This window comes from Uloborus diversus, chromosome 8, assembly GCF_026930045.1.
Source record: "Uloborus diversus isolate 005 chromosome 8, Udiv.v.3.1, whole genome shotgun sequence".
NCBI lineage: Eukaryota > Metazoa > Arthropoda > Arachnida > Araneae > Uloboridae > Uloborus > Uloborus diversus.
Window position 1 is genome coordinate 142,715,695 of NC_072738.1, and position 72,089 is coordinate 142,787,783.

At 35.2% G+C, this 72,089-nt stretch overlaps 2 protein-coding genes across 2 annotated transcripts; one reads left to right on the forward strand and one right to left on the reverse strand.

Annotated features, from left to right (window-relative positions):
• Window positions 1-1,951: 1,951 nt before the first annotated feature.
• On the reverse strand, window positions 1,952-18,441 carry LOC129227553 (GPN-loop GTPase 3-like). The gene is made up of 8 exons (XM_054862132.1): window positions 18,337-18,441; window positions 15,041-15,149; window positions 12,552-12,639; window positions 12,359-12,438; window positions 11,823-12,063; window positions 9,243-9,342; window positions 8,184-8,309; window positions 1,952-2,067 (listed from the first exon to the last, which is right to left on the reverse strand). Exons 1-8 carry the CDS (start codon window positions 18,379-18,381, stop codon window positions 2,032-2,034), a joined length of 825 nt encoding a protein of 274 aa, XP_054718107.1. The 5' UTR covers window positions 18,382-18,441; the 3' UTR covers window positions 1,952-2,031.
• Window positions 18,442-31,577: 13,136 nt separating this feature from the next.
• On the forward strand, window positions 31,578-56,766 carry LOC129228646 (zinc finger SWIM domain-containing protein 7-like). The gene is made up of 5 exons (XM_054863329.1): window positions 31,578-31,665; window positions 33,529-33,550; window positions 40,204-40,385; window positions 40,472-40,494; window positions 56,552-56,766. Exons 1-5 carry the CDS (start codon window positions 31,578-31,580, stop codon window positions 56,666-56,668), a joined length of 432 nt encoding a protein of 143 aa, XP_054719304.1. The 3' UTR covers window positions 56,669-56,766.
• Window positions 56,767-72,089: the final 15,323 nt, after the last annotated feature.

A 72,089-nucleotide genomic window follows, 5' to 3' on the forward strand; every position in this document is an offset into this window, starting at 1 on the left:
GAAAACTTTCATTTGGGTAAAAAACTGGCTGATCGGAAGGAAACAAAGGGTAGTTGTAAGGGGAAATTATTCTAATTGGAGTGAGGTTTTAAGTGGGGTTCCTCAAGGATCAGTGTTAGGGCCTGTTTTGTTCATTGTTTTTATGAACGATATTCACAAAAATATTTCTGGGAACATGAATTGTTTTGCTGATGATGTCAAAGTTATGGGGACTGTAGAAAATGAAGAACAAGCAAAACAGCTGCAAGAGTATCTAGATCATATTACAGAGTGGGCTGATAAATGGGGTATGACTGTTAATGTTGGGAAATGTCAAGTGCTACATTTAGGGCATGGAAATAAGTGTACAAGTTATTATTTGCAAGGTTCAGTCATTAGTCAGGCAGACAAAGTTAGTGATCTGGAGGTCTTAATAAGTCAGGATTTAAAGTTTAGCCAACAGTGCAGCATTGCTAGTAACAAGGCCAATAAGATGCTTGGGTTTATCAATAGATCTATTTCAAACAAATCTAAAGAAGTTCTTCTGCCCTTATATAGAAGTTTTGTAAGACCTCATTTGGAGTATGCTGTTCAGTTTTGGTCTCCTTATCTTAAGAAAGACATTAATGTATTGGAAAGGGTTCAAAGGCGAGCTACAAGGCTAATAAATGGACTTTCTCACTTAGACTACGATTCCAGGCTTAGGAGGTTAAAAATGTACAGTCTTGAGTAAAGAAGAGACCGAGGGGACATGATTCAGTTGTTTAAATTTATTAAAATGAAAGATGTTATGGGGCTGAAGTTTAGCACTGAAAACAGGACAAGGGGTCATTGTTTTAAGCTATTTAAATCTCAGGCTAACATGGATGTCGGGAAAAATTATTATTATAGCAGGGTAGTGGAACCTTGGAACAGTTTACCGGAAGAGGTGGTAATGAGCAAGGGAGTAGATAGTTTTAAGAGGGCCATTGATCTTCACTGGGGATTGTAAATTGACTAGGACCAGTCTAGCTGGGCCCAGAGCCTGTTGCTGGTCGTCACTTTTGTATTTGTATAGCCATGGTGAACATGTTATCTTTCCGAGGAGGAAATATCTTAATTTATGACATCCATCTATGGATCTTTCGGGCAGGCGACATGAAACAACTATAAAATATTTTTATTGGAGTTCTTTATACAGTAGTTACTTTCTAAAATCATGCGCTGAAAAAGAAGGCAAAGAACTTAGAGATGTGTAGTTTGCTCAAAGCACAATAAAAGGTACAGTGAAAACCGTTTAAGTTGACCACTTGCGGTGTACTACTTTAGTGGTCATCTTACAAAGATTGATTTATATAAGGGCTAATTCTGTGCCTGAAAAAAGCGGTCAACTTCACAGGTTTTACTGTAACACTACCTATGAGTAAAAATGCTCAATGCACATTGATCCATGCTTTCAAATTTTTCCTGCGGCTTTAAAATATTAATTGTTACAATATTCTTCAGGTATTTCATAATATTAGGCTCAAATATTTTTCCTGTTTTGTACAGAAAATATTGTTTAATTTTGGTACTTTCAGTAATAGTAAAAAACGATGTATTTTTATTGTTAAATATCAATTATTTTCATCAAGTTTTTTTTGTTATGATTGAAATGATACATTTTATCATACATTAAAAAATGGTTTCATCTCTACCTAAAGTGTACATTTTATCCGTTATTATATAATGCGTACTTTCTGAAATCGCGTATTACGCTTAGCGGGAGAAATTGCCCCGCGTGTACACAATCCGCATGTAACAGCTGCCATCCTGATGGAGCACTATCTTCTGCGAGCTGCCAGGTTAACAGTGTGTGCCCATATGGTCAACAAACTTTTTCCGTCATATGGCAATATTTTTCAAGTATTTGTATTGAGCTACAAGAAAGGAAATAGCCTATCCAGCCCATTCCCCCGACTAAATTTTAAAAATAAAACTAAGAGACGGGGTAAAAATTAGATAAATAAATGATTTATTTAAAATATATATGAAAATTTAATTGAATGATGATAATTTCTTCAAACGTTTTCTTCAGCCTTCTTCCATGTCATCTACTTCTTCAGGGTACTAGAAAAAGAAAATGAAGTCATGAAAACATTGGGCTTTGGTTAACAGTAATTTCTTTCTGTGCAACGACAAAAAGGAAACAATTAGAAAATGTAAAGTTTGCTATTGAGTAGTGATGTTCCGGATATCCGAGGGAAAATAAAGATCTGTATCCGTATCTGTAACTTTTTTGACGAATCTTTAACGGGTCATTTCTATTATACAATTTTAAAAATATTTTAATAAAAGACTCTTAAATTCCATTTAAATTAGGTTTTATTCCCTTTGTAATTTATAAGGTATCATTTCAGAAGCCAATTTGTACCCCCCCCCCCCCCCGTTGCAAAAAGGAAGGGGGAATAAAGTTTTAAAAGTGTATCAGAGTGTCTTTTTGTGGCATCGTAGCTCCTAAACAGATGAACCGATTTTGATAGTTCATTCTTCGTTCAAAAGGTGACTTGATCGAAAGTGTTCTTAGCTTGGCCTCGTTTTTGTAGAATTTTAATTACCGGAATATTAATTAAAAACCGATTAAAAGATTTTCACAATTATGGTAGTAAAAATGTACCCGTACGTTAAAAATGTTGGCCCTAATTGAAAGAACGAAGTTTTCTGCTATATTTATTTGAAACTTCCAACTAATATACAGTAGGAGCTATAATCTTGTTAAGTAAATTTTAAATGCAATTCTAAGCCTTTATAAAGTGATTGGTAGCGATTTCATAGTCGGAAGATAAGGAGGAAAAGCTCAAATTATTTATAATTTTTACCTGCTGTCAGTTCATATTTGTTAACAAATGTGTGTGTTCTGACCCGCGAAATTCGTCTTAATATGAGGTCGGCTCTCTGGGACAGGTTTTGTTTTTTTAATTTTGAATTTAATATTAGTTTTTGTTATTGATTTGGGGTTTCTGTTATTCTTTATTTTTTTCTCCGCATCCTTTAAAAAAAGTGAGACTAAAATCTCTATTTGCTGTTTGTAAAGGTGTTTCCGGCTCTGTATTTCGTTGGTCGGAAAAGTCCGGTGGAATGGGGCGCTGCTGACCCATTCCATGCTAAAATAAAATGACAAAAATCATTTGTAGCCCGTCCAGTAGCAGCTTTACATTTTTGCTCCTGTGTCCTACATCTACCGAATAAGCTAGAAATAATTTTTCCTATTCCATCTAAGCATTAATGCAGCACTGATCCATTCCTTCCAACTCTCCCTCAGTTTTAACGGAGATTTCTTTACAGAGTAAATCATAGTCTTGATTATATTTTCAATGCAGTTGACATTTTTTGAAGAAACTGCCATTATTCTGAAGGGACTACCTTCCGTAACAAAGTTTGCACTTGGATAGTTGAATTGAGTAAAAAAAATTTTGAGATCCGTATCCGTATCCGCGGATCTTGACACTAATGATCCGTATCCGTATCCGCAGATCTACTTTTTTAACGATCCGGCACATCGCTATACTACTATTGAGGTAGCTGTCTTCATTCACTGGATTGCTCTAACATTTTTCATTTTAACCCCATAAAAAAAGCTGAAGCAGAACAGTAAAAGTTCTCCCAGTTTTTTGTTTATATTTTAAATGAAAAATAGAATAAGTTTTTCATTCATCTCAATATAAATATCCTCTTTACAGAACCTTTAGGCAGATGCAAGGATGTATCCAGCTCCAAATGCAAGGGGGGCATACAAACCCCTCTCCCATCGATATTAAAACAAGGTAGTTTCCGCTGCAGTCGCATTTTACACAAAATGCAAAAATACAGTATGTTACGAAAATAACAATACATTATCACTTTTTGCTCCCCCCCCCCCCATAAAAAAAATCTGATAGAGAAATCATGGCAATATTTAACTTAATCTCCTCATTATAACTTTCGGCAAAGACGTTTAAATTACTATCAAGTTCAAAAATATTTAGCTTTGATGGGCGTAATGTCCCCCAATTAATGCATTATTGGGAGAGGAGACTTGTAACGTTTTTGAAATCAAACTTTTCTCAATGGCAATACAAATCCAAAATTTTATTTAAAATTAAAACTAAGAGAAACATTAACTGCTGTATATTAATTTATTTCTTTAAAGATATCATAGCTGAATATCAAATTTAGTTTTCACTGGAGATAAAACACAGTGAAGCACTTAGAAAGATATGGTATTAGAAATTTTAGCCATACTTGTAAAACATTTTTTTTCCCCATTTTCGTTTTTACTTCCTTTTACAAAAAAGGAAGTATTGTATTCGCGAAAAAATTTTCACTCAAAAATCGCCCTTAATTTCCATTTTGCTCACCCCCAAATGAATGTTGAGTTTTTTTTTCGATTCGACCACATGCGGAAAAGTGCCTAAGAATGTATAGACACGCGAAATATCCATTTTGACCATCACCGAGGTAATTACAACGACTTTTCTCGTGACGTCTGTATGTATGTGTGTATGTGCGTATGTGCGTATGTATCTCGCATAACTCAAAAATGGTATGTCCTAGAAAGTTGAAATTTGGTACATAGACTCGTAGTGGGGTCTAGTTGTGCACCTCCTATTTTGGTTGCATTCGGGTGTTTCTAAAGGGGTCTTTTGCACCTTTTTGGGGGGAAATCATTGTTAATTTCGATGCAAACTCAAGTGGTGTTATAATTTGGCGGTCACTTGGCGATATATCGCCAGTCTTTTGGTTGCCAAGTTTTGTCGCCAACTTGGCGGAGTTTTTTTTTTTGGTTTCAATTTGGCCATTGTTGGTGATATTTAGAGAATAAATATTGAATCACATTAAAATAGCGAATAATGGGGAAATGACATTAAATTGGAGTAAAAGGAAGTCATGTGATGCACACATCAGCTCGTTTTGTCAAAGAACTTTGGAAACCAGCTTAAACCCTGAAACAATGTAATTATGTATTTGTGTGAATAAAGTTTCTAGTTTTTTTATAAGATGCACTGAGTATCTATCCCCCCCCCCCCCCCCAGAAAATTCTGAAATGACCGGCCTGCTAGAGACATTTATTTCTAAATTGAAAATTTTGTATGGAGAAGGGTCATGTGTAATAACACTTTTGCAAAAGAAGGATTTTGAGGGGAATTTGTGGGAAAAGGTCATTTATTTGGTGTTGTATAATCTTAAGTTAACTTCATAGTAGTAATATGACAGTAACTCCACTAAACACCAATAACTTTCCCTTGGGTCATTCCATGCGAAATGAGCAATTCAGCTGTGGCTGACATGTCACAGATTTCAATGAAAATTTTTATTTAGGTAAACCATGCATATCTATGAGGAAATGCAAAGTATGGAAGTTTAAAAACTGTTGGTTGCTTTGTTATTGACATTAGAAGTTGATGCTTACGCTAAGCCTAAATTTTCGGAGTTCATTGCTGCCAGTTTGTGACTCAATAACTCCATAAGTTATAAACGTACACTTAAAAAATAAATATTTCCGCATTCTATAAACATATCTCTATTGGGAAAAAGCAAAGTAAAATTTATTCGGATCTTTTTTTGAATCTGAGATATTAACAAATATTGAAATTTTGCCAATTTACTTCAGATTTCAAATCACTCTTCTAGCTCTTTAATGAAAATATAAGAGTAAAAATGATTCAGATTGAAAAACTATCTATAACTAACTATCTGCTCTAATTTAGTTATTGTTTATAAATTTCCTGATGACGAAATCGTACTTTAAAAAATCGAAAATTTCATTTTTTCCTCTATTTCAGATGTTTTTTTGAAGATGAGGGAATGCTCTAAATTTACTCAAGTTTTTTTATGTAATATATTGAAGTGTCTTTTAGATGCTATTAAATTTTAATCATTGGTATCAGCGTATTTTTGTTACTAGAGTAATTTGAACTTAGGCAAAATTTCAATAGTTAGTTCTTTTTATTGTAAGTTTAGCAAAACTAACCATTTCTTTCGTGTTTCATTTTCTCAAAAGCATGTTTATGAAGTATTTGCTAAAATGTACATTTTTTTAAAATCGAAAGAAATGTTAGATATACTTGCTTTTGCATCATTGAGTCGTTTATCTAGTGTTTTGAATTCTCGTAATTTCACATAAGAGTCAATCCATACAGGTTCCATACAGAACTATTCATTCATGTTCAAATAGTTCTAAGTTATAAAATTAAAATAATTATTTTGAAAATTACAATATGTTTTTTCAGTATAATGTATTATATAGGGCACAATATACGTAATTTAAGAAGGTGCAATGAAGTTTTCACACTTTTTATTTGTTTTAGTGTGTGAATTGACTAGCAAAATTGCTCAATTTCAAAGACCTGTATCTTTTTTACAAACCAAATACAAAAAACAATATGTATAACATGCATAGTACTTGAATGGAATATTCAATTGGCCGCGAAATTTTATTTTTAATTCCATCTCCTTTTGGTTTATAGGGGTCTAAAAATGTCATTTTTGTCATTTTTCTGATTTTTGAGGGGCTGTAATCTATACAGGGTGCACAAACACACAGCAACAATTACATATTCTTTTTAGCATGGTTCCAGTGATTAGTTTTTGTCGTATTTCATTTTGTGTTTCCGTCCCCTACACGAGTTATCTCCCTTTGAAATGAGTAAAATTTTTACATTAGACCCTGAACTTTAACCTGTTGCCGTTATTTTAATTATTAACTTACAGCTACGTAACTCAGCATGTAAGACTATCAATTTATGCGCTTTAACATCAAAGCGTTAAAGTAATTGTCATAAAAGTAATTCAAATAGATTTTGGTCAAAATGCAAAGATCTAAAAGTACCATTTTTGACTATGACAAATCACTTTTGATGACCTCTAAAAAAATCAAAGGTCCAGTTGAGAGAAAAAATAAAAGTGGTTTTAAACATTTTTCATATCCAGCTTTTAGGGATATGAATTTCAAAAAAATTAAAAATGGTTGAGCGCACAAATCCATGGAACCTGTATGGATTGACCCATAAAACACAAAGAAAATGCTGTTTTTCTGAATTTTATTTTACGTTTGGAAATCAAAATCCAATTTCGAGTTTCTTCAAGCAAATAGTAGAAACACAGCTCTATATTCTTGTAAAATTTTGAAGTTGTCTGAATTTTCTCTCATTTGAATTTTTGTGTGTATGTGAAGGGGAAAATCATGATTTTACAAAATGGCACTAAGTTTAAAACTGATTTTGAAGACAAAGGAGTCAAAATACAACTTCAAAAGTAAGGTATTTCTTTTATGATACTTTAGCACATTATTGGGTATTAATTTCATCAAAGCTAATGCATTCCTTAAAGATTGAGATTAAAAAATAAAATGCTCAATATAATGCCTGAGAAAATTGAAATATTTTCAGTTTTTGAAACTCGGTTAAAAGTTAACTATAATAACTTTGAAAATTTTACTGACATCAGATTAATTACCCTACTCCATAGATTGCAACAACATATAACTTTTACGTTTTCATTAAATAGTTAATAAGGTACAAGCCTTCAAAAAGGCAACATTTAGCATTAATGAGAATGCTGTTCAATTTGACCAATTTTCAATCGCATGTAACTATTCAAATAAAAAATTTTAAGCAAAAATAGTTTAGATATTTTTATATAGACATAAAAGGAACCTGTATACCAAATTTCATAAAAATCTTACCATGCGGCCACCACTTTTGTGCGAATTTTGCTCATTTCGCATGGAATGACCCCCTTTTCAATGAGCTCCCAAAGAAGAAATATACACTTTCAAAATCGGGTACAAAGTTGTTAGATGAGGGTTAATTGATAAGTTTAGGAACTGTATTAACTATCAAGTATTTTTTTTTTAATTTCTTATTTTTTAGTTTCATTTGAAAATTTTCTATTTTAAGATGGGGACAGCTACCTCCTTCCAAAATCACCCTCTCTGGAAACGCTCAGGGGTAGACATGACAGGTGATACAAAGAATAATCCTTTGTAATTAGTTTCTGAGCATCTTTTCTTTCAGTTTGATTAAATGTTAGGACTGGTTGACAATAAATGAAACTTGATCTCTATACTTCTTCGTAACTCATTCATTTTGGAGCTGATATTTTCTTTTGAACAAATGAGATTGAAAAAATTGACCTGGAGTTAGTTTAAAATGCATTGTAATTGCAGAAAGTGGACACTTTGAAGTGAGTAACGCAAAATCACTCACCCTAATTTTGACATCAGCATCTTCTCCATATTGTATGGCATTATCAATCGAAAGTAGCAGCTCCTCTATGCTCTTATGACTTTTGATGTTTAATGGCAGAAATTTAACCAAACTGAAGCTTTCAAGCTAAAAATAAAAAACTATAACTAAACTATACAACTAGAGACTGAATTATATGCACAATAAAATCCTAAAACTATGCACTAAGCTTTTTTTTTATTCATACAAATAAAAAGTTTCCATACGTGAATAAAAACACAAATGACCTTTAATTACTGCATTTGGAATATTGGCGATAATATGAATAAAAACAGTATGAACATTAATAGTATGCAAAAAATTAGACAACCCCAAGAAACACCCTCAGATCGTCCCATTTTTGCTATTTATGAAGAACAAAGTAGTTTTTAGTAAAAGGACAAAATAACTTTTCTGGGTCAGAAAGAACAATTTAAGTATTCCTTCTGTTTTCGAAAATTCCAAGAAAATGACACCACAAACGAAGAAAAACACGGTTCTAGTTATTTCAAACCAAACTTTCCCAATCAGAAAAATATGCATGTTTCAACACTCAAAGTTATGATTGAAAGCTAGATAATGACAATAAATTCTCTTCATGACTTGAGCTGCACTTTTCTTCGTTTGTGGTGTCATTTTCTTGGAATTTTCAAAAACTACAGGAATTCTTAAATTGTCCTTTCTGACCCAGAAAAGTTATTTTGTGCTTTTGAGGGCATTACGAAAAGTGCTTGATATTTTAAAAAAAATTATGTTACTTAAATATTCAGCACAGCTAAAATGTTAGTTAATCAAACAACTCACTGCCTCATACAGTGCATGTCACACCCGTCGATCAACTGCACCTGCAAATTTCATAATCAGGCTCTTGGCAGATCACTGTTGGGAAAAATACTGTTTGTCCATGTGTTTTAAGGCTACAAGGAAGCCCTTTTGAAGCACAAAAACATTTTGAATTTCTGGATGCTAGGAAACAGTCGCAGGTACTTTTTATGCAAATTGAGGCACAAAGTTAAATGAAAGGCATAACGACTAACTTACCAAATTGCAAATAGCTTTGTTTAACTTTGAAAACTTTTTCCCCCATTTACAAGCTTGTTCTTCTTCTTGTAAAAGTAACTGTAAATCAGGATCCAGAAATCTAATAGGGAGAAAAAAAATATATTTACTAAGAGAAACATTGCAGACATGCATAAATGATTAAAACTCTTGTACACAGATTTTTGTTTGTATATCATTAACTAACTGATTAAATTGTGTATCTCAAAGCCAAAATAACATAACTTTGCAATGGAGTTTAAAAACGTTTGTATAGTGCATTCTAGGGTGCCTCATTTTGCCTTTTTTTTCTCTAGAGCAAAACATGGTCACCTACCAAACAGGGTTTCCGCTACGGTCGCATTTCTCGCAAAATGCGAAAATACTATTCAAATTACGACAAATGGAACAAAGCATTTTCGCTTTTTTGCTCCAATATAACAAGAAAAAGAAGGGGGGAAAAGTGTACAGTCAGAGAGAGGAAGCGATATGGAACTTAATCATATTTATAAATCATATCTAACATGCATAAACTGTTATTAAGTTGAACAATATTTCGTCTTAATGGGCTTTTTGTCCCCCCAATAAATACATTATTGGGGGTTTTCAGAAAAAAAAAGTTTGCTCCCTCAATATCAAGAACAATTCTGAATTTTTCATTTCAAATTTTTAAAAGCTATCACATAACGTGCATTTATTTCTTCGAAGATGTCAAGCCTGAATTTTAGCATTTTGCTAAAGACTTTTCCCCCAATTTTAGTTTTTTTGCTAAAGAATTTTTAAACTTGGCTTAAACGCTGCTACCAAAAGTGGTCATTACAAACATAAAATCTTTTTTGAATCAAAAAATATCTTCTGTGAGAGGTATGGGATCAAAATTTCAAGCCAAAAACACTAAAATGCTCTCCAATTTTTAATACTGTAAAAAGGTCATATTTTCCTTTTGTAAGATGTCAATTGTTAAGAAATTTGATACTCAAACCTCAGCAGGTTTGTTAAGTAAACTTGGCGAGAGCAAAAATGTCTCTTTTGGTGCTTGAAATGGGATGTAATTTCAGTACAATAAGCAGACTTTTTAGATTTTCGATCTAAAAATTTTCTTTCGTTTCATGTTTGGATTTTAGTGTAATTGGATCACATTTCACTGCAGCTTGATCCCAACTATCCCCCAATATCTACACTGAAACAGCACACTACAACCTTCCCCCCACAGCATGGCTAGACAGGATTCATACTCTATTTGGATGAAAAATTTCCATGACTTTTCCAAGACTTTTTCATGACTTCACAAAAAAATTTAATGACCCTGTTAAACAAAGAGAATAGAACTATTCACTACCAAACTCGCTAATTTTAGGAAATGAGCATTCACAACTTCTATGTCAATGCTTCTACCTCATCAAAACCCTTACTTGTAATTGAAAAAATATCAGTGTACACAGCAAAAACTAAGCTATTTTTATACTTCATCATATAAATTTAAGTAAAGTAAAAATATAGCAAATGCAATATACTGATGAAAAGTATAATAAATATTTAATAAATGGAGAAAAATGATAATGAATGGGACACAAAAGTTGAATGAGTCATTAATAAGTTTCAACAAATTTGCTTCAAAAAAAACACTGCCTTTTTGTGTCAACAGTGCATCTAATAATCTATTTAACTTGACAGTATTTTGGTTCTTAAAAGCAAAGCCAGTCTTCAGTAAATTCATTCATATTCATAATAATGAAACATCGTTTAGTAATGAATAAATCTTGTGACTCAAATGTATTTGATTACTTACTTACGTATTTTCAAATGCATATAAATGAAAAGGTTTTGGAAAACCCAGGAAAATGTTCGATTCCTGACATTGAACATAACAGAGGGCAGCAGTTCCGTCCGCCATATGTTGGGCACTACTGTTTTAAAATACTAGGATTCTCATATTTCTGTATTATATTGCCTGTTTAATCACTTTCTAAAACCCTCAGCAAATTAAGATAAACTCTGATAAATTCGATAATCAAGTTTTTGAAGTAGTTTAAACGAACTCGGATGCAATCGAATTAGGATTTTTGAGTGGGTGTCGGAAATTAAGAATGTGCAAGTCTGCTACCACAAAATATAAAATAAAAGAAATGATGAAAATAATGGTAAACTCAAATTTAGTGATGTCGAAGCAGTAAAATCTCATTGCAAAAGAAGGCAGGCGGCTGCTACAGAAGTGGATGCAACAGGATTTAAAATTTCACATTTGCTTTTAGGATCATTCCAGTTTAAATATGCAATACTGTCAGATCATTCAAGATTTCTAATGTTTTTTTAGATACTGTTTCTTTCTTTGCCCAGGACATTTTTCCATGACTTCCCCAGGTCTGAAATGTGTTAAATTTTTTCCCATGACTTTCCAGGATTTCCATGGCCCGTGCGAACCCTGGCTAGAAGAGACGAGACGGACATTTGTCAACTAGGGTGTCTCGTTTTGCTACTTTTTTCCCGGAGCAAAATGTAATGCCCAAATAAGCCAATGGCCACTTCTGGCAGGTATTTACACTTCTATCAGTTTACAGCTTTGGTAGCTACCCTATTACACACCTTTCTAGTTGTTTCCTTGTGTGTTTGCTGAGTAGATCAATTTTGGAGAGAACATTAAGATGAGGTATCTCTAATGTGACCATGGCCGACAGAGCGCTCATGACACCCGACACGAATTTTGAAGGCTCAATCAGGAATTGGGAGTCAATCAGGAACACACCACAAATATTGAATTCCATCTGATGAAGATGTGAGACCAGCTTAGGCATCACATCTAGGTGAGTATACAATTCAATCTGACCTGCAACATAGAGGCAGAGTTATATAAAATAGTTGCTTGCACAATTTATTTTTCAGTGAACAATATACAGTGAAGCACCGTTTATATGTTTCTCTTTTACAAGTTTTCGTCAATTACACGTTTTTAAAATTGGTCCCTGCAAAGTCTAATACACATTAACCTATACCTTTTATATGTTTTTTCACTTGTACGCTTTTTTCATGCAGTCCCTTTAAAAATATATAAACGGTGCTTCACTGTGTGTGTGTGTATATATATATATATATATATATATATATAGTTTGCAGTGTCATACCTGGGCAGTCAAATAAAATGTAATCATCATTCTCTTCTCCTAACTGCTCACTAAGCCAATCTAAATTTTCAATGAAATATCTGGAAAAAAAAACTGAATTAGCTTTCTGCATTCTACACCGTTCTCTAATGGGGGAAAAAACCTGAAGCAATATATTGTTAGAAAAAACATAAAAAGAACGATAAGATCTTACGTTAAGCAGAAAACCAAGCCACCATTGGGACCATAATGCAAGTCTGTATCTTCCATAACATCATCCAAGTGAATCAACTCTCGTATATCTACAGGACAGGAGATCCATTTAAAAAAATAAAGAATTACCATTAACAATTTAACTTACAAGGTAATTCAGGAAATATTACAACATCAATTAGCACAAAATTTCAGAGAAAGGTGAATTGTCTGATGTCTTTTCCTCCATAAGCTCCTTCTTTTGTATTGAAAAAGGGGCTCCTTGTAACTCTGAAACATGTGTCTGCAATTTTGCCCTAATTAATTTTCTAATATTACCTTTTACTTTTATATAGACTAAAGCATGGGTTTTCAAACTTTTACAACTTGCGACGCCCTTTGAAGATTGAGAACTTTCTCACTGTACCCTAGTCCATCTTTATTTTTAAGGTAAGTGTGCCAAATAAGGACACTCTAAGGTTTATAACCAGGTATTTTGCTCATTAATGATTGAATTGGCTAATTTTCGAATTTTCATGGGTTTGAACGTTTTGAGGTGTGTTGCATCCATTTCAACCATTTTTGGAAAATGTCTGTCTGTGTGTGTGTGTCCGTGTGTGACCAGTTTTTTGTGGCCGCTCTACAGCAAAAACTACCGCTTGAAATCGAACGAAAATTCGGTACACATATGTGCCGCTATGTGAACTTGTGCCCATTGGTTTTTGGCAAATTCCTCCAAGGGGAGGGGTGAAGCAATGGGACGTTTTTTGAGTTATAAGTGCCTGCTATTCCCTAGCAAGTAACTGGTGGAATCAAACAAAATTTGGTCCATATGTGCCCCTAACAGGTACAGGTGCTGATTCAATTTTGATGTCAATAGCTCAAACAGGGGTTGAGCTATAGAACATTTTTTGTTGTCGATTGTAACTGCTGTAGGGCCGTTCCACGAAAAATGAAACCAGAGCGAAATTTTTTTTATTTTTTTTTAATGGGTAACATTTTTTTTTGTATGTCAAAAACATGCTCTTTCCTATGGTGTTGTTTTTATTTATGTACAAAAATATTTAAGCCTTAAAGTGAATGCTTCAAATTTGGTTTCTTAAAAATGATCATATTTCAGGTATTCAACTTTCATCTTTAAAAAATAATTAAACTTAATAATGATTATTTTTAATCTTTTTAATACTGTAAACTAATATTAGCATGTTGTTGCATATTAAATAACACTTTAAAAAATAACATTCATTGAATTGATTTTGGCTAAATCAATGTCCATGGAAGACATCAAATTTATATGTCACCTACATGATAAAGACTTGTTCTTATTCTTATAAGTATGTCATTTGTAAAGCAATTTTTTTTATTACTCTATGCAAAGCACAATTGGTCACATTATGTCAAACTTTTACAAATTTTTCAGAAGATTAGTTTACAGAGATACAAGCTATCATGTATGTGACAAAGCTAATCATGTATGTGACTGGTATTTTTGGAAGATCGACCCCCTCCCCTCCCCCTCCTGTAAAAACTCTTCAAATCTGCATACAAAAATCATTGAAGAAACGTTTTTTTTTTTTTTTTTTTTTTTGTTTTTATACACAATTTTTCAGTTTTGAAATGTTGCTAGACCAAAGTTTTTGGAAACGGCAACCCAAAATTTCGGAAATTTGGGATCACAAACACCCCTGTATTAACGTTGCAAACACAGACTGCTAGTCATGGGAATTTTGTTGCAGGGGGACCAAAAATGTATTGATCCAGGCCTGTTGTGGTGTATTGAAAAATGTGAGTAGAATTGCAGCAAAGGTGAGTTTTAATCGTCAGTGTACGAATTCGATGCTTCAACTCACATTCTAAAAAGTACCTTGAAAAAAAGCCAGGTTATTAGCGTTAAATAATACAGTAGCCCCTCGTTATATCGCGCCTCGTTATATCGCTCATTCGGATATATCGCTCTTTTCTTCTGTCTCCCGAAATATTAAAGCCTAAAATAAGAAAAAAAATTGCTTTAAGTTTGAAACTATTTCTGAAAACATATGGTATTGCACAGAGAAGGTCCCTTTCTTCTCTATTTTGTCAATGAACAAAAGGAAGCAATTCTTCTGAATTCGCTGGAAAAGCAGCAGCAATTCCTGTCATCCAAATGTACATACCCGCACAGCATATTTCAATTTAAGATGGTCTGTAAACTACTTGACATCTTCTTTTGTATTGATATATTAGACATAACTATTTTTAATGCCCTCCGTTATATCGCGCTTTCGGATATATTGCTCTTTTTCTTTGTCCCCCGAAAGGCGCGATATAACGAGGGTTTACTGTATGCCACAAAAAGATTTATTGCTTATTTTCTTTTTATCTTATTAAATTTATCAAAATAATTTCTAGAATATTGATACAATAAAAGCAACAAACACTAGATTTTCACCTAAAATTGGGTATATCAAAAAAAGGTGAATTATATTTTAAAAAAAACTTTCATTTTAAAAAGTTTGACATTAAAATTCATACCAATTATGGGTTGATAATCGAAATATTCGGCTGCAGGATCAAGATTTACAACCTTTGCTACTCTTTGAGCATCTTCACAATATTTAACAATGGTAGAACAATAAGTAGACTGTAAATAAAAATTCAAAGCAATGAAAAACAAGATTTGAAACAATTAAAAAATATACAGGGTGCGGCAAAAAAGCAATTTTCCAAATAACTTTGTGAAAAAAATTAAATAAGCAAAACAAAAAAAAAATAGCGTGAGTAGATATTTAGAAATCAATAAATTTAATTTAGTTTTGAACTGGCCGCATTTTGCAATGATGCAGCGAGAAACTGGTTATTGAAACCTTCAGCCAAGTGCCGCTAGTCTTTTTTACTTTTAATCAATCCCATTCCCTCTAAAGTAATTGCTTTAGAGAGTGCAAACTTTTGCGTTGTATAGAGTAGACCTTAGACTCTAAAATAGGCCATAGAGTGTAATCCATGGGATTGAGGTCTAGCGAGTAAAGCGTCCACTGTACAGATGATATTGTGTCAGTAAAATACGCCTAGCAACAACCACTCGTCTTTTTGACCATATGAACTGGTGCGGAGTCTAATTAAAACGTCCAGTCAACATTGCCGAAATGCTCTTAGTCCTATAGAACACAACAGATTCTAAACTGTTTTCCTAGACTCTTTGATTCATTTTACCGCCCTTATCCACAAAAACTACAGATTTTTTTACCACTTGTACTAATTCCATCAAAAGACTAAGCTTGACTTCGGATTTTGTTCAACATTTCTTAGCCTACGGATCAAATCCTGTCGTTCTGGGAGGTGTCAGTTAGCTGAACAGTTAAGAGCTGCTCATAAGTGAAAGGTACCATCTCTTCCAGCATGGAATTGAGGCCCGTCTCAAACAATTCCGGCATCTTTGGATTCATGCGAATTTATTTTCTTCAGTAAAAGATTGAACTTTTTGGAACTTGTAACACTCGGAACTCTGATTTTGCTCTTAGCCACAATGATCGGTCACGTATTCTCATCCCACGAACAAATTCTCTCATGCAGGGTGGCGACAGGAACTGTGAAAAAAAGTTCCCTGACTTTTCCCTGATTAAGTTCACCAAATTTCCCTGATTTACGTTACCAATGATAATGGTTTTCTTTCTTTGCTTTACTTGAAATCCATTGTATGTTTGTATAAAATGCAGTATTTTAAACGTTTTAAGTTGTGTAAAGTTGTTGAACTAAAGATATATTTTTAAAAGATGCTACCTTTTTTTTAATAAAATGGTTTTAAAAAAAACAAGACAATTTTTTTTTTTTTGGGGGGGGGGGAATGACCTACAAAACAGTATATTAAATTTTTATACAATGCAAAGATTATAGAAAATTAAAAAAAAAAAACTTTACTTCCAGAAACCACTTAGCATAAGAATTTAAGAAACTATTAAAATTACTTTTAAAAACATGTGTATTTATGATAGTTCAAAATAATTTCAATTACTTTTCAGTTCTAAGTTTTCAAACAGTATAATAATTGTTGCAAGAATAACAAGTAATAGTGAAAGAATAGAAGTAATGTAGTTATTCTTATATAACTAATTAACATATTTATGCAAAACAGATGAAACCATTTGACAACCATTCATAGGGAGCTTTTCTCTAATCATGAACATAGGTTTTAATGAATGAATACAGCATTTTAACAATGAAAGAATAAAGATATTTTCTTAAGTACACAAGTTAAATCTATTTCAAATGATTTCAGTATGTAATGAGAAAAAATCTTAGATTGCTTTTGTAACAAACAACTTTGAAATGCAAGGGAAAAAGAGGAAAAAAAAGCAATTAGTTAATTTCAAAATATATAAAAGAAGAATACAACTTGGTTATAAAATTAAGGAATCACTAGAGTCTGAAGAAAAGAAAACCTTTATAATCTGCGGCGACAACAAATAGTATAACGGCAAAAAACAAAGTTTTTTTAATTGAAATTTCAATTTTAGCAATTAAATTAAAAACGCGAAGTAATAACTCTTAAGCTTTTATAGTATTAATTCAAAAACCAAAGCTTTCTTCTTGAAATCGTGATTATAGTACGCTAATTACTTTGAGACAATGGAATAAAGGCAAAGGAGCTAAGGCATAATTGAAGGCTTCCTCTTTGCCTGTATGGTTGTTCATTTTATGTAGCATTGAAAGCGTAAAAGGAAATTTCAAGCTAGGTAAAATAAACAACCTAACAGACACAAAAGCAATCTTAGGAAGTTCATCCTGTGGTTAATAAGTAAGATTCAATACTTTGACGTTGAGGAAAAAAGATGCACAAATATGCGGCAGTGTATAATCGCACCTCATTAATTTTACTTTTTTTTTTTTTGAACAGATAATTGGCGGAAAATGCGTAGGGAATTAAGAGTACTTAATTTTGTAAAGCAAAAAAAAAAATTTTTTTCTTAAAAAAATCAATTTTCCCTGATTTTTTGTTATTTTTTCAAAATTCCCTCATGACTTTTCCCTGATTAATAAAGTTCCCTGACTTTTCCCTGATCTCCCTGATCTGTCGCCACCTTGCTCATGGAAACTGAGGATTTCACTGAACTCACTTTTGCACGGCCTGAAGATTAACAAAAATGTTTATTGTTGATTTTTGCACACTTCCTGGACTTTTGGATAGCCTGAGGGCTAAGAGAAATGTTCGTTGTTCGTTTTTGTACTATTCTTGGACTTTGATTATTATTTCCAAGTTACTCGAAACAGCATTTTGCATCAAATATTAGTTGCCCAGGTACAACAAGCAACTGCACAGTCCTTTTTCTTGGTTAAACAACTTTAAAATAGCAGTGTCTTTTGCTTGAAATAGTAATAAAACCGAAAAACAATACAAAAACTAGAAGATATATTATAAATTATTATCTAATTAAAGTGAAAGACAAAAATAAACATACAAAAATAAATTGAATAATATATAATGTAATAATTTCTTTGCACTGATTACAAAGAAGTTAGTTTATTTCTATTCGATGACGCAAACTTTGTCCGAGTTTTTTTTTGTGTTGCAGGGAGCAACACAAAATTCAGTTGGTCTCAGTAGTCCTCAGTTGGGTAATTCAGTTGGTCCCAGATAGTTGTTTCCTGTCACTGCATTAAGTTTTAAAATGATTGGAAATAAGTTCTACGTTATTATAATTGACTTGGTCTTAAATAAAGTGGCATTCAAACTAAAATTAGATTCAGATAATTTTTAAAGAAGTTATGGTTAACGGAGCCAGATCAGTAGAATTACTTTTAAAAAATACACAAAATTGTGATATTGATCAAACCTTTCCCGATCCAGCAGGTCCAATGACGAGTTGACAATATCTCATATTGAAATTATATTGTTTACTTTTAATCAAGAGACAAAAAAAAAGGTGTTTCCTTTGTGCTCCCCTTTAGTTAAGTTTCTCTCCGTTTAGTAAAACACTGTAAATAGGCATCGATAAACAGTCGTTTCAAAAAACATTTAAGAAACCACGCTTATTGTTTACATCTTTCACGTCCGCGCACATTTTCAATGATTCGCCACTAAACAGCGCCATTCTTCACGTCAGAAATTTTTTTGTCGCCAATTTAGCCATTCATTGTCCACAAGGGTCGCATTCGAATAAGCCAACCAGTTATTAACCAGGCTTTCCGGACATTAAGGATGTAATATTACGTCATCAATCGTCATGTGACAGAAAACGTTATCTAGGCTTCAGATTTGAAGTGAAAATTACAGATTTGAGAATTTATTTAGGGGAAGGAGAATAAAAGTTTGAATATTCTGGGACATTGGGACAATCTCGTGGTTCTCATCCCAATCCTCAAAAAGATGATAATTTTGCATTGGAAAATTTGGCATCATTAGGTGCGGCGCTGTTTACAAACATCTGTGCGATGCATGGTGCGATGCAAAGGATTACCACAGTTGAGTTTCCTGGATATTCTTCATTATTAACTTGATGTAATTTAACAATTAGGCGTTATTTAGTTTACTTTTCTGCTATTCTGTGGATGAGAATTTTCTTCAGACCGCTGCTGTTGCTTTGAATGACTCGAGTTTCAAACAGAGTAATATATAAGTCTTTGATCATTTTAAAAATCCTCAATGAAATAAAATATGAAAGGAAAAGGATTTATAAATTGTTAAAATGTTGTTCTTTAAATTTTTAACAATTGTTGCCATTATTGGACAAACATTGAAATAATGCAGTAGACCCTCGTTTTATGCGGGTTTATTTTACGCGGATGAGTTTCGGTTTTACGCGAATGCGGCAATGCAAACAGATAAAAATTTCCCCTCCTTCAAAATCCAAACGCCTAAAGATTGCAGGTTACACGTAATAAACTGCATTTTGGCGTGCTAATAATCGAGCTTGGGACTAGAGACATTTTATTCGATTGGTTCCAGAGCTTTCCAGAAGTAAAGTTATTAAACTCACACAGTTCAGAGCTTACTGGAGGAAGAGCTTTTAATAGTGACAAAAGAGTCCAAAACCAAAGAGGATACCGACCTCGGTGACGCATAACCAATAACATTCACATTGAAAATTTTGAGCTATTCCTAGACAATTAGAAATGATCTTCCTGATTTAGTCAAGGAAGATTCTTTCATGGAAATGACGCAAGTGATCATGGATGCACTTAATGCTCTGCAAAGAATTACAGAGAAAAATTCTTAACGACTGCCAAAAGACCATCATAGCCACCTTTTCTTTATAAACAGAACACGAACTTAATTTATGTTTTCTTTATACATACTGTGCATAAAAATCGATATAAGTACACATTAAACTTATTATACAATTAGTCATCACTGGAATAAAGTTTTTTTTATCTACGGAATGTAACCCCTATTTTAACACTAGTATTAGGTCTCAATTTACGCGGTTTCGAATTATGCGGCATTTCCGTGGAAGGTAAGCCCCGCGTAAAACGAGGGTCTACTGTATTGTTAGTATTGATTTTTGAACACTTAAATAAAATCTCAAATTAATTTGTTAGTTTTTATGATTCCTCAAATTTCTGTAATGTTATTTTACACATGTGGGGAAAGCAGTTGCCTTCACATGGTGCCCCCTAATTAAACTGAAGGACTAATAAGTTATATAGTAGCAAATGTAATCTATTGCAGTCAGTAAAAAAATACCACTGAAGATTAAATTCATGATAATAAGGGAGGGTAGGGCACCTTGGGACAACACAAATTTCAGATTTAGTTTTGTAAGCAGAAATTATTTTTTTTAGGACATCATAGATGAGAGCAGGATCTACTCTTCAGTGTACTTTGGAATTTTTCACATTTATAGATAAGCACTTAACTAATGTTCTCTGTTTTCAGAGTTACATTAATGGATGGTTTCATTATTGAAATTTTCAAGTAGTAAATGAAATAATTTAAGTCATTGCATGGTTGGAATTTAAACATGTCCTTTTATTAATAAATTAATTATAGTAATTTAAAGCTGAAAAAATGTATTGTGCTGCTAATCAAAACTTTTTTAAATTTTATATATAATAACAACTTAAGCGGGGCAGGTTGGGACACTGTCCTACCAGTGCAGCAAAAGCCTACTTCATTGCACTTAATAAATTTGATGAAGGATTTAAATGAACTAAAATTGAGAAAATGACTTCTGCTGCTGAAACAGCAGCAGAAAATGTTCTTAAGAATAATATTTCAATTAGAGAGGCTGCTAAAACATATCGATTGAGTAAAAGAACTCTTAAGACAGTATATAAATAAATTTAAAATGAATATGGAACCTAATGAATTTGATTTGATTTGATTTATGATAACACACACTGGGGTATATAGCTATTCTCAGCGGAGAAACTTTTACCTCTAATAATCCACAACCTTTTTCCATATTTTATTTCCAGGACAATACACATGAAACATGTACATTATATGGGAATGAAAGAACACCCAGGGCTACAGGCAGGAATCAAACCCATGCCTTTCTGCTTACAAAGCAGTTTGCGAAACCACACGGCCACTGAGACCCCAAACTAATGAAATTTGTTAGGCTGTAAGTTTGTAAATAAACATTTTATATTCAATTAGGATTAGAATTTTTATTCATTTAAGTTTTTTTGCTAGTGTCCCAAGGTATCCCACCTAGAGGGGTAGTTTAGGACATTGTAATAACTTCCTAATTTTTATTATGAAATAATTTTTATAATGAAATTTTAATTTGATGAAATAATGGGGTAAATTAAAATTTAATTAAAGCAAAAATGTCTAACTTACATGCTCAGCTAATTTTGTTGAAAATTGATTTGAAAATTAAATTTATAAAAATCTTCATCTAAAAAAATACCAAGGTGCCCCACCTTCCCCTACAGGGAATTTTCAAAAATTGATACTCATTTTGTAATATTTTGTTGTAAGTCAAAAATTATTTTTGTTATTATAAAATGATTAAGTTTAACATTTTAAATATTTATTGAGACCTCCTGCTAGTCGGTTCAGTATTTATTTAGTTAATATTAAGCTTATTTGTATTTTAAATATTTTCTACAATCAATAAAGTACTTGCGGGGCAAAGTGTGAAATAGTTTATTTTGTTTATTCGCTCATTCATTTACTAAATCATTTATGCATTCATTCAGTTACATTTCTACATTTAGCAATTCACTGATATATTCATTCATTCATTTCATTACTCTTTAACTTCATTTATTTTTCTTTGTATATTAATTAATTAACTAATTTAATTTTCAGTTTATTGTTTCAGTATCTTTTCATTTACTCATTAAACCTTTGATTTACCTATTCATTTGATCGAAAATATTTTCTATAATTGAATAGAAAATCTTTCATTTTTCACTTTGTCCCATAGAAACAAAAGTAAATATTTTCCTTTTTTTTTAAGGCGCAAATTTACTGCCAAAAATAGCAAATACTGTTTCAATGTAAGTTTTATTATAAAATAGAATGTTCTTTCTTTATGTACTGTAATTTTCAAAGTAAATTTCCAGTTTGTTCATTTCGAAAAAGCTCAATCATCTTAACCATTTCACTTTGCTCCACATTCCCCTACTTTCAGTGATAGTTGCCAGGTTGAGAAGCATTTTGGAAATTTCGATAGAGAGGTAGCTGATCAATCTTCTGTATTTGATTATTCGAAAAACAGTCTTCAAAAAAAAAAAAAATTGTTTCTTATTGATTCTCAAGCAGCTATTTGGTTACTCACAAATGCAAAGTACAGTAAAACCTGTGAAGTTGTCCACCCTTCTAAGTTGACCACCTTTCTAAGTTGACCGCTTTTTTCAGGCACGGAATTAGCCCTTATCATATAAATCAACCTTTGTAAGTTCACCACCTGTTTAAGTTGACCACTAAATTAGTGCACCGCAAATGGTCAACTTACACAAGTTTCACTGTATAGTGAAAAAACTCATGTCCATTTTAGTAGAATGAAACTGTAACTAAGAAAAGTGGAGGACTCTTATGGATTTCGATTAATTGTGATATTTTGGGGAAAGAGCAGACAGATGAACTTGCTAAGGCTGGCTCTCTGCTGACCCAACTAGATACTCCTCTGCTTTTACATAACATTGAACGACTTATCTATGACAAATTTTAAAAAAACATGGTTTCTTCATTAAGTGATGCAGCTGTGGGTAGAAAGTGGAATTTCCTGCTCAATAAAAGTAATAAAATCCTCAATTCCTTGATAAGGTCTATTGGAGAGTCTTGTTTTCGTGTAATCACTGGGCATGTATATGACTACAACGAAAAACATCTGTATAGAATTGAGGTGAAGGATTCGTCCTGTTGTACTCTGTGTCACCAGGGTCAAATGGACAATGATCATCTTAGGAACTGCTCCATTATTTATTTGCCCCATATCGTTTTTAAATGACAAATCTAAGGATACTTTCATTCATATTTTTATACTTCTTTATCTTTTTTTGCTGCTCATAGACTAATGCTATATGGGCGTAGTATTTAAATTAAAAATTAACATTTCACCCACAATCTTAAAACATCCAAAATGAAGATCTGTACTGTCTGACCATCGATTACATGGAAAGGTTAATATCAGGTTTATAGGCGGAAATGGACGAATCTATTAGTTTATAGGGCTGGTAGTTGGTTTGTTTCAGATGGTGCACTTTGGCCTCTCTATTATTTAGCCTTAGTTTTTTAAAAATGAAAATTTGCTCACAGCAGCATTTTTTAAATCTAAAGTATATTTAATCTATATTCTCACGGCAAATATTAATTGATTTATTCATTCACAACAAAGTTCTGAGCTTACCATTTTGCTTTTACGTTCCAGAACGAAATGAAAATATTTTATTTTCTTTTGTTGTTCCTATATATGGTAACTATTTTTGTTTCCCCTTATTTTATTTTTGAGATTGCAATAAATGAATAAGGCACTGGTGACATTATAAAACGCGTGCATCAAAATCCCATCGTTATTTTCCCTTCTCCCCTGCTAGATTCATTCACATGGAATCGTCTTTACTTGGCAGATTGCCGAATTACATACAATCCGTGGTCAAAAAGTACCATAATATTGCCTCACTGCAAAAGAAAAAAACTCTCCCAGACTAATTTTTCAAATGAAAATCCTCTGAAATCCTATTATTAACCTTCCTGACATATCAAGTTAGTCCGGGGCCATTCCTAGTAACTTACTAGGAATGTCACTTCAGGGGTGATTGTGTTCCGGTATTTTACCGGATTTCCGGTATTTTCATCTTCGAAAATACCGGAACTTCTATATTTTCAGAAAAACCCACTTTTGTAAAACTTAGGGCGATGTTTAATGAAACACCAAAAGTCCAAATTGAAGAAGTTTTGTTTGGTATAAAGCGTAAGCTACGGTCATATTTTGTAAACTCTATGGTAATTATCGAAGAACAGCTGGGTTGGGGGATGGAATAAAGGCTAGATAAGAAGAATCTTTGAAAAATTTCAAGAAATGAGAAAAATTAAAAGAATTTAACTCCCACCATGCACATGGACGTATTAAGTTCAATTAAAGCTTCGAGTTTTAGCCCCAACAAATAATTATGTATATAAATTATTTATATACATAATATAATGTGTACATACACGTAATATGTAAATATATATGCCCATCAAAACACTTTTTCTCCTTGGAAAAAAAAAGTTCAGGTATTTTTTCATGGAGTCACAATCACCTCTGTGTCACTTACAAGGACGTTTCATCAATGAACCTGATTGGATGCCTTTCATTAGCTTTTGTCAAAACGATTTTCACTCATTAGCTTACTAACCAGGAAACATCACGAGTTCAGTAATCATGAAAAAAGTTAAAAATGGTCGCATTCGAAAGAGTATCTTTAGAAAAAAATTTGACCCAAATATTGTGTCCCTCGTCCTTTTGTTTTTGAGATATCGGGGGTCAAAGTTTGTCGAAATCTTACGAAAATTCGCCAAATTTAAAGACTTGGCGAGAAATTGAAAATACCACGTGATTTCATCGCCTGCGTCTAGCAAGACTCTCATTTCCATTTCTGGTCATCTGCAAAGCGCGTAAACGATGTTTCGAATTAACCCTTTACTTGTGTGGGTAAAATTAAAAAGTAACTATGAAGCCTGTGAAATGGAAACTAGAGAGCTTTATCCAGAGGAGCTACAACTTTATAACGAAATTGAACGCAGGATATAACTTTGTAATCGTGATAATAATGCATTTCAGAATTTAAGTGCATTTCAAGTGTGTTTTACTTAACTAATTTAAGTTTGTACTCTTGTAATGAAATGTGTTGTAAGTAATTAATAATTATGTACGAGAATTAATATGAATAAGTAAAAAAAACATGCTTATTAAAGCTTATATATTGAAAATAAAATGGATAGTTTGATTTGTTGAAAGAAAATGATCATGGATTGTAGTATCCCAGCTCTTATTTATTTCTTCAAAAGTTATTATCATACATGAAGTTTATTGTCTGACCACTGCTAGCGAAAATGTTTAATTTAAAATCGAAAAAAATAATAATTAAAAAAAAAGAAAACAACGGATAGTAAATGTCAAAAATTTGCACAGCAAAACTAACGATGTCGGAAATTACTTCATAACAGATTCTTATCAAAAATTTTATAGTCGACGTTCATTACAACAACCTCTGTAGTTCGAAAAAATCTGTCACTGCAACTGAAAGTCGCTATAACGTAAATGCACATCATATTGCATGTTATTTAGTCATTTTTAAAAATACTGAAGTCACTTTTACCAATCATGTTTCACGTTAAAAGGGAATTCAAATACGAGCAAAATAAAAATTAATACAGTTTTTTTTTTTTATTTGACTTGTTAGAGGGTTTACACATAACTTGAAAACGATACACATAACGAAAAACACACTGGAAATAACTGACAGAAATCGTTTTTTTCTTTTTAACCTACTTTCCCAGTAAAAGTCAGAAAAAGAAGAAAAAAGCATGAAAGAAGGCTTAATGCATCTTAAAAATATCATGAAAAACAAAAAAAAGTCAAAAATAAATAAAATAATTAAATAAATATTGAAAAATTAAAAATTGGAAAGTAGGGTATTGAGATGGGGAAAAATGTCTGTCAGTCTGTCTGTCGGTCTGTCTGTCTGTCTGTCTGTCCCCCCTAATAACTTTTGAATGAATAGTCCGATTCGAACAAACTTTTTTTCGTTCGAAAGATCTCGGCAAGGACACCTCATTCCCATATTTCATTTTTTGATTTGAACTATTTTTTGTTCAATTTTGAACAGTTCAAAAAAACTTAACATTAGCGCCTACGGGGAAATTCAAAGCAATTCCGAACTGTGAGGCGAATTTGCTTCAAACAAGCTTTGTAGGAAAAAGTTTTTGATGAAAAACTTGTATATAAAATATCTTTTTGATTTGAACAATTTTCCGTTTAATTTTGAACAGTTCAAATCCCTTAACAATAGTGCCTACGGGGAAACTGAAAGTCAATGAAGATTCCGTACTTGAAGGCGGATTTACTTCAAACAAATTTTGTTGGAAATAACTCTTGACGTCAAACTCCAGACTTCGACTCCGAGAATTCAGGGGCACTTGACTCCGACTCCGACTCCTGTGCCCTACAATTAATCGGACTCCGACTCCCCGACTTTGACTCTGACTTCGTAGTTTTGGCAAAAATTTATACACGGTGGACAAATGACTGACACCGATTCTTAAATATTCGACTCCGACTCCTTTATCTCAAAATGAGATTGACTCCGACTCCGCAGCTATGGTTTTAACTGTGAAATAATTATTGTTGATATGACTTGTTTTTATTTTTATGCTAAAGTTTCAATTTAGTTACTCAGTTTTTGGCGAATAAACTCGAAGTCATTTATGTTTCTACATAAAGATATGCGCAGACGATTTTTTTTTTTTTTTTTTTTTTGACAAAGAAAATTATTTCTTTAAGTTGACATTTTATTGTTTTTTTTTTTTTTAGTAAGTGCATTAATTCATTTAAAAAAATGTTTTTTGGCAACAGGGGAAAAGAAACGATTTTTTTTTTTTTTTTGATATGATGTATTTATTTTAATGAGCTGATTAGTTTTAATTATTATTTTCTCGTTTTGAAAGCTGTAAAAGATTTTTTTTTAATGGAAAAAAGTATATTAGCTGCTTTGTTTAAAAGTTGCTTTTTTTTACGCATAAAATTTTTTTAGATGAGTGGGGATTATTTTATTCCTAGAAATAAGCTTAAAGTATTTTTAAAATATGTTTGAAAAAATTTGCGATTTTAGCTATTTTTGAGAATATTGATCAGGTACTAGAAAGTAGTATGGGTATGCGGGAAAGTAGGCTCATCTAGTTCTAGACAGAACTTCTTGTTTTAATTTGAGAACATGGTTTGAAATCTTTAAAAATGTTGTTTTCTTCGTATTTAGATACTGTTGAAGACTTCAGATTTACGACTTTTCAAAAAAAAAAAAAAGACTTTCAAGTGTGTTTACCGTTTCTCTACGGTTATCATATTTTTTTCAAAACAGTTTCATCATCGAAAAAACTCTTTCAGTGGAAATATTTCACCCGCAGAAGCATAAAAGTTTTAAACATCATTTTTTTAACAGTCTTAAGAATAATAAAAAATTCCATTGTTTTTACAATAAAATAAAACAAATATTTCGGGCTGTGGCGTTTTCCCCTATACAGTTGCACGTTAATATCCCGGAACACAAGCCCCTAAGAAATTTCAATGCCGCAGTCTGTGCCATGACACCCCGCGCCATGGTAGTCACCCCGAGTCAAGAATTAATGCGATATTTCTCACGCGCTTTGGTGGTGACCAAATATGGAAGTGAAATGTCTTGTCAGATGCAGATGTTGAATTCGCGCCGTACCTTCCATTTCTGAACAAAACTCGCTAAATTTGGCGACTTTACTAAAAATTTCGGCATTTTTTAAGACATCATATTTTGATAACGTGGTCACGAGGGCACGCAGTTTCAGTGCCATAAACATGTTTTCCAATGCTCTTTCGAATGCCACCAATTTGGAATTTTTTTGAATTTCCTTCATCGTGATGTTTCCTGGTAAGAAGATAATTTAATTTATTGTGATTTGGTACAGTAGCCAAATTTCAGGCAACAGTCGTGCCATTGTGATTACATCAGAAAGTCCGAAATGCATTAACGTCGAGTCTTTGCTGTCAAAAAGTTCGGCAATAATTGAAAAAAAATTATGTAGAATCTCAATTATTAAAATCTTCCCCTTTGATGTAACCAAAGAAAGAGCATTCTTATAACTATAATAAAACTTATATTGAAACAGTATTTTTTTATTTTTGGCCTGCAAAAAAAAAGTGGAAACTTTCTCGTATGAAATATTTTCTATTCAATTATAGAAAATATTTTTGATCTAATTAATCAGTGAATAAAAGGTTTAATGAGTAAATGAAAAGATATTGAAGCAATAAACTGAACATTAAATTAGTTAATTAATATATGAAGAAAAATAAATGAAGCAAAAGAGTGAATGAATAAGAAAATAAGTGAATGAATGAATGAATATATATATATATATATATATATATATATATATATATATATATATATATATATATATATATATATATATATATATATATATATCAGTGAATTACTAAATGGAAGAATGCAACAGAATGAATTAGTAAATGATTACATAAGTGATATAGTAAGTGAATGAGCGGGGAGTAAACAAAATAAACTGTATTTCACTTTGCCCCGCATGTACTTGACTGTTTGTAGAAAATATTTAAAATACAAATGACCTTAATATTAACTAAAAAAATAATAATAATTTGAATTTTGACATCTCAAATTCAAATTATGTTTTTCGCAATCACGTGTGTTTTTGCGTGTGTGCAGGCATGTGTTTGGTATATGTGTATGTAGGCATTTGTGTCTGTGTGCAGGCATGTGTGTGTGTTTGTAGGTGTGTGGTGTTTGTGTCTGTGTGTGTGTTGGCGTGTGTCTGTGTGTGTGTTGGCGTGTGTTTGTCTGTGGGTAGGCATGAGTATGTGGGTATGTGTGTATGGGTGTAGTCATGCGTGTGTGTATGTATGCGTGTAGGATAAGGATGCAATCTGGAAAAGGATTTCGCTAGAGGAGCAGCATCGTTAGGCCAGTCGACGGTGGTGCTGTTGAGGGAGGCGGGGGGGGGGAATCATAGGACGCCAAAAACAGTCAAGTGAGAACAATAAGCAATCGTGATTGCTCAATAAATACTGAACCCCTAACAGCGTGTGCCTAGGAAAGAAGCAATCCAGCCACTTAAGACACTACTTGGAAAATTAGTTACTTTATGTATTAGGCAATTTTGCAATTCTTAAAAGACTAAGAATCTGTTTAGCTTTGTCAACATTTGTCCTTGTACAACATTACTTACTTAAAATGATTGTAGAACTTTAAACCATAGTTGTATCTGCAGTAAGGGGTCATCTACAAATGATGTCATACTTTGAGGAGGGAGGGGGAGTCGTAAAATAGTAGCAGTTTGTCAAGGGGGAGGTGAGTGGGTCACAAAAAGTGTGACATCACACGTTTTTGTCAAACAACATGCTAATGAAAAACAGGGTGACATGGGACAAGGGGGGGGGGAGAAGGTAAGGTGAAGTTCGGCAGAAGGTGGAGAGGCGGGATTCAAAATTTTTCAAAAAAAAAAGTGGCATTATTTATGGATAACCCCTAAGGTGGTTTAAAACCAAATGTTAGTTTGCTAATTTATTCAAAAATTATCATTGAATTTATGTATTTATTTAACGCCTGAGAGTGCCTTTAAAAAATCTTAAAGATGTTTGACGTATTTCTTTCATTTTGTTAGGATTATGAACAATATCTTCAGTCAAGTATTTTTACAATTGTTGGAAACTATCAAAAAGGAGTACAGAGAGCAAAATAATTGTAAGACCAGTTTTATACATTTAAGTTTACTTATTTATTTATTTTTTTTATTTTGTACAAGAAATGTATTTTTCTGAAAAATCCCGAAGAATATTTGTTTGTTTGTATGTGTACAAAATTAAATATAAATGAATTTAAAAAAATGGAGAGAAAGATCGAAGCTTTGACTTTAATTTACAAGAAGCGCAAGGTCGTATCCAGAGGGTGGGGGCTGACGCCCCCCCCCCCCCCGAAACCCGAAATGTTTTGTACCGTAAAACAGAAGAAGGTTTTTTTTCAACAAATTCTTTTTTATTCTTAATTTTGCTACTATTCAAAATTTATAATATTTTGAAGAAATACAGAAAAAGCAGTTCTAGTTCTCATTAGCTGCAAGGCACACTTGAAATTTAGACCTTTAATTAGGACTTCCTGTTCTCTTTCCCGATTCAATTCAGGGCAGTCCAGGGTCAAGGCAGGCCCTTTTTCAGTTCGGTAGACTTATCAAGTCTACCAAACTGACTTCTGTGCACTTCCTCCTCCAGAGGCGTGCATAGAAATTTTGGGGCTGTCACAAATGCTTTTTTTAGGCCCCCTCCATATTGTTTACCCATATTTTCAACCCTAGGTTTAAAAATATTGGGCCCCATTTAAGCTCGGGCCCGGGCCAACAGGTGTCCCTTCTCCCCTCTATGCACGACCCTGCCCTCCTCCCCCTAAAACTCTTATAAAACTTACACTGTACTGATTTCGAGCCGGGAACTCCCCAAAGGCTGGGACCCTAGTTTCCGATTAGGCGTGTATCTTGTTACCAAGATGTGCCAAATTCAGCTCCTTGATACATCCTGAGTAAAAAATGCAAAAATCACGATTCTCGCGTTTTTGTAGCATAATTTTCAAGATCATTTTTGTGATATTTTTTCCATATTTTTGTAGTCTCAATTACCTAATATAAGGTCTCAAAATACAGATTTTTTTTTTCAAAAATTTCTCGGGGGAAAACCCCCGGATCCCCTGAAATTATGGATGTTCTACATCCGACTTAAAGAGACACTCTCTTGTTATCCTTACCACTACAAGGTGAATAAGAAAAATAATATGAAATTAAAATAACAACAGCCCAAACAGTAGAATCATTAAAAATCGAGACAAAAAGTCTTCTATGTTAACATTTTTATGCGTTTGGTGTGTCTATATATACTATATGTGTGTGCGTTAGGGCAATGTGCTAATCCGGGCCCCTCCCGAAAAAAAATTCCGGATACGGCCTTGAAGAAGCGGATCATGAGAAGTGTGGAAGAGCAGTGATTCTGTTGCACTAGATTTGTGCCATAAGTGAAATAGTAGACCCTCGTTTCACGCGGGTGTTACGTTCCACGGAAATGCCGCATAATTGATAAGATATTTGTGTTAAAATAGGAGTTAGGTTCAATAGATGAAAAAAATACTTCACTCTAGTCGTAGTGATAGATAAACCTGCAAGACCTTTATTTTTAAAACCGTTTGTCCTAAATGAAAACTTCCATTTGCAAAAATGTTCAAAATCAGATGCAGAGTTAAGATATTGAAAGTTCGAAGCAAAAATAAAAATGGGTCAAAAAATACAAAATTTAACTTTTTATACGGAGACACAAAAAACTTAACATTTGTGTGACCAAAACTCAAGGAGGTATTTCAGTTTAAGGTTTTAAGGAGCCATACAGAAGATGAGATTGGAACTTATCGCCCTTTCAGAAAAATGACAGGTCGTCAAAGTAAGAAAAACAAAGTAGGGGAAAGTGGGGTAAAACCGAGAAATCGGGAGCAAACCCCGGTACCCCCTTCTAGCCTCTGTAAACGCTGCAATCGCGTGGACAAGAGAGGAACTACCTTCCACCTTGATGAAGAAGAAGCGGCCATTAAATTAGAACGCAATAGACTCTGTTCTTTCCTTTCTGTGAAGAAAATTCCTTTTGGGTGGTTTTATTTAAAATTTTTGAACAAAACTAGACCAATTATACTACGTTTCTGTTTCTGCAACGGTAAAGGTATGTAGCTCTCTTTGTATTTAATTATCTTCATTATCATTCTAAGTAATTGTCTGTAGCGTTCTGCATAGTCATATGACAGCATTTTTTATGAAAACTGTACGTGTGGGGCAAAACTGGGCACTAACAGAGGGGCAAAACGGGGTCGTCGTTGAGCCATGAGAGCTGCTCTGGGGCGAAGAGAAAGGCAACTATTTTACTTGCGACTTGTGTCCATAGGCCTTATATTACATCAAGAAATTAAAGGTAAAGACAATTAAATTTACTGACAACTCATCTATATGTGTCCTTTTATACTTATTCTATTATTTTATGACAATAGTTAACATATGTCACTGAATAAAACTTGAATTTTGTGGAAACTTTTAAAACATTTATTTTCCCATAGCAATAACACGTCTACCCGGTTTTACCCCACTAGTGGGGCAAAGTCGGGTAAAATGATTTTTTTTTACCAATGAAATAATCAGAATAAAAAAAAAGCACTTATGTTTTTGAAACTGTGGTTGCATTTAATAGATAAGTAGTGCATACTTTTGCAAAATTTTGTTCCTTTATGCTTAAAACTGAATTCTGGAAGCCTGCAAACCCTAGGGTCCCGGTTTTACCCCACTTTCCCCTATTTATATTTTTCATTGCTATTCAAAAATAAGTGTAAATGCTATGCCGTGATTCGCAAAAACACACTACGAAACCTCGAACAATTTGAAAACCACACTCTATGCAGCAGGGCATATTTTAAGGAAATTCGACTGTGTGGGCAACTTCAACTTCCTCGGAAGGGGGGGGGGGGGATTGTAAATGTGCAGTTTATGTTAGTTGAATAATCGTCAAAAAAGAGTTGGGGTGTGAAAATTGGAATTAGGGAAATTATTGCTAATGGTTGTCAGCTGGTAGATCAGCTTCCTCCTTCAGAAAGAAGCTAGTGGAATGTCTAGACCACTGGTCTAGATGGCCAAATAGAAAGTTGATTTTCCAAAAGAACTCATGATGCTGTGATTACTAAAAAAATGTTTAAGGAATATTTTAAATGCATATGTAACTCAAATATAAGTGTTTTAAAAAAATGTTCTGAAAATCTAAATTGACATCAAAATATTAGATTTATTCTGTTTTAACTGTGTGAGTTGAGTCATTCCATGTCAACTGGCCTCGTGTTTCCCACGTAACCAACTCCACTTTCGATGAAATTTCACCAAGTTGTACCCATGCTTTTGAAACCAACAAATGCACATTTTCAACTTCCTAGATCCAAACCCAAAGGATCGGAATTAATCAAGGTTCTAAAATGTCGGGACAGCTTTGTGAAGCAAAATAACTTATATTTTTGGATAAGCTTGTAAAAATTTCTTTGTGATAGAACGCAGAAATTTTGGGAACTTCGAGTACTTTATGCATTCCTCCATTTTTGTGAATTTAAGCCCATTAACTTTTGTGCTGCGTGCATGTAAACTCTTGACCATAAGTGGCTCCAGCTCGTACGGTGGGGGGGGGGGGGGCAACGCAACTGCCCCCTCACTTTCAAAAGTCAAGGGGCTTTGCCTCTCCACGATTCTGAGCTCAAAATTAACTATCTATGGAAACATGATGAAACTGGTCGATTCGCGTATTTAAAGAAAGAAAAATCGATTAAATGAGTGTGTGTGTGTGTGTGTTTTTCTGGTGTTATTATTCCTTAAAAATGAAAATGAAGCTTTGGAATGGAAGGAGGGAGTCTACTGTGGCCATCTGTCACCAACGGTGCTAAAATTCAACTGCTAAATTGAACCAAAAGTCAATTTCAAGTGTCACCGTCCCTCTAACTTGCCCCCCCCCCCCCCGATCCTCCTTTGCCACCCCCCTCCCCACAGACACACTTTTTAGTGCACCAGCCGCCTTTGCTCTTGACAGAACTCAGCAAGGAATATATGCTTGCATATTATTGCCATATGTGATTTGCAAAGTCATGGGTGCAAGTCTGTTTAACTTAATCAAAAATGGAACTGATCGAAGGGAGACAGTTTGAAAAAATTAGACCACTTGTCGTAGAATGCTTTTTGTGCAATTGAAATTTTATATTGAAATGTTAATTTGCTAAATACTGATTTATGGCTTTTTTTTCTTTTGCAGTGTCCGAGAGCATTGTGATGAAGTAAGTTTTTTTCTGCTTTTCTCTTTTTATTTTACCCTTTTCCTTCCGTTCTTTTTTTACCAATTGTTTTTCTTTTCTTTTCTTTCTTTCTTCCTTTTTTTCTTTTTCTTTTGTTTTTTTTAAGAGAAGATTCCGTTTAGAAAATTTATGAACAGAAATTTGAATTACGTTACTAAAAAGTGACGACAGCAAATGATCCGAAAACTTTTCAGCATTTTCAGAACTCTTAAATGTTTGAATAGCTTGATCCAATCTGAATTTGTTGTTAGAAACCACCCGTGCTATAAATTCTTCTGCAACTAACTTCAAGCCATAATATCAGGCTAAACCATGGCAACTGGAGTACGTGCGACCTTAGAGCAGGAATTAAAATGGAATTAGCAAGTCCAGTCATTGACTTAGCAAAAGCTGACCCAAAGACCCCAAGTCACGTGGCTCAACAACGACGAATGGTTGGCACGTTTTGCGTGAAACAAGCGAAAGAAATCTGATTTCTTCCAATGCTTTGCTTCAAAATCTATCATGTGACTCGGGGTCTTTACTTCACGAATGAAAGTCTTCACTTCCTCCATTTTATCTCTTCTCGGTGCATGCGACATCTGACTTTAGCAACAACCTTTTTTGGGGGATAATGCTTCCCATGAAGAGATCTAAATGCTCATTTTTTGGCTGTTTGATTCTGATGGAATGATTGCATATTTTGACATAATTCTTTGATGTTATGAGTGAGTTTTATCGAGGCCGCTACTTTCGCGACTGCCCCGGTTTTATACATCGTTGAACCCGCTTAATGAACATTAGCGGTTCCCTTATCATTCGACTAAGCAGAATATTCTATTCGGTGGGAAAACTTAGTATGTCAGTATGACGTGCTTAAACAGGAAAATGAGAGGTAAAGAAGAGACGTACACTATTTTAGTTTTTAGCATTAAGAATGTTTGACAGTTTGTTTGTTTTTTTAAGAAAGAAAAAAACGTGAGGAATTGCAAATAATCTGTTTGTATTATAAATCATGCTGAACGATTGTAGGCAAGTGTTGCAAATTTGGGAAGACCCTTTACGATTCGTCGCCTACAGTGGCTCCCAAAAGTGTTTGTACACCTTGAAATTTTGTAGTAAAACCAAAATAACGCAAAACTGAATCGAATATGAAGTCCAATTTTTTTTCACACCATTCCTATGCCCTTCTGAAAAAAACCCAGCAGTTTTTTTCAAAATATTGCCAGATTTTATTTTTGAAATTTGTCAAAAAACGAAGAGAAAAAGAAGAAATACGCCACAAAAGTCATCGTATACTGAAATATTTCCGAATAAATTCGTGATTCAAATTATCATATGTGGGTTTTTTATTATTTTTGCATTGTAATGACACTGTAAAGTCATTTGCCATTATTATTATTTTTTTTTATTTATTTATTTTTTTTTTTGTCTATTTATTCCCTAACATTCTGCTTATTTTAAAATGGCAGGTATGCGTAGAAAACAACAAACACAATTCGAAATTTTGACTTTTTTCCCCTTACAGTAGCCATAAATTGGTTTGAAATGTCTCTAAATTAGGTAATTTATACCATTCTATAGTGAAGTGCTTGATAAAGAATCGGACCGAAAACAAGGTAAGAAAAGGTCAACCGGCAAAGTTAACAATGCGTGATGGGAGGTTAACAGTTAAAAAAATTATGAAAAATACACATTTGAGTGCTGAAAAAGTTTCTGCAGAATTGAATGAAACATTTTACGTTTAATTTTAACCTTAAATTGTTTGACAAGTTCTCTGATTAGCTGGATTTAATGGGACCTCTTCCCACAGAAATTTTCTTGTACGTGCGAAAAACAGTAAGCTTACGCTTTCCGTCGTAATTTCGATGATAAATAAGCTCAAAACGTTTTGGAACAACGTCTTACTTATAGATGAAAATAAATTCAACGATTTGGGTTAAATTGTTGCATAATTGTAAATAGAAGAAAAAATTAGGAATTTAATCTTAAGAACCTAGTTGGATCAATTAATCAGGACGGTGAATGTGTTTTAGTGTGAGGGTGCATTACAGCATCAGAGCTTGGAAATTTGGATTTTTTTGATGAAATAATGAATCATGCTGTTCATTTAAATATTTTAAAAAACAATTTTAAACTATTAGCCCAAAATTTGGTAATCGGAAACAACTTTTTTTTTTTTTTTTTCTTTTTTTTTTCAGGATAACGATAAGAAGCACACGTTTGCGTTTGGTGCCTCAAAAGTTGTCCTTAAGCTTAGAAATATCTCCTCAATCGCCAGATTTAAACTTAATGGAACATATTTGGAGATATATGGTAGCTAGATTGCGAAAATACACCATTAAAACGAAAAACGAACTAGAAACAGTAAGACTCGAAGTGCGGCTGAACACTTACTCAGAAATTGCACAAAAAATGAAAGAAAAAACAATGAAATCTATTCCCAGACGTTTAAAAGTTGTTGTTGATACTGCATGATATTCTACTAAATAATAACTTTGTAAAAAGTTAGATTATTTACTAATTTTTTGACATTTTTTTAAAGTGTACGAAGATTTTTGTGAAATAAAATTTCCGGCAATTTTTGGTTTTTGACTTTTTAAAAATTATTTTTCAATGTTTTATTAAAAATTTTCATGTAGTTTTGTTATAAATAGATCATAGATCTTATAATAAAATACCTATTCTGAAATATTAATTCTAACCAATGGATAATGGTCTATTTCATTGAAAGTCGTAGGTGTACGAACACTTTTGTGAGCCGCTGTATTTAAGAATTATTGAAATTTGACTTATTAGATCGCAGATCCCGCAATGCGGGGGGGGGGGGGGGTTCTTTAAAGGACCCAACGACCCGAGAAATTAAAAAATAAATCGAAAAAACCTAGCAGTGAGACCTTTTAACGTTGCAAGTGTACACTGCTGGCAATGGGGAGAAGCCCCTACATATTTTGTTGCAGGGTGCCCAAAATTTATAGATCCGGGACTGTTGATATCTTTCTAAATTTTTATGATATTGAACTGGGATTTTTTCAGGAGTTTGGGGATTTACTTCGGTTTTGAATTGTTAAGGTTATAAATTGCTATCTTTCGCACATGCGCAGTGAAAAATTTATTGCTTAAAACGTTCGTATTTCATCAAATTTTCAATATTTTAATATCAAATTTTAGTGCTTCTCGTGTATGCTGTCAAGTTTTCTGAAAGTTTGGTTAGCCTGGGCGGAAACTTCTGCTAGTTATGAGTCAAAAATATGCTATGAAAATTGATGTTTCTGAAAGAAATGCTGATATCTTCGTGAATATAAGCGATACTTTCACGAAAATGAATAAAATTATTGTACGCAGTAAGTAAACTAAATGCTGAAAGTTAAAACTTATTCACTGCTATTTACAATGAAGGATGATTCAAAAACTTTTTGGTTTTCATCCATTTGTTGCTCATCCCCTAAATGATGGAAATTTAACTTCTATTGCAAAATGACAGCTGGATCATACTTTTCATGTGACGAAAGTTACAGAGCAATTGGTCTCTTATTTCTCGCGAAATCTGTAAAAATGTAAGTTTTTGAAATTGTCCCAATACTTTTGGTGATATAGTGTACAGTGCTGGTGAAAAAACTTGCATCACCCTCGCATTTTCACAACAATGGGATTATGTGAGATGTTTTGATCGACCGATTAACGATGAATGTATGTGAAGTTCTGCAAAACTTATGAAATAAACATTTAACAGTAGGAATCCGATAATTGTGTACGTAGATCGGGGCTGTTTCCGGGCCAAGACTAACTGCTGCTCCCATGCTCATTTTTCCATTTCTGAACCTGCGTGTGAGTTTAGAAAAAAAGAATGACTTAACCCCATGTCAATTTAAGTCTAATGGCAGGATAAAGGTTTTTAAATTGTTACTTACCAGTTTTGCCCTATGGCACGGAGCAGAATCATCCTGGAAAATGACGTTCGGAACTGAAATAAAGGGATCCCGGATAGTAGGAAGCAATTTCTCCTCCAAAATGCCAATATACACCTGAGCGTTTACTGTTTCTTGCACAAAGTGAAGCCCACCAACTCCTTGATCAGAAATACATCCCCAAATCATCTGGGATACGGGATGCTTGACTGTGTGTTGAATGCAGTCGGGATGATACTCCTCTCCTTTGCGGCGCGGGTGATGCAATTTTTTTTACCACCATTGTATTTTCAGAAACAGTTTCATCGAAATAGTAAATGATTTTCTGTTCAAATTACGACTTGTATTTTGTTAAAATTGAAGATGAGATTATTTCATAACAAACAAGTGAGGTAAAAGAGTAAAGGGCCATTGATTAATTGCGTAAGGATCCAGAGAGGGAGGGGGCTCATATCTCTACATACCCGTATTTTTGGCCGGGGGGGGGGGTTCAAACCCATTCTTACGTAATATTTTCCAAGTCGATATTTTACATTAGAAGTCGCGCGGTCACGTGGTTTGGCAGGGATCATATTTCATTTGCGTCTGGAAGGGGGAAAAACGTATTTTGATGAGCTGTTTTTATTTATTATTTTTTTACTTTTCTAAGAATGAATAGTGTAAAATGTAATTAAAAAATCGCACTATGTATAGCACGTTTTATTTTTAATTAGTTGCATCATATACAAAAAAAAAATGTTGAAAAAAAAATCAGTTTAGATTCCAACTGTTAAGTAAATATTTCTTCACAAAAAGGTTTAATTTAATAATAGTGACTTTAATCTTTAATTACGATTCCAGTGATGTAAGATTCGTTGCTTTATTTTTTTTTTTGAAAAACGAAATGGAATCTTGCGTAACAATAGGGGGAGGGGTTTGAAAAATCTTACGTACCCTTACATGGGGGAGGGGGTCAAAAATTTCAAAAATCATCCTTACATAATAAATGAATACCCCCTAAGCTTCTGCGAATACACTTTCTAGGTAATCATTTTATATAATCCAAATTCAAAATAATAGAATATCAGAACTGTTTGAACAAAACTTGCCCCATAGTCGGGGAAAAATGAACGCATGCAAATTAAAAAGACAAACTAGTTATTCATAAATGGGTAAATTAATTTAAACAAATTTTCAGATATTATTTTAACAATTTATAGATCACTAACACATTGAAAAAATAGATAAATTTTTTATATGGTTCAAAAAATTAGAATAATCTATTCGTTCAATGTTAATTTTAAATAGTAGCGAAAATATTTGCATACCTGTTAGCTTTTTGTTTGTCACAAGTATGGAGCTTGGCGCCCGGATTATTTTACGCACTTTTAAAAGCTTTTTATTGCTCGAAATGGGTCGTCAAAGGTGATAAATAGGAAAAAAACGAAGTTACATATTGTATCATTTCTTAAAGTTAGAAAAAAACTCCAATTCAATTCAAATGAACGTTTTACAATCTACGGTATGTATGATTTTAAAGGAATATAGAAGGACTGACCAACTAAAAAGTAACCCAAGTAAACGAGGTAGAAAAATTGTAACACCTGGCAGAGATGAACCTAAATTAAAGTAAATTGTCCGAAATAATCGTTGAAAAATGCTTCTTACGTCCATAAGTGTTGGACAGAATGGATAGTTATCCACACCAACTATACTTGGACGGTTGCATAAACTGCAGTTTCAATTGCGGATCTACGAAGTAAGGCCAAAGATAAACATGAAGCAGAAATGTGCACCACTCTCCTGAAGCAAAGAGAAGCTCAAACAGGGGCATTAAGATTTGAAAAGTATTATATTCAGTGATGAATCTTTTTTTTAAATATCTGTAAACAAAAAAAAGTGTTCGGGTTCGGCGTTTAAAATGAAAAGTGCATGAGAAATCTTGTGTAAGATGTTCTCTCCACTTTGACATCCTTCTTGGTTTGTGGGTGCATGAGGACTGCTGGAATCGGGAAGTTATATGTATATCTTGAAATAATACAATGCTTGAATAACGCTGTTTTTGAATAATACTGCATGATACTTCATCTGAGGCACAGTAGTTACACATCTATTGACACATTTTATCTTTCGGGAAGATTCTACTCCGTGTCACATCTCTAAATCGACTCATAGATTTTAAACAGAAAGAGGAACTTCGGTATGAAACAGGTCAAGCAACTCTACCAATCTCAATACGATCAAGAATTTGTGATACCGTCAAATCTAAAGAAAGCGGTTGAAGCCATGGTGCCCGCCAACAAAATTGAGCTCATTGCCGCATTGAAGAGGGTATGGAAACAGTGTCAGAAACGATTAATGTAAACAGGTGGTAGAATTCGTGTGAGAAAGGATTAAAGCACGTAATCAAGTAAAAAATGACGCATTCTAGTATTGATATTGTTTCTTAGTGCTTTTGCCCCCTTTAATTTGAATATTCTAATTTTTTGACTCAATGTATATCTTTATTACTATAAACTTTTGGATAATTCTAAGATTATTTTTAATTGAGTATATTTGAAATGAAATGCACACTTTTAGGCCTAAGAAAGGTGGTACGTTCATTTAAATACCTAATTTTCACTTGTATTTGGTTAAAATAAACTTTTTCCCAAAGAGTGGGAATTATTCTATTATTTTGAATTTGGGTTGTAATACGTGATATGTATTTTTCCAACTTCTTTTGTTTATTTTATGTTTTGATGGCATTAAATTCATTTGCAATCCCAGGCTGCTATTTCTATTTGACAATACGGCAATACAAGCGTTGGATCTGATTGATCGTCACTGCATTGCACATATTCAGTCACCTAGTGGTAGAGAACTCTATCGGATTCAGAGGAATAACAACGAATTTTTTATTTGTTTGAAGAATAGCAACTTTTGCACTTGTCCAGCATTTAATTTCCAAGGTGAGATTTCTTTAATTTTCTCTCAACAGCTGAGGGTAACCTTACCTCTTCCTGTGTTTGACTTATATATTTTCTTTTTTTTTTAGTTTTAAGAAAACGCTATATTCTGGTAAGTGCTTTGTTTGTTACGTTATCCATTTAAATTTAAGAATAGTTCAAAAGTATTTTATTAGTTTCATCTTTTCTACATTAGTCGTGAATTTGTTTAACATTTTTGTCAAATAATATGTAATCAATTTTAAACTTGGAGTTGCTTTGAATTCTGAATTTGGAAGAATGAGGGGCTATTTAATGAGCGATATATTCTTTTACCAAAGTGCTGCAGGTGCTCTGTGATTTCAAGTAGAATTTTTTGCTTAGTTGAAATTGAGTCTAATACCAATGAATTCTCATTACAACGAATACCAATAGGTATGACAATGCCGGACAAGATGAAACCTATAGCATTTATATTTTTAGACCTCAGATTCATTGCAGATCAAAATGGAATAAGAATTGTTAAAAAACTCAAGAGTCTGTCTGCTTCTTGTGACCTCCGTTTACGATGGATTCCATCTCATGTGAATTTGAGATATAACGATAATGCGGATGGACTGGCGAAAGAGGGCTCTATTATGACTCAGAATAGTGGAGATCCTCTGACGTACCTTGAACTATACTCCAGATATAAGGCTACTATAAACAGCTCTTGGAGATGTCCTCCTGAGCATCCATGGTATTTTTGCGAGGGTCCTGGTGCTTCCCTTGGATTTGAGGGTGACAGGAGGGATCAAACTGCTTTGACTCGCCTGAGCTCAGGTCATCTGAAAACCCTCAGATTTTCCCATGGTAATGGGACTTTCCCAATTTGCACCAAATGTCACCTGAAGAGCACTGCACAGCATCTGATTTTTTGTGTTGGTTTGGTACGCGAGGATCTACTGAAGAGACCTTTTTCTGTCTTGAAGTTGATTAAGGCGAACAACCTCATGGATCTGATCTGATTCAGAACAGAGAGATAAGTAAGAAGAAGAAAAAAAAGACTTCAGATTATTGCTCTATTTATCGATTTGTAAGAAAACAAGTGTAAGCTGAGAGACCCTACTGACCAAATCAAACTTTAGTAGTGAGCTTTATGCATTCTTTGATCAAGTGTTCATTGTTTGAAGACCCCACGACTCTATTTTTGTTCATGCTACAAGGGGTGTTCAAATGAAACGGTATCATACGATACTGTGCGGGTCTAAATGTAGACTTTATTCAACATCACGACCCCACTGATTAACTAATCGAAGAATTCCTTGTCCCCGGAATTTCTGTGGCTGTGACGAGATCCAGTCCTTCACAGTGTCCTTAAGTTACCCTTACCTGAACGTACCGTTAATTTAAATTATTAATTTTAAGTTACCTTGTCCTTAAGTTATTCGTCCGAGTTGAAGCGCTTCCCTTTCAGATGTTAACAGGGGAAAAATAGGTTTGTATAGTGCAGCTCTGGTTAGTTGAGCTGTGGCCTTGACTATGTTTACCTGTTTTAGTGGAATTTAGTGAAAAATAGAAGTGTTATTGACTCGAATTTTAGTTGGAATATTTTTGAAGAACTACTAAGAAAGTTTCTCCACTCAGTTAAGCGCAAATTACCCCGCCCTATTTTCCGAAACAGAGGTAAACATTGTCAGAGTCGGAACTCCACTTCTCAGAGCCTCACAATAGTTCCTCGGTTATTGTACAAGCTTTCGTGTAAAACCAAAATTTCTAAAGTGGTATTTAAACACCACTTATCGTATTTATATCTAGAATTTGATAACTGAGCTGCTACATCAACCACTTGTCTTGTCTAGCGGCGTTTTATCCCTTCGTGCAAAACTAACGTGTCAGATTTTAACTTGGGACTATTTTTAAATGATGTCACACTTTTATCAATATATTTGACCCCTCTCTCTTTGGCACTAAGTAGGGTCGTTTCCATGGACAACTTTCGACCCCGGAAAAAACCTGCTTTTCACCGCATTCTGGTTATTTGCGGGGTATATGTGGATTTTTTCTCCTCCTTCTTACTTCTGGGAGGCAAAACGGAATTTTAACCCAGAATGCATAACGCGAAACAAGTTCATCTACTAGCCGCTAAAGGATGCTGGGTAAAAACGACTTTCTGTGGCACAATGGAAAACCTCTTTTTACATGGAAACGGGGAATTTGTCAATCGGTTTTTTTGCGGAGCCAGGGCGGTCATTCCAAGCTCGTCAGCTTGCGAGATCGAGATTTTCGCTTACGTGATCGGTTGTGACGTAGAAATGTCGCAAAGTAGCATTTTAATCTATTCGAACTTAGCTTGCGGCTAGGTTCGAATAGATTAAAATGCTACTTTGCGACATTTCTACGTCACAACCGATCACGTAAGCGAAAATCTCGATCTCGCAAACTGACGAGCTTGGAATGACCGCCCAGAGCGGAGATTTACCGGGTCGAAAAGTGTGTTGTGAACGCGGCTAGAGTCATTCTTCACCTTACCCCCCTCTCCCTGCAACTGGTCATGCTATATTTCATAAATATATTGTTGCACAAAATTGTTTGTAAAACGGGTTTTTATAAACAAAATGTATGATGTTCCTCTTGTAATCCCTTCTCTTCCCCCATGTCACAAACTCACAATGTCACGAATCCCCGCCCCCTGAAAGCATGACATCATTCTGGGCCACCTTGAATATTATCAGAAAGTAAATCCATCCTTTTCAAAGGAAACGGACATAATACCAATTCCAAAATTCTACTTCTGAAAAAGCCAATTTTTATTTCATTAATCATTCATTAATTACGTAATGTTGCCGAGAGGAATGCGGGTTGGAAAAATAAATCTCTACATACCCTTACATTAGGGGAGGGAGGGGGGTCAAGCCCACTCTTACGTAATAATTTTCAAGTCGATATTTTATATTAGAAATCGTGCAGTCAACTGGTTTGGCAGGGATTACATTTCGTTTGCGTCTGGAAGGTGAAAAACGTATTAGGATGAACTGTTTTTTACATCTTTTACAAAGAATGAATAGTGTAAAATATAATAAAGGAATCTCCCTATGGTATGGAATCTTTTATTTTTAATTAAAGTTAGGTTTTTTTAGGTTTTAACGTCATATACAAAAAAATGTCGGAAAAATATTGTCTAGAACTAGATGTGATCTGAATTGATCTCGTTTTAAACTGTTTTAATTTATTTTCTTTAAAATTAATTTGAAACTAGTTGATTATTATTTAATAGGGTTATTGGTATGTCGATTGTTTAACTGATATATTTAAATATTATTTAAAAACTTACTTTTAACTACTGATAAATGGTATTCCACAGATTTAGATATTTATCCAATAATATAATAGTAATATCTACTTGATAGCAATAAATCTGTTGAAAAATAAAAATCTTTGATTTACATCAAACTGCGAGCTTTTGTGCAACTAATCCTTTTCTAATAATATTTTATTGTTTTGAAAAACAAAATGGAATACTACGTAAGAACAGGGGGGAGGGATTTGAAAAATTTTACGTACCCTTACATGCTTACATAACATAACACTCCAGGGTCCCCCGTACCTACCACTATGTGTGGTTTAAACGGTTGGATGGGGCCCTGGAGACAGCTGTGTTAATCGGTGAGTTGATACATTGTATATGTCGTACATAATGCATGCAATACATGAAATCATATTCCGACAGACAGGAATTTTGCTTACACAATTTTAAACTCACATAAAGATTAATAATAATAATAATAATAATAATAATAATAATAAAACATACACACACATATACAAACATACATATAGATATAGATATATATATATACACACATTACACAGGGTACTCAGCTATACACCATTGAATAGTGGTAGCAAATCAACAAAGTGACACAAACAGACAATACACTCAGCTACATTCACCAAAAACAAAGCCAACAATCATTAGATTGTACAATGTAATAGGAGACATGCAGAAGGACAGAATGTCTAAAGAGGCAACCATTAGATACTAAAGCTGTGGGTAAATAAAAATGCATGGGTAAAAGAAATTAGATTGAGCTCTGGTACAGGTAACCATCGGTTGATAAAGAATGGAAGATTGCGTTAAGACGCGCGGTGCTATGCCGCAGTTTAAGTGCCTGCTTCAGGCGTTGTTGATGGGATGTGCCCGGAGGACAGCGGAGATGGTGGGCTTCTGTCAGTGGGCAGTCAAAGATGTAATGGAGGCTGTCCCCTATTTCTCCGCAAGAGCAGAGAGGAGAGTCGATAATGTTAAATCTATTCAAATATGAAGGAAATGGGCCGTGACCTGTTGAGAAAATGGTGTGGCAACGGTGTGAGACGCGCGGGTAGAGCTTGATTGTTGGTAGCATATCGTGCAATCCTCTGCTCGTCTCCGCGTTGTCCCATCGGTATTGCCAATCCATACAAAGCTGAGTCGTTAATAGCCTCTTGAGGTGTGACGCGGGGTATGGGACACTCGCGTCTTCCTGAAGTCCGGTAGTGTCTGCCGCTAATTTGGCAAGACGATCAGCTTCGTCATTCCCTCTGTTGTTTGAATGGCCTTTAACCCAAAAGATGTTAAAATTTTTAGTAGAGCTGAGTACCTGTTTTTGAATTTTTTGGACTAATTGATTTTTGCTAAAAGAATTTTTGAGGGCCAATAGAGATGATAGGCTGTCAGAGAAAATTTGGAACGGGTATTGAGGAAGGCTTTGCGTATAAGCAATTGCATTTTTGATGGCCAAGAGTTCTGCTTGGAAGACAGAGTTTCCCTCCCGAAGTCTCACCGAAGAGGAACTTGTAATTGTGTTACCCGAAAAGGAAACAAACGCGGAGCCCACACCAGTCATGGTTTTTGAACCATCTGTGTAGATTCTGCGTGGTAAAAGTTGGTTTGGATGGATCTCTTCAGTATGGATGAAGCTAGTGTCTACGAGTTGTTCGTAGGAGCATTTGAACCATTTTGGAGCGTCAGTTTCAAAGAGCGTACTTTGGAATTCGATTCCGTCAAGATGAATTGGTTTTTGTTTGATTAGAATGTTGAAGGACCACATATGTTGCCTTATTAGTAGTTCCAAAGGGGGGATCCCAGATAGTATGTAAAGGGCTTGATGTGAGGTTGTGGAATATGCACCTGTAAGAACAAGAAGGAAACGGCGTTGGATAGAATGGATTTTATTTACGAGACGTACTCCTAGATAATTGCCCCATAGGCCAGCTGCATGCATGAGGGAGGATTCGACCACCGCCTTGTAAAGTAGACGTCTTTGATGAAAACTGATGCCCCAATTACCCCCCGCTAATCTTTGAAATTTGCTAAGGAGTGTTACTGATTTAGTTTTTAGGTAGTCGAGGTGAGCCGTCCATTTTAGGCGATTGTCGAGTACCACCCCCAAATATTTTAAGTTATTTTTTCTGATGATGTGGAAGTCTCCCATTAGAAGAGTGGGGGCTCTTTTGAGATTCCTTGGGACTTTAAGGTGCATATATGCTGATTTGGAATTGGAAGCAGTCAGGCCATGCACGAGCAGCCAGGTGTTGACTAGTGAAAGAGTGTCGCGCGCAAAGGTTTGCAGATCATGCGTGCGTCTTGTTGAAACGAGAATTGCAATGTCGTCCGCAAAGGCCTGCACGTGGGTGTGATCTGGCCATGGAATTCGAAGTAGTGAAGCCACGACGAGATTCCACAGTTCCGGTCCGCTACAGGAACCTTACGGACAACCTTTTTTCTGTTGGATAGAGCATGAGCCTGTGCTTGTTTGAATGAAAATTTTTCTGTGAGAGAGGAAACTGCGATATATATTTAAAATGCCCTCATCGCAGTGGGAATCGGCGAGGTAATACATGATCTTATCCCATGGAAGATTGTCAAAAGCTGAAACAATGTCCAGGGAGATGAGCACCATTTGATGCCCTCTTGCAATTCCTTCCTCTATTTTTGCAAATAGTGCGGCCAAGGCATGATTAACGGAACGCCGCGGGACGAAGCCAAATTGGTTTGGGTGGTGGAGGTTGTTAAGGGAGAGGTGGCTTTGGAGACGGAAAAGTGAGATTCTTTCAAAGATTTTTGAAAGCACTGGCAGAAGAATTATTGGCCTAAAGGAGGTAAAGAGGGAAGGATCCTTACCTGCTTTCAGGAAAAGTATCAATACTCCCTCTTTGAGAGGTTTTGGAAAAGTTCCTAGTGCTTGGCAGGCGTTGAAGTAGTCTTTAAGGAAATTGGGGAAGGTGCGATGAATAGCAGTCCATATAATGTAGTCCAGGCCATCTTTACCTGGTGCTTTCTTGCGAGGGAGGAGCTGAACTGCATGTTCAACCTCCTCCCTCGTAAAAGGAGTGTAGGTTGAGGGTGGGACAGGGGGATCGACTGGAGGATCTGGTTGGTTTTCTGGGTAAAAATGGTTCAGGATCTTTTGACAAAAAGAATCTTCGGTATCAGTAGTGGCGGATGATTGATGCATATAAGTTGGGGAGAAAGCTTTGCCGAAGCAGATTTTGTAGGGTTTGCCAAACACATTTTTGCTGTGTGTGCAGAAGGTTTTCCAGGAAGAGGTTTTAGCTTGGCGTATTGCTCGTTTGTATTTGGCTAGTGCTTTTTTGTAAATGACTTTGAACTGATTCTCCAGTGAGGAACCCCTGTTGCGCTGGAGACGGCGTCTCGCAGCAGTGACACACTTTTTTGGAACAGTCAAACCTGTATGCCACCATTTTGCCGGTGAAGGTGTGGCGAAATTTTTCTTCTTGAAAGTTAGCTCTGCACAGTCCTGTATAGTGAGTGTGAGAGCTGTTGTGAATCGATCAAGATCATCAAATGTGGTCAGGGTTGGAAGTAGGGCAATTATTGGTGGCAGTTTAACTTTGAGCAGTTTTTCAAATGGTATAGTAGTATATAAAGTTTTATAGCGGATGAACCGTGAGGTTGAAAAAGAGCTGTCGATATTAATAAAAATATAATTATGATCACTTGCTGATATGATATTGCTGACATCCCAGCTAATGTTGCTGCAAATATTTTTGGAAAAGGTTAGGTCTGGCCAACCATGACCATGTGCTGTTTGAAAGGTGGGAGGGGAGTGGGGAGAGTTCAACATGTTTAAATTCAAAGTAGCGGCAAAATCAAGGACGGCCTCTCCCCTTGCCCCGTCTCTGGAATAACCGAAAGTTCTAGAAGGGGCGTTGAAGTCCCCTCCGATGAGGATGGGGATGAGATTTATTGAGTTAATGAAACTCGAAAGCTCGAGAAGAAGTTCTTCGATTGGTTCGGCCGGGGACGAGTATGCTGAAAGCAAAATGAAGGGGGAGGTGTCCATTGAGACCTTTACTGCCACAAAGTCATATGACTGGAAGGCACTTATAGTTTTAAGTTTATCTGTGGGTAGGAAAATTGCCGCACGACCACTGGTTGACAAGACTCGGCCCCAGGAGGAAGGGATATTGCAAATTTGTTTCTTGACCAAGTATGGTTCCTGAGCCAAGAATGCATGAATTTCTTGTTCTGGTAATAATTGTTGAAGTAAGGATGTAGGTGCAGTCGCTCTTTGAAGGTTTATCTGAACAATCTTCAGAGAGGGAGCGGAGACTGAGGTGAATGAATTTGGGGAAACTGTTGAAAATTGTTTTAGATTTAAGTGGTTGAAAGATGAAGAATTTGCCAATCTAGTGGATGGAAGGGAAATCTCAGAGTTTGCATTTTGATATGTTTTATTCATATTTCGTTTGGGATCTAACTTTGTTAACAATATTCAAATAAAAAGGGCACTTAGAGTCGTTTGCTGCGTGATCGGTAAAGTAGTTCGTGTGTTTGCTTACATTGGAATTGATGCAATTCGTGCAAAATGGTCGGGTTGCATTGCAAGGTTCATTGCTATGGTCCTCAGAGCAATAGCAGCAACTGCGTTGCTTGTTGCAGTCCGAGGCGACATGGCCAAAGCCCTGGCAGGCATAACATCGTCGAATTCCGAGGAATTCTCGGATGCTGATGACCCGCCAGGAAAGGCTTAGTTTGGGGGAGGACATAATAAAGTGGTAGGCGCTTGGGGAACACTGGAAAACCCAGTTATTAGTGCCGTTTTTCCCTGAAAGTTTAAAACACGGGGAGACCTCCTCATGTTCGGGAATGTCAAAATCGTTGTAGAGAATATCTTGTAGGACTGGGCCGTCAAAGTCAGGTGTGACACCGTAGAGGATTATTCTCGGTAATCTGAGTCTCGGTGCTCGCACGCTAATTTTGTCCTTTAGGACTGGGACTTCTGCGAGGTTCTCCTGTAGAGAGGAAAGATCATTTTGTGTTGGCAGGTCAATAGCCACTCCCCCTTTAGCCACGTACCTGACCCTTGAGACTTTGATACCGTCCTTCAATGGATCGAAGTTATTCTCCAAGAGCTTCCTGAGGTTTTTAGATGATGTGCAATTGGGGTCGGTGGGGTACACTAACATGGTGTGTACATTTCTTTTGGCTGCCGAAGCATAGGACGGGGGGTCATTAAAGGGGGGAGAGGCAGGATTTTTAACGGGTTGGAGAGGAGAAGGCGAAAGGATGGTGGGGGAATCAACTATTAGCTCTGTCTGTGTGCGAACTGTTGTATACGTGATCTCTGGTTGGTCACACTGGGAATTACTCTCAGTCAAATTGAGCTCAGGTTGTAAGTTTATGACATTACTAGCAAAAATACCCGGCGTTGCCTGGGTCAGTAATAATTATGAGAAAAAATCGTTAATTGCTTTTGTTTTCTGGTTTAAGTGAAAGAATTTAAAACACATCTTTTTGACGCGATTAAAAATCGAGTTTCTTCCTTACCCAGAAAAGTATAATAGCAATAAGTATAAAGAACAAAATAGTATTGATTTAGAAACGAAATCACTATATTTAAGCATATACAAATTTCCAAAACATGAAATTATTCTTCTCATGTTTAAAAAGATTAATCTGTGCTCTTGGTGCGATTTTACCGAATTTGCGGGAATCGTTTTGGGATACCTTCGATGACGCTCCCTCCTTCTTTCCTTACTTTGTAGAACGATATGATATTAATTTTCCTTACAAAGATATTATCGCCAGGTGCTGAGATACTTTTGGCCACCATAAAATGGCGCTAAAGAGTTTCATCCGAAATGTTTCCAAAATAAGTAGTAAAATTTGACGATTGTTTGAAATTGTGCAAAAAGGAAAATTAATGGAAGTGTTTGTGCTGTTTATGGATTTGCCTAATTTAGTTGCTGGATTATTTAACACAGTAAAAAAAGTTTTTTAAAGATTCTTTGATTGGCGATATTTTGTTTACATGGTGAAAGCTGAGAAACATTATGACGTAGTCCTCGGCTTCAAAAACAGCGACGTTGAAAAAAACTGCCAAATGCATCAGCTACGGAAATCTTTCTGCAAAAATTTTGGCGATCTGCTGGTTGATTGGATAATGAGTAAGTGTTCCATCAGCATAAATAATAATAAAAACCATTAATTACATTAAAGTTCCGTTTAAATGGAAAATGATCAGCCAAATCATATATTATTTGCCAATCTTGTGCAAAAATCTTACTTCAAGATTTGACTTGAGAAAAGCCTTGAACAGTCACGAAAAGCAAAGATAGTCAACAATACAACAATTGTCGCTATCGACAGGGAGTTGAGATGATACACTAAATACTGTATTGAGTTTATTAAAGCCTTCGAACATGGAACTAAGAAGCTCATAACTCGTTTTTTATTCTACTTAGATATTTGGAACAGGTGCCATCTTCAGCAGAAAAATCAGAGCTTTCGATGGACATATAATGTTAATATGTGCAATTTTGTTTTCATCCTCATATTAGAGAATTTATACGAAAATTAGGTTTTATCCCCCCATAGGGGGGTTTTGCCCCCCCATAATGGGGTGAAAACTACCCTATGTGTTATTCTGATGCATAAAGTATATTATTGTAAAGTTTCATCAAAATCCATTCAGTAGTTTTTGCGTGAAAGAGTAACAAACATCCACACATCCATACAGACAAACTTTCGCATATATAATAGTAGTAAGATTTATTTATTTATTTTATTTTTTTGGTAATACAGGTAACTTTAAAAAATTGGTACTTATGTTGTAATATTTTGTTGTAAGTCAAAAATTATTTTTGTTATCACAAAATGATAAAGTTCTTGTTATTAACATTTTAAATATGAATTGAGACCTCCTAATATTCAATGCAGTGAAAATTAAGTTAATATTGAGCTTATTTGTATCTTTATATATTAACTAGCAAAAATACCCGGCGTTGCCTGGGTCAGTAATAATTATTAGAAAAAATCGTTACTTGCTTTTGTTTTCTGTTTTAAGTAAAAGAATTTAAAACACATCTTTTTGACGTGATTAAAAATAGAGTTTCTTCCTTACCCATAAAACTAAAATAGCAATAAGTATAAAAACAAAGTAGTATTGATTTAGAAACGAAAGCACTATATTTAAGCATATACAAATTTAAAAAACATGAAATTAATCTTCTCATGTTTAAAAAGATTAATCTGTTGATACTTTTTTTTTTTAACATGGAGTCTAAAACCTTCTCTGTATGGCTAATGAAGTACGAAGTGATTAAAAAAAAGTAGCTGCGCTCGTAATCCCCTTAGACTTGCTTTAGTTATTTCGGGAAATTTCAATCATTGTGGCTCTTGGTGCGATTTTACCGAATTTGCGAAAGTCGTTTCGAGGTACCTTCGATGATGCTCCCCCATTCTTTCCTTACTTTGTAAAACGATATGATATTAATTTTCGTTACAGAGATATCGTCGCCAGATGCTGGGACATTTTTGGTCACCATAAAATGGCGCTAAACAGTTTCATCCGAAATGTTACCAAAATAAGTAATAAAATTTGGTGATTGTTTGAAATTGTGCAAAAAGGAAAATTAATGGAAGTTTTTGTGCTGTTTATGGATTTGCCTAATTTAGTTGCTGGATTATTTAACACAGTAAAAAAAGTCTTTTGAAAATTCTTTGATTGGCGATATTTTGTTTACATGGTGAAAGCTGAGAAACATTATGACGTGGTCTTCAGCTTCAAAAACAGCGACGTTGAAAAAAACTGCCAAATGCATCAGCTACGGAAATCTTTCTGCAAAAATTTTGGCGATCTGCTGGTTGTTTGGATAATGAGTAAGTGTTCAATTAGCATAAATAATAATAAAAACCATTAATTACTTTAAAGTTCCGTTTAAATGGAAAATCATCAGCCAAATCATGTATTATTTGCCAATCTTGTGCAAAAATCTTACTTCAAGATTTGACTTGAGAAAAGCCTTGAACAATCACGAAAAGCAAAGAAAGTCAACAATACAACAATTGTCGCTATCGACAGGGAGTTGAGATGATACACTAAATACTGTATTGAGTTGAGGAAAGCCTTCGAACATGGATCTAAAAAGCTCATAACTCGTTTTTTATTCTACTTAGAAATTTCGAACAGGTGCCATCTTCAGCAGAAAAATCAGAGCTTTCGATGGACATATAATGTAAATATGTGCAAGTATTTATTCATCCCAATATTAGAGAATTTATACAAAAATTGTGTTTTATTGCCCCCCCTAAGGGGGGTTTGCCCCCCATAACGGGACGAAAACTACCCTATGTGTTATTCTGATGCATAAGCTATATTATTGTAAAGTTTCATCAAAATCCGTTCAGTAGTTTTTGCGTGAAAGAGTAACAAACATCCATACATCCATCCATACATCCATACATCCATCCATACAGACAAACTTTCGCATATATAATATTAGTAAGATTTGCATCGTTGAGCAAAATTCCAGTGGGGGAAGAAGTTAATTGGTTCTGTTGGCTATCCTTAAGCTTAAACCGTAGTAGCGAAAGGGCAGATTTGACTTGCTCTCGTAGTCCAATCTTCAAGAAGATGTGACGGTTTCGATCCTTGCCCGAGATAATGGTGTCAAAGAAATCCAATATATCGTCTACTGAGTTTTCGTATGTTATGAAATTTATTGGGGGTTGGGTGGTCTTATGAAAATGGTCTTCAAAAGGACCAATGTAAATCTCACTAAAATCTGGAATTTGAAGATTGCAAGGAGAGTGAGGGTGTTGGTGGTGTACTGTTAGTGGGGGGTGGGGAGGTTGGGTGAGGAAGTTTACTCAAGGAGGTCATCTTAGAGTCCAGTTTCTGTAACACCCAATGAGGGGGAGAATGCCTTTGTACGACCTCGTGTGTATTTTCCATCGTATTTAAACGATAAGTATTTAACGAATATTTCGGATGCTAATCAATAAAAAGAGGAGTGACTTCAAAAAAAAAAAAAATGTTGTCTTGAAATCTGAGCTGAATGAATGTCTACTTGATAGGATTCAATAAGCTTCTAATTTTTTATACTAATTGGACAAGACTATTTAAGCTAATAATTCCTGAGATTATGATTTAGCCCAAGGAAAAAAAAAAGAGTACTGAAATCTCTCTTAATTCTGAGTAAAATGAATATTTACATGACATTTCAACAGTTTTTGAATTTTTAAGACGCATAAAAATATAGCATAAAAAATTAATTACAATAATTTAATTAACAATGGAAATCCAGGCATAATGCATTTAAAATTTTTTAGCGTCGCTCTGCTTGAGGCACCTTAAATCAAAAAAAAAAGGGTAATTATAAGGAGTAAATGTTAAAATATAGATATATATGTATAATAAAACACATTGGTGAAAAGTAACTGTGCAAAATAAGTAAGATGTACGGAGATATACTTTGCAGTATACAGCGAATGTTAATTAAAATATATATATAAAAAAAAAATTATATATATATAAAAAAAATAATAATAATAAATTCCAAAAGTGAAAAATAATTACGTAAAACCAGTAAAATGTACATAGATAGTTGATAAATCACTATTAAAATGTTTATACGTACAGTTCCTTGGATGAAAAGCAGTAATTAGCCCACATGTGAGCGACAGTTCAGGTGATGATAGCAGGAATGACGAATGTGTAGCGGGGCAACTAGAGCACGTTCCCTAGTCAGCCGGAGAGGGAAAGTCCATAAAAGTCTGATATGGTGACTCTGAAGTGTGAGATGGATTAACACTCTGGGCACTTTAGAATACACAATGTTCACTGAAAGTAAATGATGCACTGTGAGGAAGATCCCTTGGATACGCAATGCAGAAATACTCTGCGGGTGGTCCTCTGGAAGGTGTTGGGTTCGCTGAGGCGTGAGCGTTCACTGTGGATGCTGGATGTTTACATTAAATGTCCCCCTGGCATTCATCTCCTACGCTGTTGAGGGATCCTGCAGGAGCGGGGGTGCTTGCACGGCGGGGTCGAAGGTCGCACGGGGTGTTTCTAGCGCTGCAAAAACCGGGTAGTCTCAACGATAATTTAAGGTGTCCTTCTGTTTAGGCCCCTGGCGCTAGGGCAAAATAACCAGTATCCTCTTGGAGCTTGCAAAATAAGCTTTCCATTGACAGGTCGTCCGTGGTGGTGCGATGACAGGAAGTGGATCAAGGTGGCCCGCGATGTTTTCCAATTCTTTATTCAGTCAGACAATGTGCTAAAACAGGGCGGGGACATGTTCAAAGATGAAATTAACGGATTGCAAATGAATGGATGGTCCAAAATCCGTGTGCAGCTACTCTACGGGAAGGGTTCAACAAGATCTTTGAATTGGTATAAAATATGACTCTCTAGCTGCTATATTTCTGTAGCTATGGCAAATGGAATGCGGAGCGTGTGGAAGCACGTCTGATTCGGAGGAAGCCCGAGGCTGACTCCCCTTACATGCTTACATGGGGGTGGGCGAAAATGACACAATCATCCTTACGTGATTAATGAATGGCCCCTTAGAGTTATACAGGGTGCCCGAAAAGTCCTTGAGACATTTCAAAAATTCATAGAAAAGCAACAAATTGTCGTATCAATATGTGGCTTTCGCTATACAGTAGCCCTCGTTTTACGCGGATTCATTTTACGCGGTTTCGATTATACGCGGTTTAAGATTTGACACCTTTATTTTATTTTACGCGAATGAGTTTCAGTTTTACGCGGATGCAGCAATGCAAACATAAAATTTTCCCCTCTTTCAAAATCCAAACTCCTAAGGATTGCAGATTACGCGTAACAACTGCATTTTGGCGTGCTGATAATCGAGCTTGGGCCACTGGAGACATTTTATGCGATTGGTTCCAGAGCTGTTTCCAGAAGTAAAGTTATTGAATTCACACAGTTCAGAACTCACTGGAAGAAGAGCATTTTAGGAGTGACAAAGGAGGCCAGAACCAACGAGGATACCGACGTCGTTCACGCACAATCAAAAACGTTCACATTGAAAATTTTGAGCCATTCCTAGACAATAGAAATGATCTCTCTGATTAGTTAGTGAAGGAAGATTCTATCATAGAAATGACGCAAGTGATCATGAATGCGTTAATGCTCTGCAAAGAATTACAGAGAAAAATTCTTAATGACTGCCAAAAGACTATCATAGCCAGCTCCTCTTTATAAACAGAACACGAAATTAATTTATGTTTTCTTTATGCATGTCATGCATAAAAGTCGATATAAGTACACATTAAACTTATTATATCATTAATCATCGTAGAATGAAGTATTTTGTTATCTACGGAACCAAACCCCTATTTAAACATTAGTATTAGGTCTCGATTTACGCGACTTTCCGTGGAACGCAACCCGCGCGTAAAAAGAGGGTCTACTGTAATACTTCTCACAGGTTCAATAATTTTGTATGACATCGTAACAAGAGAAGGAAAAAAAAAAGAAAGTAAATATACGTAATCGCTGGACCGTCACAGCAAGAAAAACGAACGTCACGTGAGGTTTGTTTAATCATTTTATTAAACTGAAAAGCAATTCCTTTCGTTAGAAGGGTTCAAGGTGTGTTACCGTTTGTGGATATGGGATGAACTTGAGTGCCGTTTTTTTTTTTTTTTTTTTTGATGTGGTTCGAGTAACGTACAGTGCACACACGTTTTAAAGTCTGGTAATGAAAGGCTTTGCCATCTGTTCGTAAATGATTAAACACCTCGCATGAGGTTTGTTTTTCTTACAGTGTCCGATACAGCAATTACCTATACTTATACTTTTTTTTCAGCAATCACGATTGTTTATTGTTCTTACTTGACCGTCCTTGACGTACTGGTTCCTTTTTCAGCTTGTACCAGGGGCATCTGCAGGCGCGGCTCCTCTGGTCCTGACCATTGTCTCCCGGAATCCGCTTCTCCTGGTTGGAGGCGTTCATGTCCTACACATACGCACGCTCGCACACACACACACACACACGCTCACACACACAGACACAGGCACGCTCCACACACACACACACACACGCTCTCACACACGCGCGCACTCTCTCTCTCACACACACACACGCGCGCACGCTCACACATACACACACTAACACGCCCATTGAGCTTAACACTAAAAGAGGAAAGCGAACTAATCGGTCCGTTTTTTGCCCAAGCGAGTATGGCAAAAGAATCGCACTTTTAACATTCAAACTCAAGTTTTATCATGTAAAGCCTTTTGCCGTGTATTTTTCAAATCCTTAATATGTTCAAATCGTTGTGGCAAAAGAAGCGGTCTTTTGCCATTAAACAAGATGTTTTATAATACAATTGGTTTTGCCAAACTCGCTCGAAATTCAGACCGTGAGCCTCAGTGTAGAAGAATGGGAAGTTCTCTCTCCTCTTAGTGTTATAGCTCAATGAACACGCCTTTACACCCATACACACACGCCTACGTGCATACACATACAAGCCAGCACAACACGCTCGCGCGCCTACACACACACACACACGAACTGTTCACACGAAACCGCCTAGGCTTGGGGGGGGGGGGATATGGACAGGAGCCGTGTCTAGAAACAATAAGTCCAATGAGTAGGGTCCTGTTGCAACTCGTAATCGCGAAAAAGATAATTTGAATTCAAACTTTCGGAATTCAAATTAATGGGTTTTTTTTCTCCCCCCCCCCCCCCCCCTTTTTTTTTAACGATGTCACAGCCAATTCTTGAACCCGAGGAAGTATTACAGCACAAACCACATAATAATGCGACAATTTTTTGCTTGACTATGAATTTTTAAACTATGTCGCTCTGTTTCTTTCTTTTTCATTTTTACTTTAACATATTTGAAAAAAATGACTGAAAATTTTGCATCTAGTGTTAATTTTTTCTTGTAGTGCAAACACATGCTTGCAGTTATGTTATGCAGAGCTATGGGTCTGTGTAAAGAACTTCAATATTCCGATGAAACAGTTACCTTGATGTTGCTTGGAGACTCTTCTACGAGTACATGATGATGTTAAACTGTGTATCATTGACTTAAAAATCTTTTACATATTCGTGCAATGTTCTTGTAGTTTTACCATTTATATAACTGTAATAAAATTCAAAACTTTTTGCACCAAAACTTTTCCTTGTTAAATTTAGCATGGAATTTTCTTTTGAAAAAACTTTAAACTTTGCTTATATTTCTGGCATATTGGATTCGATACGCCTCAAGGAACAGCAGAATACTCCACAGTTTTGAAATCCACTTCAAACTTGAGAGAAAACGCTATTTTTTACTTAAGAAATGAGACAGTGTGAAGCAAAGGGATGTAAGTGCTAAAATTTAAAATTTGGAGATAACTAGTACAAATGGAAGGTGAACCTCACCTCTGTTTTAAGGCAAGAGATAGTACTAGCAGCCCTGGTAGGTGCTGCTATTACAGCATGATTCAGAAAATAATTTGAATGCAAGCCTTCCGAGGATCACAACTTTAAACGCGCTTTACTGTCGAATCACGGATTGCATGAAATTGGCAAAAATCCAGCTAAGACGAGTCTATCTGATTGAGGGGGAGAGGTTGAAATTTGATGCGCGTGTTCCGCTCATTTGAAGGACACTCTGCTTAATTTAGAGGCCAACATACTTCTGCAAAGACTGACAGCCCTAAAAACTAATAGATGCGTCCATTTCCGCCTGTAAACCGGATGTCTGCCTTTCCATACAATCCGTGGTCTGACAGTACTCAAAACTTGAAAATGTCCACTACCGTACCTTTGCTTCTCACTGCCTCAAATGTATAAGTTTTTGAGCAATCACGATTGCTTATTGCTTTCATTTGACTGTTTTTGACGTTCCTTTGATTTTCCCCACCGCCACCCTCTGCACCATCACCGTGGACAGGCGGGCTCCTCACGATGCTGCACCTATAGCGAAAGCCGTCTCCAGGTTGCATCCATGTCCTACACACACGCGCATACATACGCAACTACACACACACGCGCACATACACACACACAAACACATACACACAAACACCTATACACACATACACCTATACACACATACACCTACACACACAAACACATACACACAACTACCCACACATTCCTGCCTGCACACAGACACAAACACATATGCCTAACACACACATACACATACCCCCCACATACACATACCCCCCCCACACTTATGTCAGCACACAGACACAAACACACATACCCCGTACACACAACCCCCCCCCCCCCCACACACAAACACACATGCCTACATACACACACTCGTGATTGCGAAAAACATAATTTGAATTCAAGATGTCAAAATTCAAATTAATTTTCTTTTTTTTCTTTTTTTTTTTTTGAGCAATCACGATTGCTTATTGTTCTCATTTGACCGTTTTTGGTGTCCGTGCCTTTTTCAACTTGGACCAGAAGCCGCTGCAGCACCACCGCCCACCGTCCTCTGCTGGCGGCGCGGCGCGGCTGCTCCGGTTTTGAGCTATCTGATCTTCTGGTCGGAGGCGTCCATGTCCTACACACACGCACGTTCACACACATACACACACACACGACTTCACACACATACACTCACACACGCCTACGTGCATACACACAGGTCTACGCACACACACAACTATGCACACGTAACCGCCCAGGAGGAGAGGCAGGCTTGGGGGGGGGGGGGGACAGGAGCCGTTTCTAGAAACAATAACTCCAATGAGTAGGGTCCTGTCTCAGTTCGTGATTGCGAAAAACATAATTTGGATTCAAAACTTCAGAATTCAAATTAATTTTTTTTTTTTTTTTTTTTTTTTTTTTTTTTTAAAGGCGAAAACTGCATAAAAACATTGAGACATGAAGAATTCATTTGAGACGGTATATGTTTTCTGGGGAAAATAGGGTTATGGCAATCAGCAGGTACACCCAGCGGGTATATTTCCCCCACATTGCATTATGTAGAAAAATAATCATTTACACCTATATAGATTGTACATACTGTAACGGATCCGGTGCGACTTCCAACTTTCTTGAAAAGACGACACAGTTCTTGAGAAAACACAGGAGGTTTATTTACACTATGTACAGGAAAGATCGTTAACAACTGCTAAATTAATCATCAGCAATTAAGCAAATATCAATCAACACCGTAAACTCAACGGTTACACACGTATTTACATCGAAATACGCAAAAATACAACTCGAAAGGCTTCACAAAACAGAGCAATACATGCTCTCCAGCGTACCGCTACAACGATTCACAAGCAAAAACTAACTCGAGACTGACTTTTTATCATGCGACCGCTATTTATACACATCGAAAGAGAATTCTCAAATATTCCACAAGATTCCCGAAAATCGTAGACCGTTATTTTATTTCTTTCCATTCACAAATTTTATCATTCAGAAATGAGGGAACCGTATACTTCAGCCGAATGTACGAGGGCTGTATATTCATTACAAGAAACTATTTACAGGTTACGTTACTACAATAATTTTAGATGAAAGATAATTTAATAAACGCCAAATTTAGCTAGATTACGACAAATTAATCACAAAAAATAATTACTACTTACAGAATTTGTAACAATACACACCTACACTGCAGGTTCGACAGTGTCAATTCTATACTTCATAACTAAACTGTCATTAGGTCAAAAAATTGCAATTTTCCGCTTATTAGGCCTTTCCCACGTCGAGCCATGTAAACGCAATTCCTTTAAAAAAATCTTTTAAATTTTTTACCAGGGTTAAAAGAGAGCGGGTCTCATCCTTTGCATACGCCAGAAAAAAAGTTTTTCCTGTAAAATCACCATAACGTGACTTACGTCCTTCTGGCTCTGAGGTACAGACTTAAGACTCCCAGTTATTTTAGGTAGGTACACTAACACTGGTTAAATTTACGTTTAAAAAATAAATTGTACACAGGCGAATTTCGGAACGAATACTTTCAAAGCACAGAAGTTTAAAATTTCTAATTACGCGAATGCAATTTTCATTGGCCTTATATATATATATATATATATATATATATATATATATATATATATATATATATATATATATATATATATATATATATATATATATATATATATATATATATATATATATGTTATTATATTACTTATGATAATTATTCGTTTTATGCAACACATAAGGAAAGATTTTTCAGTTATTCTGATCTTTCGTTTCAATCTGTTCATCAGTTCATTAAACCCTTCCAATGATATGCCGACATCAACTAATTAGTCACTCTTTGAACAGAACATTCACATTTGTTACTTTAACTATTTGAATATGCGTGATTGAACATATATTGAAACCAGCGTGATATATATATTGAAACCAGTGCGGCGAATCCACGGGGGGCGGGGGGTATTTGGGCGATCTCCCTCCCCTCAAACGCTTGTAAATTCGAAAAGCTTCTGGGAGAAGACTACCAAACCTCTCCCCCTCTTTTAACATATCACAAAAAACCGCATTATTTTTACGACTTTAATTCCAAAATTTCCAGGGAAGAGTCCTTGAACCCCCGCTCTTCAATGTTATCGAATATCGTGAAAATTTTGAATTTTCGGAACTTCAATTTCGAAAAATCACCGTTGAAGATTCCTTGAATCCTGTTTCTTTACCTAAAGTTACCAAAGTCATCCTACAATTACGCTTTTAAGACTCCAGCTCCTAAAAACTTCCACGAGAAGACAACAGAACCTTACCTTTTCCTATCATCACAAAAAAAAAAAAAAAATTCTTAAACTATGTTTTTGGAACTTTAATATCAACATGTTTCCGGGGGAAAGTTTTGAATCGCATGAAAAGATCCTTCAATTGCATTTTTAAGACTTCAATACAATTCCAGGGGAGAGCCACCGAGCCCTTCTCTCATCAATGAAGATTTTCTAACAGTTTTTTTAAAGCTTCAATATGGAAAAGTTTAATACAGCTCCTGACCCCTTCCCTTAAAACTACCAAAGATGGCCAACAACCGCATTTTCAAGACTCCAATTTTGAACATTTACCGGTAGAAAGTTCCGAACCAGTTCCTTCCCCCAACGTCATTAAGGATGGCCCTCAACTGCGTTTTGAAGACTTCAATTTCTAAAAATTTCTGGAGAGGAGCCCTAAAGTCCTTTTTTCCTCATCTTTCAACATCATTCAAAGATGGTCTAAAACTGCGTTTTTAGAACTTCTACATCGAAACATTTTAGGAAAAACCCTTTGTCTTCTGCGTCATCAAAGGTGACCTGCAATTGCGTTTTTAAGTCTTCAATTCCGAAATTTTTTCCGGGGGAACGCTTCTGAACCCCTTGTCTTTAACATTATCAAAGATATCTAAAACCGCGTTTTTCGAGCTCTAATATCAAGAAACGATTGGGGAGAATTTCTGAATCTGATTCTTTCCCTTCAAGCCCCCAAAGATGACAAACAATTGCATTTTCGAAAATAAACCCTTAAATTTCCAACATTTTCATGAGAGGGATCTTCAAACATCTATTCCTCCTATAAACCACAAAAGAGCGACTAAAAATTCGTTCCTAAAAAAATAGGAGGAAATAGCTTGTGTGCAAATACTAACACTTCTGCACGAATTTTAAACAGCTCAACCAACAAAAAAATTCATAACTACCTTCAAATTTTATTTACAAATGAAATTTTTGTATTTTATTATGTTCGTTACGATAACTGGTAAAAAGGGATGCCATCTCGATATACCTTTCTTTAAGGAAAAAGTACAATTATTGACCAAAACGGCTACTGAAAATATTTGAAGATCCTCAAACTAATCAAAAGTTGTAGGATTAAATTTGGATAATGAATTCTGAATACTAATAGAAATTCTTCCTTTTTTTTTTTTTTTCAATTTTGTATTCTTGGTACTCGAAACATTTTTAACTTTCAAACTCTTTGAATCATACACTTTCATTAGTCACCTTCCCCCCCTCCCCATATAATGAATTAGTCATTCGCCCCTCCCAAAAGGATCGTCTGGATCCGCAACTGTTTGGAATTCACAAATTAAGCACAAGATTTTGTACCATCTACTGCAAAAAAATTAATTTAAGAAAAAATCTTATGAGACCCAGGTCCTTTGGAATCCTGGACGAAGTTAGAATGGGAAAGTCAAATTGGTCGTCTGACAAAGCTTCTAATAGGCCTTCTTCACCAGCCGATTCAAACCTCGTCAGACACATGAACCACCGATCGAAGCCTTGTCTACTAGTAAGAAAGCTATTTAAGGCGGTTCGGGTGTCTAACATAGAATCAAGTTGGCTTGGGAATGAATTCGATTCCAAGTCACAACTGACTACAACTGCATTTATGTCGAGGACTGCATACTAAGTGCCTTGCCTCCATTAGTTTTTATACCGATAGATGACAGCACCATCACCGGATCGAACAGTTAATGAGAATTTAGAACTAGTCCAGGAGCTAATAGCTACCTGGTGCTAGCACCCCCAGAGGTATTGTTCCACTTGGAGGACATTGAGACCACGAGCATATTTAACGTCGCCCAGTCCCCTTTAATGACGACGGTGGGTCTTCGACCATCGAGGTTCGAACTCAGGACCCTCCGGTCCCGAACCCGACACTCTACCTATCAGGCTACCACGGCCGCTTGGGAATGAAAGGTCGCGAAAGTATGGCGACCGAGAGGTGAATTGCACTAGCTCTGACAGCTGCCTGAGTGCAATAGCGCAAAGTCTTGGGATCGATTCCTATCGGTGTCCCGAGTGTTATATCCTTCTCTTCGTGATATTATTAATCTTTCTTGTTTATTTGTCCACAGGCCATGCACTTCGTTCACAATCCTCTTCATTCAGGCTTCTGATGTATGTGAAGCTGTTCAGTAGGGTAGTTCAAAAAAACTTTTTTTCAGTTAGAGTCCAGGACACCCCCCCCCCCTCCCTTTTTTTTAAGACTTACGAATAGTATCATGCTGTAAAAGTTTTAGCTTCTTACTCAAATATTAAGAAGGTGCTCAATAACCCCTTAATTTAACATTGGCCGTAGCAAAAATGCCACAAATTTAGAAACATTTTATTTCAGCAGCTGTTTTTTGTAAATAGTTATTTTATTGCAATGTATATGCATATTACTCGTGTATATTATAATACGTAGCATTGTATTTTCAGTTCAATGTATTTTTTAACCCCCCTCCCCATACTTAAGAAGTTTGGGGGAGGGGTTTGAGCACCCTCTTTCAGTTGAAATAGGAAGCCAAAATTCTGCCAGTATAATACTATCCACAAGTCTAAAAATGTTGAGGGGTGACATCGAGGAGAAATATTTATTTTTTACATGTATTTTTGAACTACCCTAATGGTTAGCTTCTTGTATCGTAAATGTTATTATACGGTTTGAAAAAATGTCTGTGAAAAGAATTTATAGTCTTAATGGTGTTAAAATTTAATGATTTGCAAAAAAAATAATAATAATTTTGAACAAAATTGAACTAGTTTCAAACAGAAATTAAGATTTTTGATGTGGAAATATAGCGCTGATAGAACACGTGATATTAGCATAGCCAATAGAATGCGGCAGACCCGATGTCTGCAAACATCTCTAAACGTACAAATATCGCTGCATTAGAGATAGTCCTTCTTTTGCTGTGTTGTTGGAGATAGTGGAGGTGGTCCTGTTTCCGAAATGGAGCGCGAGGAGAGAGTTATTCGTGATGTGGCTTGCACCCTTCGAGATACTGAGGTCGTGCTGAAGCCCCAGCTGAAGCAATTAGAACTTATGCAGTATGTTCTACAGCCAGGGAAAGTTCCTAAATTTCGCGTCGTTCTGAGCGTAGTGAGTTTGCATCCCAGCGAAGTGACACTTCGCTTCCACTTTGCTAAAGAAAAAACTATTTTAGAACTGATTGCAGAACACAGCATGCGTCAATACGATCAAAACGTCCAACTTGCCCGTCGCCTAAGCTACAAGTGGCCATTGCCAGATTCTGTGACGCCCAACTGTCTTCAAGCCCTGTGGACTTCAGACAACTTCCTGGTGGTAACTTCCACCGAGTTCAGTGTGCCAAGAGATCCGAATGTAATGAAATTAGTTCCACTAAGAATCGCCAAAACTCTGAGGCCTTCCGTAGATTTGGCAGTCGCGATGGAGATGCTCGAGGACATCCGGGACACTGCTCAATATACCCTACGATTCATCCGAACGAATGTCAGAGAGAATGAAGTTTGGGATCCTGCAGTAGTTCCGATGGTCGACCAGTCGAACCGAGGTGGTACCGAACCTGTTGCTGGTCCAAGTAACGCCTAACCTGAAGCGAACCCCGACAGTCTTGAACCTACGGCTGGTCCGAGCAATGCCCGATAAGTAATTTGACTTTAAGTTAATCGAAACATTTTTAGTTTTTGATGTTGCGTTGGAAAAGTTTTTATTGCTGTGAAAATTAATAAAAGTTGGCTGGCCCGATGTTCTGCGGTGTAAGTTTTTCTGCCTACTTCAAAAGGGAGTTTCTCAAACTTGACACTTTTTTCTCCTAGAAGTCTGTTGCTCATAAGTATAGTCTTAGATTAGTTGATTTATCCTGCAACGTATGGAACTGTTTATATTTTTAAATTTTGTGTTTGTTCTCGACCTACACGGGAAAACAAATCCAGTATTTATATTCAGTAAATTACCGCCCAACAGCCAGGGCTAAAGCAGAAATACAGCCATGTATTTCTGCTTTAGCCCTGGCTGTTGGGCCGGTAATTTACTGAATATACCATGCCTTGCCTTCAATTTTCGAGTTGAACCGAACCATTGCTTCGGTCACTCGTCTGGTCTGAGCTAATTCTTATATTAGCTACCAGTTTGTTTGGCACTCTTGGCTTCCTTAAGAGGTTTTCCATTTCCAGCTCAGTCACTTTCCTATGCCGGGCTGATGAGTGCTAATAAGCACGAAACTGCAGTCCTCGGCTGGAAATGACTGAGCTGGCGGTGTATTTCAGTTAAATCCAGTATTTACTGGAAAACTGTTTCTAGTAAACAGTACAGCTTGTTCAATAACCTTGTAACGTTACTTAAGAAGCTGTATCTGTTTTTACACCCAATACCCAATAGAATTTGTTTCCAGTTTAAGTTATGCATTTTTAACACGCTTTTATTAGCTTCACCTGTATGTATGTATGTATCTTGTAACAGAATCTTGGAGCTCAAATTTCGCCCACTTCCTGCGATCAGATTCTTTTGAAATTTGGCGCGCGACCTCAGACCCGATGACAATGCAATATTCTATGATCAAATTAATTAATTAACCCTTTTAATTGTTAGTTTCCTCCAATTTTAATCAATATTTTGGCATAAATCCAACAATGTAAAAAAGGAAAAATTTAAAAAAATACATTAAAAAATGCTCGCAAAAATTATTTTAAAATATCAACAAAAACCTTTAATTTTTCTGCATCAGACAAAATTTGTTCCAATGTTCCAAGGTAATTAGAACATGAAATATAATTGTTTTTAACTAATTTCATGCCAAAATTTAGGTGAGCCTTCAATTGGAAATTCATTGCTGATCAGACCATTATTGAACAAAACTTTTATTCAAATGAATCTCAAATTTTCGAAGTAATATAAATATGATTTCCGCAAACATACATCGATGACTCACAGTAGCTTCCCATCGGGGTGCCCTTGTCTTAACTAAGACTTTTACGAAAAGAAGTAATTGCAATTTTGCCTGATAATTCTCCAACATAAGACTAAAAAACAGAAAAATAAAATAATAGTTTAAAAAACTAAAAAAACACGCTTTCGTAGCAAAATGAACTAAAAAGTGAAAAATAATCTTTGGATGATAGTAGTTGACCAATCACTTAATTTTAATATAATACAAAAAAGCGTGGGGGCTTCTTATCAGTTGTTTTGAATTTCTTCCATTTGTTGTCCAAGCAAAAATGTAAATAGACAGCACCCCACGCTTTTTTGTATTGCATTAAAATTGATTGGTCAACTACTATCATCCAAAGATTATTTTTCACTTTTTAGTTCATTTTGCTACGAAAGCGTGTTTTTTTAGTTTTTTAAACTATTATTTTATTTACACTGAATTTCGACTTTATTGGTCTGTTTGTTACAAGCATTAAATTTTCAATTGTGTGGAATCCTAAAAGTATAGCGCAGAAACAACTTAAAAGTATTTAGTTACTAACTTAACTTCCCTCTACGGTTCGAGGTGGGAAATGTTAAAGCAGCGGATAAACTGTAATCAACATAAATTTTGCTGTGAGAACTATATTACTAAATGAAGATTTTGAGCAGTGAAGTGGTTTGTCTTTTATTAAAGGCAACAAAATTCCATAGTTTGTGCTTTAATGTGCAAAAAAAAAAACTATTACCCTCTTTTTAAAAGAATATTACTAAGTATTTTACTTCCTACCAAACATTTATCTGCATAACACAAACTAACACAACCGTTAAGGGGAGAAACCAGTTAAGACGGGTAAAAAAATTTGACCTTTTTTATGTCAAAATGTAAGTACAACTGCTCAAACATGTTGCCAAAATTCAATGCAAAATTCAGATTAGTTCCAATGCTGTTTTCACAACTTTTTTCTCGACTCATTTTTCTCGAAACTACTTTTTTTTCAACTTGTAGGCATTCTTGCTCAGTTATTGACCAATCGTTCTGAAAATTTGATTGAAAATTCGTAATTACAATTTATACGAACTTAACTCTGGGATGATATTATAAATGTTAATGCGAAAAAAGTGGTAAAAAACATGACATTTTAATCACACTTCAAAAACATGAAATTTTAAACTTTTTTGATCTTGATTAGATTTATACTCTTAGGAAATATGTTGTTAACTAAAAATAAAAATGTTAGGATTTCGAGTAAAAGGTGACTTCGGTAATACCCACCAGCAAAAAGTTCCGCACGTGGACAGCAGCTTCTGACTCCACTATTTCTGACGGAAGTGACTTGAAAAAATTTATTCATAACATGAAAAAAATATTCTCAAAGTTTGAACAAATTCCGATTATATACGTATTTTTAATGTTCCAACATGCTTCATATGTCAATACTTTTCTCTATGCCTTACTTTTAGTTTGGCGCTTTAAAATTACCTTATAATTTTTATAAAGATTTCGAATTAAAGGACTACTAAGTTAAAAAGCATCTGCTGAAGAATTGACAACTAATTGAATATGTTAATGTTCGTCAAGTTAACATGATGTAACTCAAGGGCGGATCCAGAAAACGTTCAAGGAGGGGGCGATTTCTATTTCTCGCCTTTATATAAATTCCCTTATACCTCTGCTCCTAACATCGTACAAGATCGTCTAAAACTCCTTTTTTTTTTTCGAACATTAATTTGTAAAAAATTGTAGAGAAATGGATTAAAACCCCTTCCCTCACCCTAGTGTAGTATCATCAAAAATGTCTTACAATTGCCATTTTTGGACTTCAATTTCGCAAAATTTCCAGGAGAACTCCCCAAAGCCCTGTCTAATATTATCCAAGATAGTGAAAAATTGGGTTTTTGGTATTTCAACTTCAAAAAGTTTCCGATGCATATCCCTAAATACTTTGAGAATAGATTACAATTGCGTTTCCAAAAGTTTAATTCAATAAAAACTCTGCTGGAGAGCTCTTTCGCTTAACCTTATTGAAGTTTAAAGTTGCGTATTTGAAACGTTAATTTCGAAAATATTTTGAGAGAATTCCTATATCTCAGCTCAAGGAGGGGGCGATCGCCCCTCCCTTGTATCCGTCCTTGATGTAACTTCATTGATATGAAAATTTGCCCACAGAAACTGAATGAAAGTTGGAAGCTATTAAAACAATGATCATTAATCGACCGCTTAATTAACGGTCGTTTAATCGGTATTCTTAACCTTTGCTTATGGACGTATGCCTAATTTACCAGTTCATTCATCTTCCTGTTTAAACTTCCAGTTTTTAGGCTTGTTAATTTCCGAAAAGGAAGTTCCAAGTTATGAAGCAGTGTGATTTCTGTGTTCATTGAATGCTTTGTCATTCCACGCCAACTGAAACCACAACGAAGGAAGTTGATTCAAGTTTCTGGATTGAATGGCTGTTTTTGACGGACATGCATATTTATGTTTAAAATTTGAGATTACGTCTAATGCCCCCTCTGTTGCACTCTATTTTTCGTATTTATATAAATACGAAGTTTTGATTTAAACATTTCTATGGATGATATTATTAGTTAGAAATATTCTGATTTAGAAAATAGTTTTTTAAAGAGCTCCAATTCCGACTTTTACATAAATTTTAGCGTTTGTCAAATAGTGTTGACGTTTCTTGTCCCCTATGTTACATTCTCATTTAACCTCCATAATTTAAGTTCTAGGTCAGTTTATCAAGCATTGATCTTTAAAATGACCGATTTATCGTTTTTTTTTTTTTTTTTGTCTCGAGAAGTTTTTGATGCGAAATCTGTGATGTCCCCTCTGTTATGCTTGGAACTCACCTTATAATTTTAAGCAAAAGCTACTTCTGGCATCTCCTCGATTTGTGCTTTGTAGAAAACACTTTAATTTGCGAACTTTGGAGTTTTAGTGCCAAGAGTTGGTTTTTCTAAAAGATTGCGTAGAAATGCCAGTCGAAGATTTTGTTACAACTTTTTTAGAGTGAAATGTGAAACATCAAACTCGGACTGAAAGCTTTTAATAGACTTGATTGAAATCGGGTGATTCGAGCTTACATTTCCTTAATGCTGCAGCTTTCCCCAGATTTCACGAATATCTTCTTTGCTAATAACAAAGCTGAGTTGGTCTGGATATCTGTCCGGATGTCTCTGTGTGACGCGCATAGCCCCTAAACCGTTTAGCCGATTTTCACGAAAGTTGGCACAGAATTAGTTCGTAGCTTGGAGGCGCACTTCGAAGTGATTTTTCGAAAACTCTATTTTCTTTTTCTATTTCAATTTTAAGAACATTTTACCGAGCAAATTATCGCAACGTGGACGAGTAAATTACCAAATTATCGTTACGTAGAACCGTAACATGGGCGAGAAAATGAACATAGCAAATTGGAGAGAAACTCATCTTCCATTATTTGTAAATATACAGGCGAACCATATGACCTTTTCATTCTCTGCTACGGACAAAGCCGTGCGGGTACCGCTAGTATTAAATAAAACGAAACATTAAGAACATAAGAAGATACATTAAATAAAACATTTGTACAACATCATAGAATTTCTAATCAACTTTATCTCAAAGTAATTGGCGGAAAATGTTAAGTTATTTGTTAAACAAACTAAATGCAAATTTTTAAACAGATAAAATTGCTCTTAACTGGCTGCCTCAAGATTTCTATTAGAAATTTTACTCATTTGTTGTGGACATATTCAATTATTTTGAACAAAATAAGTAAACCACTAAATTATATTTCTCACATGAAATTATACAGTAAAGTCAGAAACTCTTAATTTTTTTCCCACGAGTTTTGGATAATGTGAGGACTGGTACAGTAGAAACTAGCCACGTTGATCAGGGCCTGATCGCCGCATAGAACACCTGGGCCTGTGGCCTAGATTCCTACAGGAACCCCCAATTTAAAAACGTAGCACAAATTTATTTTTAACAAAATAATAAATCAATTATTTTGTAACTGGAAGAAAGAATCTTTAGATACTTTTAGTATTTCTCTTTAGTTGATTTAAAATGAGTAAGAACTTAACTTTTTGAGAATTTCATGCAAAGTTAAGTATACTAGTTACTCCCCACCTCATAAACCGATTATAAAGCCAAAACGAATTGTTTGGTAAATGGGGGGCTATTTTTTCTTTTGAATATTTCTGTTCAGAGGGCAATATTCTCTTCACTATTCCGTTGTGAAATGAAAATGTTAAGTTATAAAATGGATATAAAGCCAGGGCCCAATATAGGCTGATTTTTGCTACCGTTTTTCGGTACCTTCACAAAAATCTTGTTTTGAAATAGGTACTTTCACAAAAATCAAGTAATAAAATTAGGTAGCTTCACAAAAACATCAAAAATTTCACGAAAATTCGCATTTTAAAATATAAAATTTGTTTCTCTGTTTAAAGCAAAATTTACTAATAAAATAAAATTCTAAGCAGGTTTATATGAACAATCGCTTAAAAAGCAACCTTTTTGAGGTATCCTAACTAATTTTTAGCTGTTTCTCGCCAAAGTGTATTATGCAATATTATCGCAATCTTTTAACATGTTTTGAGGAACCGGTTTTCTCAATTTCCGATATTGTACACAGTACATAGCCCATTAAGCTGAAATTACGATGGTATTTTGGTACTTCTTAGGTTTTTAGCTATCCTCCCCTCCCCAAAAAACGAAACCTGTTAAAAATAATACTAGATGACATTTACACTTTTCAAACTAAAATTTCACTTGTTCTACTTCTCTTTTACAAAAATTATGATGCCTCTAAAAGTTCACAAAAACAATGCTGATAAAAAAAAAACTTTCACAAAAATAGAATGATGCAATACTTTCACAAAAATAGGTAGCGAGAAAAATAACCTGTATTGGCCCCTGAAAGCTATGTGCAAACAGTGAGGCCCAGGGTCCCGTGACGCTATATACCCCCGCCCCCTCCCGACAGTGCAAAAAAGCTAGCTTTATTTTTCCATCACTTAAAGTAATAAAATAGAGTGGGATCTCGCGTATTGCGGGCCTTGGGCCTCACTTTTAAGTAGACGGGCCCTGATGTTGACTTGCTTAGTTGTTACTCTAATCCTGCGCTCCTGATATATTTATCTTTACTAAAATAAAGCTGAAAGTCTGTCTGGAGAATGTCTGTAGGATGTCTGGATCTCTGTGACGCGCCTAGACCGTTCAGCCGATTTTCATGAAATTTGGCACAAAGTTAGTTTGTAGCATGGAGGTGTGCACCTCGAAGCGATTTTTCGAAAAATCGATTTTGTTCTTTTTCTATTCCAATTTTAAGAACATTTTCCCGAGCAAAATTATCACAACGTGGAAAAGTAAATTACCAAATTATCATAGCGTGGAAAGATGGGCAAGCATAGCAAATTGGCGAGAAATTAATCATCCATTATTTGTAAATATACAGGCGACCCAAATGACCTTTTAATTTTCTACTACGGGCAAAGCCGTGCGGGTACCACTAGTAGTGACTATTTGTGAACTCGCAGACAAGTAGAATTTTTTCTCTTTATCAACTTATCCAACGTTAAAAATTCTACAGTAACACCTGGGGACTGTCTACATTAATTGCCAAGTTGTAGTATGCTGTGGACCAGACCCGATTAGCTTCTGAAGTTAGAGAAGCTCACTCTCATTTCAACTCCCCTCCCCATCCCTTTTGTTTGAGAGTTTTCTAAAATATATACTAATTAAAGCATAACTCACTGCCACAAACATTTCCTAAAATGGCCCGTCATAATTCATATCAGTTTATTCTTCCCTCGTCTTCACAAAATTATAAGAAAATTGTACGTTGTAGCTGCACGGGAATGCTATAGTGAGGGGTAGTTTAATCAGATATCGCTTCATAGGATTAATAAAATTTTATATAAGTGCATCACAATCAAGTTGTACAAATTCGTACCTTTAAAAATAGCTTGAAGGGACCACGCTTAATGAAAAATGAAAATCCCGATGTTCATTTTTCATTCAAAATTAATTTTTTCTTAATCATGTTAACTGTATGAGAACAAATTCTTGAAAAGGTACTCCATATTCAATGCTTATACACCCTATACTTCAAGTTCCAACCCTTTTCTCCTCAACTAGAAAATCGCCCGTCAAGATATGACGGGTGAAAATTGCTTCTACATTTGAACGAAGAAATTGCCTGTTTGAGATTTTGATATTTAACACCAACTCCAGTAGATAGCGTTAATTGTTGACCACTTGTTCGTTTTTTCATTCTCCTAAAATTAATCTTACCAGTAAAACAGATATGTTACTGGATCGAGTTCAGCCCTGTCGAAATTAAGCATGTCCCTGCATGTCAAACATTGCCGAAAAATATTATCAAATTATAAATAACAACCTACTGAGTTTTTAGCGCTTTAACAATGAAATAATGCCGTCACGCGTGCTATGGCGCGAATTTCATTGTTGGTAATATTTGAACGTTACTCGATCAGATTTTCGCTATTATATATATATAAATATGAGGATACTAAGAAAATTCAATAGGTGTTTTGATTTAACTAACGTAAAATATTTATCTCTGTAGACCGCTAAATTCCGGTTTCGGACTCATTTTACGAGTCATTTTTAAAGTTGGACACTTGTGATAGTTGATGTCTTCAATTTTCGAAAAGAATTCAGGATTTGTTAGTGGTACTATGATAAGGAAAAGTGAAGTTTTTTTAAAACTGATTTTTTTGTCCTTAAATAGATCAAAGTTTAAAGTCGTGGGGGAAAAAAAGATAAATATATGATTGCTTTGCTTCAAAAGCAATGAGTGAAACAAACCAATTCATTTAAATGTGGATACTACTTGATACTAGTAGGGCGGG

Bases quoted from the DNA above. Each gene is read 5' to 3' on its own strand.
- LOC129227553 (XM_054862132.1), bottom strand. From the start codon at position 18,381: ATGAGATATTGTCAACTCGTCATTGGACCTGCTGGATCGGGAAAG. The intron at 15,150-18,336 runs GTTTGATCAATA...TTTTATTTACAG, and splicing joins GACCTGCTGGATCGGGAAAG to TCTACTTATTGTTCTACCAT. The intron at 2,068-8,183 runs GTGAGTGATTTT...TTCTTTTTCTAG, and splicing joins ATGCTGATGTCAAAATTAGG to TACCCTGAAGAAGTAGATGA.
- LOC129228646 (XM_054863329.1), top strand. From the start codon at position 31,578: ATGAGAGCTGCTCTGGGGCGAAGAGAAAGGCAACTATTTTACTTGCGA. The intron at 31,666-33,528 runs GTAAAGACAATT...TTTCTTTTGCAG, and splicing joins ATTACATCAAGAAATTAAAG to TGTCCGAGAGCATTGTGATG. The intron at 33,551-40,203 runs GTAAGTTTTTTT...TTGCAATCCCAG, and splicing joins TCCGAGAGCATTGTGATGAA to GCTGCTATTTCTATTTGACA.